The sequence below is a fragment of the Lonchura striata genome, chromosome 33 (genome assembly GCF_046129695.1).
Source record: "Lonchura striata isolate bLonStr1 chromosome 33, bLonStr1.mat, whole genome shotgun sequence".
In the NCBI taxonomy this organism is placed as follows: Eukaryota; Metazoa; Chordata; class Aves; order Passeriformes; family Estrildidae; genus Lonchura; species Lonchura striata.
Window position 1 is genome coordinate 4,012,761 of NC_134635.1, and position 71,117 is coordinate 4,083,877.

The following is a 71,117-nucleotide window of genomic DNA, read 5'->3' on the forward strand; positions in this document are numbered from 1 at the left end:
GCTCGGTTTCCCGGGATTTGGGGTCAATGGTTAACCTGGGAACTCTGCCCGAGGTTGGGCTGGAATTCCTGGAATTCGGCTCCGGAGGGAGCAGCGCCTGAGGGATGATCCCAATCCCAAATATTCCTGATCCCAAATGTTCCTGTCCCGATCCCAAATGGAAATCCCTCTCCCGACCCTTTTCCCAGGTGAAAGATCCCATTTTCCCAGGTGGCAAATTCCACTCCTGACCCTTTTTCCGGGTGAAAATTCCCATTTTTCCGGGTGAAAATTCCCATTTTTCCAGGTGCAATCCCCTCTCCCCCCCATGATCTCCGCCCCTCCCCGGTTTCGGGTTCCCAGGAAAAGCGGGAAAAACTGGAAAATCCGGAACAGCCGCTCCTGGTTTTTGGGCGCGGCTCCAAATTCCCGGACTTTGGCCCCAAACAACGCCCGGGGGAGGAGCCGAGGGCGGAAGTTTGGGAAAGATCCCAAAAAAAAATCTTCCTGGAGGCAAAAAAACCCAGGATGGTTTGGGATAATTAATTCGGGGTAATTTGGGATAATTAATTTGGGATCATTTGGCATAATTTGAGATGATAACAGGGGATCATTTGCGAGAATCCATTTGGGATAATTCAGGATCATTTGGGATAATTTGGGAATTCTTTGGGATCATTTGGAGCTCAATTTAGGCCCCAGGGACTCGGGAACGAAGCAGAATTTTGGGAAAACCTCACTGGGACCATCCTAAATATTGGATTCCCAGCAATTTTGGGAATATTTTGGGAAAATTGGGGATTTTTCCCTTCCTTTCCCACCCTTGACCAGCCGGATTTTTCCCTCCGTTTCTCCATTCTCAAAATCCCAAGTTCCCTTTCCTCCTTAAGGAAAAAAAAAAAGGAAAAAAATCCTGGAAAAGCAACTCCAGTTTTTTTTTTTCCCCTCGGATTTTCCGGCTACTCCAGGAATTACGAAACGACTTTTTCTGGGTCGGAGCCACAAAGGCTCTTTGTGCTTCCATGGATCCCGGCCAGCCGGAGAATTCCCAAAATTCCGCCCTTCCAGGATGGCCTCTCCTGATTTTTCCCAACCCCATCCACAGGGAAAATTCCCATTTTTGGTTTTTTTTAGACTAATTTCCCTTTTCCTGCTTTTCCCCTCCCAGTTTTCCAAGGAAATTCCTGAAATTCTGTTTTTTCTCAGGCCCAAAATTTGCATTTTTCTGTTTTTTTTCCCAGTTTTTCAGCCCCCAAATCCCCTTTTCCCGGTTTGTTCCTTTCAGTTTTCCAATGAAATCCCAGAAATCCTGGATGAGCAAAAGAGCAATTCCTGTCCTGGATTTCCTCATTTTGGGAATATCCAATCCTCTCCCGGATTTCTGGAAATTCCAAATCCTCTCCCGGTTTTTGCAGCCCTCCCCCCTTCCCGGTTTTTCTGGAGCCATCTGGGAACATTCCCAACCCCCTCCCCCCCCATGGATTCTCCACCTGCTCTGGGATGGATCCGGGATGGATCCTGGGATTTGGGATGGATCCTGGGATTTGGGATGGATCCAAGGGTTTGGGATGGATCCCGGGATTTGGGATGGATCCTGGGATTTGGGATGGATCCTGGGATTTGGGATGGATCCAAGGATTTGGGATGGATCCAAGGATTTGGGATGGATCCAAGGGTTTGGGATGGATCCTGGGATTTGGGATGGATCCTGGGATTTGGGATGGATCCTGGGATCCGGGATGGATCCTGGGATCCGGGATGGATCCTGGGATCCAGGATGGATCCAAGGATTTGGGATGGATCCTGGGATCCGGGATGGATCCAAGGATTTGGGATGGATCCTGGGATTTGGGATGGATCCAAGGGTTTGGGATGGATCCAAGGGTTTGGGATGGATCCAAAGGTTTGAGATGGATTTTGGGATTTGGGATGGATCCAAGGGTTTGGGATGGATCCTGGGATTTGGGATGGATCCTGGGATCCGGGATGGATCCTGGGATTTGGGATGGATCCTGGGATCCGGGATGGATCCTGGGATTTGGGATGGATCCTGGGATCCAGGATGGATCCAAGGGTTTGGGATGGATCCCGGGATTTGGGATGGATCCTGGGATTTGGGATGGATCCAAGGGTTTGGGATGGATCCTGGGATCCGGGATGGATCCTGGGATTTGGGATGGATCCTGGGATCCAGGATGGATCCAAGGGTTTGGGATGGATCCCGGGATTTGGGATGGATCCCGGGATTTGGGATGGATCCTGGGATCCGGGATGGATCCTGGGATTTGGGATGGATCCTGGGATCCGGGATGGATCCAAGGGTTTGGGATGGATCCAAGGGTTTGGGATGGATCCTGGGATCTGGGATGGATCCTGGGATCTGGGATGGATCCAAGGGTTTGGGATGGATCCTGGGATTTGGGATGGATCCTGGGATCCAGGATGGATCCAAGGGTTTGGGATGGATCCTGGGATCTGGGATGGATCCTGGGATCCGGGATGGATCCTGGGATTTGGGATGGATCCTGGGATTTGGGATGGAACCTGGGATTTGGGATGGATCCTGGGATCTGGGATGGATCCAAGGGTTTGGGATGGATCCAAGGGTTTGGGATGGATCCCGGGATTTGGGATGGATCCCGGGATTTGGGATGGATCCCGGGATCCGGGATGGATCCCAGCCCTTCCCGGTGATCCCGACCCCTCCTGGCCCTTCCAAAGGTTTCCCCCGATCCCGGAATTCCCATCGGGATCGCTCCCGGCCCCGCCCTGGCCTCGGCCCCGCCGCCCTTTGGCCACCTGGAAAAATTCCCGATTTTCCGCCGGCGCCGCTCCCTGCTCAGGTCGGTTCCTGGATTTCCTGGGGACTCCGATCCCAGGGATTTGGGGATTTGGGAATTCCATTCCGGTGGTCCTTCCCCTGCCATTCCAGGGATTTTGAGATTTCTGGGATTTGTAGTGATTCCAAAGGGACGGTAGAATATAGGGATTTGGGAATTCGGGGATTTGGGGATTCAGGAATTTAGGGATTTGGGCATTTGGGGCTTTAGGGATTGGGGAATTCTGCTCCCAGGATCCTTCCCCTGCCATTCCAGGGATTTGTGGGAATTCTGGAGGATTTGGCTTGGGATCCTTTTTCCCACCCCCATCCCGTGCTCTGCTCCTTCCCTTTGGGAATTTTTTGGGATTTTCCCGGCACTTCAGACCCATCCCCAAATCCCAACAAACATCCCAAATTCCCCCGCTCATTCCGCAGCTCGTTGTGTCATTCCCGATTTATTCCCGCAAAAAAACCCGGGATTTGGGGCGGAATCGCGGCTTTTCCAATCCTGAATTCCCGATTTTTTTTTCCCGGGGCTTCCAGGGGATTTCTGGGATCGAGGGCGGCGGGGTGGAGGTTCCCAAAATGTCACCTCTCGTCCGAAAAACTGGGGAAAAAACCGGGAAAATCAGGAGAAATGGGGGAAAACGGGGAAAAAAAATGGAGAGAAGGGGGAAGACAAGTGAAAAAAGGGGAACACCGGGAAAAAATAGGGAAATCGGAGAAAATACAGGAAAAAAAGGGGAGAAAAAGGGGAAGAAACTGGGAAAAATAGGGAAATAATGGTGAAAAAGGGGAAAAAAATGGGGAGAAAAAGGGGAAGAAACTGGGAAAAATGGGGAAAAAAATGGGGAGAAAAAGGGGAAGAAACTGGGAAAAATAGGGAAATAATGGTGAAAAAGGGGAAAAAAATGGGGAGAAAAAGGGGAAGAAACTGGGAAAAATGGGGAAATAATGGTGAAAAAGGGGAAAAAAATGGGGGGAAATGGCGAGAAATGCGGGGGGGAGGGGGGAGGGCGAGGGAAGAGGAAAACCGGGAGGAAAAACGATGGAGAAAAAGAGAACCGGGAAAAACCCGCACAAAATGGAGGGGAAAGGGGGAAACTGGGGGGGAAATGTAGGAAAAACTGGAAAAAAACGGGGAAAAGTGGGGAAAACTGAGGGGAAATGTGGGAAAAACGGGGGAAACGGAGGGAAAATGGGGGGGAAACGGGGGAAATGGAGGGAAAAACGGGAAAGAGGGAGGGAAAAACTGGGGAAAAGGGAGGGAAAATGTGGGAAAAAGAGGGGGAAAGTGGGGGAAACGGAGGGAAAATGTGGGAAAAACGGGGAAGGGAAGGGAAAATGTGGGAAAAAGAGGGGGAAAGTGGGGGAAACGGAGGGAAAATGGGGGATAAATGGGGAAAGGAAGGGAAAATGGGGGAAAAAGAGGGGGAAAGTGGGGGAATCGGTGTGGAAATGTGGGAAAACGGGGGAAACGGAGGGAAAATGTGGGATGAACGGGGGAAAGGAAGGGAAAATGCGGGATAATCGGGGAAAGGAAGGGAGAATCCGGGATAAACGGGGAAGGGAAGGGAAAATGCGGGATGAATGGGGGAAGGAAGGGAAAATGTGGGATGAACGGGGGGAAAGGAAGGGAAAATGCGGGACGAACGGTGGAAATGAAGGGAAAATGCGAGATGAACGGGTGGAAAGGAAGGGAAAATGCGGGACGAACGGGGGAAAAAGGGGGAAACGGAGGGAAAATGCGGGATGAACGGGTAGAAAGGAAGGGAAAATATGGGACGAACGGGTGGAAATGAAGGGAAAATGTGGGACGAACGGGGAAGGGAAGGGAAAATGCGGGATGAACGGGTGGAAAGGAAGGGAAAATGCGGGATGAACGGGTGGAAATGAAGGGAAAATGGGGGATGAACGGGGAAATGAAGGGAAAATGCGGGACGAACGGGGAAATGAAGGGAAAATGCGGGACGAACGGGGAAATGAAGGAGCGGCTTGTCCCGCAGCCATGGCGGAGCAGCCGCTGGACCACGGCGTCCAGATCCGCTTCATCCGCGAGCTCGGCGAGGCGCGGCGCGCCCCGCGCCCCCCGCGCCCCCGCGGCGGCTCCTACGGCGTGGCCGTGCGGGTGCGGGGCATCGCCGGGCAGCCCTTCGTGGTGCTCAACGGCGGCGGCGGCGGCGGCCACAGCTTCGGCGTGCGCATCCAAGGGGCGCGGCCCCAGGCGCCCCCGAATCCCCCCGCAGCCCGGGCCCCGGGCGGCCCCGCGGAGCAGCGCGGCGGCGAGGGCGGATTTTGGGATGCGGGGATGCGCGGGGCGCCCGCGTTCGCAGAGCGGGACGGTTCCCGGGGGGGGCCCGAGTTTGTAGATGAGGAAGGTTCGGGGGGGTCCCCGGGGGTCCCCAAGTCCTGGGATGAGGAGCTAAGGAAGGGCCCCAGATCCTCGGAGCACGAAATTCCAGGGGGATCCCCGGGGGTCCCCAAATCCTGGGATGAGGAGCGAAGGAAGGGCCCCAGATCCTCGGAGCACGAAATTCCAGGGGGATCCCCGGGGATCCCCAAATCCTGGGATGAGGAAACTTCGGGGCGATCTCGGGGCATCCCGAAATTCTCGGATCAGGACCCGGGAAGATCCCGAGATGCCCCAAAATCCTCGGATCAGCAGCCGAAAATCCCCAAATGCTCGGAGGAGCTGCGCCGATCCCAATCCCACGGGGACCTCAGCGCGCCTCTCCCCAGGAGCGGGGAGAAATTGGGAAAAAAGGACGCGGAAATTCCCAAAATCCCTGGCGACGTGGACACGGAGCCGCTGCGCTCCGTGGATTCCCTGATCACGAAATTCGACGGGAATTTGCCCCGCGGGCGAGCGGCGCGGAGGTTCCGCGGCCCCGCGGCGGCTCCGAGGAAACGCTCGCAGAGTTTGGAGGCGCGGAATTCCCGGGAATCCGCCGCGATCCCGCCCCCGAGTCCCCAAATTCCCGCCGGCTTTGGGGGCGTGCAGGAGCAGAGCGTGGAGATGCAGGTACCTGGGGGAAAAAATTCCTGAAAAAATGGGGGGTTTATATGAAAATTGGGGGCTTGCCTAAAAAAAAGTGGGGTTTTCCTAGAATATTTAAGGGGTTTTTCCTATTAAGTTTGGGGGGTTTTCCCATGAAATTGGGTTTTTTCCTACAAAACTGGGATTTTTTTTTTTTCCCATAAAACTGGCGAATTGTTTCCTAGAAAATTGTGGTTTTCCCCTATACAGTCATGTTTTTTCCTGTAAAATTGGGGTTTTTTCCCCTCTAGAATGAGGGATTTGGGGGTTTTGTTGGAATTGAGGTTTTTTTCCCTCCCGGAAGCTGAAATCCACCCCGGACCTGCTGCGGGATCAGCGGGAACTGGGGGGCAGCGAAAACCCCACCGAGCTCATCTACAGCATCCTAAAGGAGGGGTGAGGCCAAAACCCCCAAATTCCCCAAAATCCCCCCAAACCACCCTAAAATTCCCACTCCATGACCTCAGTTCCCAAATACTTTCCCCAAATTCGGGATTTGGGGGAATCCCAGTCGTTCCTGCCCTTTCCCTTTTTCCATGACTTCCTTCCCAATTTTTTCCCCCCAAATCCAACCCCAAATTCCAGGAGCTCTGAGAGTGAAATTTCCCTGAAAAGGAAAACCTCGAGGCTGCTGGGGAAATTCCAGGAGCTGGCGGTGAGCGGGAAAACTCCTGGAGTATGGGATGGCTTTGGGATTTGGGATGGATTTGGGATTTCTGGATGGGTTTGGGATTTGGGATGATGGATTTGGGATTTGGGATTTAGGATTTGGGATGGGTTTGGGATTGGGATGGCTTTGGGATTTGGGATGGCTTTAGGATTTCTGGATGGGTTTGGGATTTGGGATGGCTTTGGGATGGCTTTGGGATGGCTTTGGGATTTGGGATGGATTTGGGATTTGGGATGGATTTGGGATTTAGGATTTGGGATGGCTTTGGGATGGGTTTGGGATTTGGGATGGCTTTAGGATTTCTGGATGGGTTTGGGATTTGGGATGGATTTGGGATGGGTTTGGGATGGGTTTGGGATTGGGATGGGTTTGGGATTTGGGATGGCTTTGGGATTTGGGATGGCTTTAGGATTTCTGGATGGGTTTGGGGTTTGGGATTTAGGATTTGGGATGGGTTTGGGATGGGTTTGGGATTGGGATGGCTTTGGGATTTGGGATTTAGGATTTGGGATGGGTTTGGGATTTGGGATGGGTTTGGGATGGGTTTGGGATTTGGGATGGGTTTGGGATTTGGGATGGGTTTGGGATTGGGATGGGTTTGGGATGGGTTTGGGATGGGTTTGGGATTTGGGATGGGTTTGGGATGGGTTTGGGATTTGGGATGGCTTTAGGATTTCTGGATGGGTTTAGGATTTCTGGATGGGTTTGGGATTTGGGATTTAGGATTTGGGATTTAGGATTTGGGATGGGTTTGAGATGGGTTTGGGATTGGGATGGGTTTGGGATTTGGGATGGGTTTGGGATTTGGGATGGGTTTGGGATGGGTTTGGGATTTGGGATGGGTTTGGGATGGGTTTGGGATTTGGGATGGGTTTGGGATTTGGGATGGGTTTGGGATTTGGGATTTTAGGATGGGATGTCTCCAACATCCCAAATGTCCCGAATTCCCCAGAGTTCCGTGGGGGCTCCGGCCTCGCCCCAATCCCAAATCCTGCGGGAGGCCCTGGACAGGAAATCCCAGGAGCTGCAGCGGAGCCAGGCCCAGTAATGGGGTCACCAACGGCGGGATGGGTTTGGGGTCACCCCCATTGTCCCTTTGGGGTGTGGGGTCACCCCCAGGGGTGTGGGGTCACCCCCAGGGGTTTGGGGTCACCCCCAGGGCTGTGGGGTCACCCCCAGGGGTTTGGGGTCATTCCCAGGGGTTTGGGGTCACCCCCAGGGATTTGGGGTCACCCCCAGGGATTTGGGGTCACTCCCGGGGGTCTGGGGTCCCCTAAGGGGTTTGGGATGGGTTTCGGGTGGCCCTTTGAGGTTTGGGGTCCTCCCTGATGTCCCTTTGGGGTTTGGGGTCATTCCCAGGGATTTGGGGTCACCCCCAGGGGTTTGGGGTCACTCCCGGGGGTCTGGGGTCCCCTAAAGGGTTTGGGATGGGTTTGGGGTGGCCCTTTGGGGTTTGGGGTCCCCTAAAGGGTTTGGGGCAGGTTTGGGGTGTCCCTTTGGGGTTTGGGGTCCCCTAAAGGGTCTGGGGCAGGTTTGGGGTGACCCTTTGGGGTTTGGGGTCCTCCCTGATGTCCCTTTGGGTTTTGGGGTCCCCTAAAGGGTCGGGGGCAGGTTTGGGGTGTCCCTTTGGGGTTTGGGGTCCTCCCTGATGTCCCTTTGGGTTTTGGGGTCCCCTAAAGGGTCGGGGGCAGGTTTGGGGTGTCCCTTTGGGTTTTGGGGTCCCCTAAAGGGTCGGGGGCAGGTTTGGGGTGTCCCTTTGAGGTTTGGGGTCACTGTGGGTCCCCCTTTGTCCCTTTTGGGGTTTGGGGCCCAAAGACCCTTTGGAGACCCTCTGGACCTCCCTTAATCCCCCCAGACACCTCCAAACCTCCCCTGATCCCACCCAGCCCCCAGCAAATCCCCTCTGGGCCCCCCAAAAACCCCCAAACCCTTGATTTCCCCATTAACCCTTCGTTGCCCAGGCTGAGCGAGCTGCGAGCTGCCAAGGAGGCGCTGGAGGCGCGGCTGGGCCACCTCGAGGGGCAGCTGCTGCCCACGGACCCCAAAAGTGACCCCGAGGCACAGGGCCTCTACCAGGTACCCCGAAAAACCTCCAAAACGGGCAAAAAACCACAAAAACCGCCCAAAACCTCAAAATCTGAAAAATCCCAATAAAAAACTCACAAAGAAATGAACCCCAAATCCCCAAATCCCGAATTTGCCGTTCCCAGGAACTCCTGGAATCCTGGGTAGACTTGAGGAGGCTTTGGGATTTTTTGCCATCCCCAAGTACCAATTTCCCCATTCCCAGGATTTCCAGGAATGCCAGGAGCAGCTGGAAGAGGTTTTGGGGTCACAGCCACATCCCAAGTCCCAATTTTCCCATTTCCCCAAGTTTTCCCATTGCCAGGAGCTGCAGGAGTGCCGGGAGCAGCTCCAGGAGCTTGTGAGGGTTTTCACATCCCAAATCCCAGATTTCCCATTCCCAGCAGCTTTTGATGGTTTTCCCCATCCCGAATCCCAAATTTCCCATCCCAGGAGCTGCAGGAGTGTCGGGAGCAGCTCCAGCAGCTTTTGCGGGTTTCCCCCATCCCGAATCCCAGATTTCCCATTCTGAGGAGCTTTTGATGGTTTTCCCCCATCCCAAATCCCAGATTTCCCATCCCCAGGAGCTGCAGGAGTGCCGGAAGCAGCTCCAGGAGCTCTTGTGGGTTTCCCCCATCCCAAATCCCAGATTTCCCATCCCCAGGAGCTCTTGTGGGTTTCCCCCATCCCGAATCCCAGATTTCCCATTCCCAGCAGCTTTTGCAGGTTTTCCCCCATCCTGAATCCCAGATTTCCCATTCCCAGCAGCTTTTGCAGGTTTTCCCCATCCCAAATCCCAAATTTCCCATTCCCAGCGGGTTTCCCCCATCCCGAATCCCAAATTCCCCATTCCCAGCGGGTTTCCCCCATCCCGAATCCCAGATTTCCCATTCCCAGCGGGTTTCCCCCATCCCGAATCCCGGATTTCCCATTCCCAGCAGCTCTTGCAGGTTTCCCCCATCCCGAATCCCAGATTTCCCATTCCCAGCGGGTTTCCCCCATCCCGAATCCCAGATTTCCCATTCCCAGCGGGTTTCCCCATCCCGAATCCCAACTTTTGCCACCCCAGGAGCTGCAGGAGTGCCGGGAGCAGCTCCAGGAGCTTTTGCAGGTTTCCCCCATCCCGAATCCCAGATTTCCCATTCCCAGCGGGTTTTCCCCATCCCGAATCCCAGATTTCCCATCCCCAGTGGGTTTCCCCCATCCCGAATCCCAGATTTCCCATTCCCAGCAGCTTTTGCAGGTTTTCCCCATCCCGAATCCCAGATTTACCATTCCCAGCGGGTTTCCCCCATCCCGAATCCCAGATTTACCATTCCCAGCGGGTTTCCCCCATCCCGAATCCCAGATTTCCCATTCCCAGCGGGTTTCCCCATCCCGAATCCCAACTTTTCCCACCCCAGGAGCTGCAGGAGTGCCGGGAGCAGCTGCGGCGCCGGGAGCGGGAGCTGCAGGCGCTCCGGGGCGCCCTGAAGGCCGAGGTGGCCGCGCACGATTCCCACCTGGAGCGGCTCCGGAGCGAGGTGGAGGCGCTCCGGGCAGAAACGGAGCGAGCGGCACAGGTGGGAATTCGCGACGGGAATTCGGGATGCTGCTGGGAATTCCAGCCTTCCCCCCGTGTTCCAAACCTCTGAAATGCGGGAAAAATCCCCGGCGGAACACGGGAAAAACTGGGAGGAATCGCTCTGGGATTTCCACGGACTCGGCACCGATTCCGTGGATATTTTGGCTCGAATTCCCAGGGAATTTTTTTTGGAGAATCTTGTAAATTCCTTGCAGGAGAAATCCAGCCTGGAGCAGGAACGGGAAAACTTGGGAATGCAGCTCCGGAATCTGCGGCGGGAGCTGGAGGAGAGCACAGAGGAGACGGAGCAGTGGCGGGAAATGTTCCAGAAAAACAAGGAAGAGCTCCGGAATTCCAAGCAGGAGTGAGTCTTGTGCCTTGGGGAGACCCGAAATTTGGGATTTTCTGACGTTTTCCAAGCCGTATCCCAAAAAAATTGGGAATTTTCTGGGGTTTTCCACTCTGAATCCCAAAAAACTGGGCCTGGGGAGTGCTGCGGGATTTGGGAAGCCTCAAATATGTGAATTCTCTGGGATTTTCCACCCCCAAAACCCAAAAAAGGGGGATGGGGGCGGATCTGGAGCTCCCAGTTCTGGGATTTTCCAGGATTTTCCACTCCAAATCCCAACGAAACAGGGTCGGGGATTTTGGGAATTGTTGGGTTTTCCAGGCTGCTGCAGGTGCAGCTGGAGCGGGAGGAGTTGGAGGAGGAGCTCCGGGAGCTCCGGGAGCGATTCCAGGCGGCGCGGGAGGATCGGGATCGGAGCGACCCCCAGGAGCTGGAAAAGCTCCGGAAGGTGGGAGAAATCCGGGGAGTTCTATCCCCAAATCTGGGATTTTTTTGCCCAAAATGTAGGAATTTTTTTTTCCCCCAAGATTCGGGATTTTTCCCCAAAAATCCATTATTCTTCCCCCAAAATTTGGGATTTCTCCCAGGAGCTGGAGCAGGGCCGGAAGGATCTGGAAAAGCTTCGGGGGGAGCGGGACGAGGCTGCCCAGGTAAGAGGAGGAAATCCCAGGAATCGGGAAGTTTTTGGAAATTTTGGGGGAATTTTTCAGAATTTGGGGTCCCAGATTCGCTCATTGTGGGCTCTGCCAAAATTGCCCCAAGAATTTAAAAAGAATTCCCACAAAATCCCCCCAAAAAGCCTGCAAAATCCCCCAAAATTCCTCAAAAATCCCCCCAAAATTCCCCCAAACCCCCAAGGCCCAGATTTCCCTTGGATCGGCACTGGAGGCATCAGAGGAGGCACGGAAAGTTCTGGAATCGCAGCTGGAGGAATCCCAGGAAGAGCGGGAAAAGTGGGAACAGCTCCGGGAGAAAGCGGCCGAACTGGAGGTACTGGGAATTCCCAAAAATCCAAACTGGAGGTACTGGGAATTCCCAAAAAAATCCAAACTGGAGATTCCCAAAAATCCAAACTGGAGGTACTGGGAATTCCCAAAAATCCAAACTGGAGGGACTGGGAATTCCCAAAAATCCAAACTGGAGGTACTGGGAATTCCTGAAAATCCAAACTGGAGGGACTGGGAATTCCCAAAAAAATCCAAACTGGAGATTCCCAAAAATCCAAACTGGAGGTACTGGGAATTCCCAAAAATCCAAACTGGAGGTATTGGGATTTCCCAAAAAAATCCAAACTGGAGATTCCCAAAAATCCGAACTGGAGGGACTGGGAATTCCTGAAAATCCAAACTGGAGATTCCCAAAGATCCAAAGGGGAGGGACTGGGAATTCCCAAATATCCAAAGGGGAGGGACTGGGAATTCCCGAAGATCCAAACTGGAGATTCCCGAAGATCCAAACGGGACGGACTGGGATTTCCCAGAGATCCAAACTGGCGGGACTGGGAATTCCTGAAAATCCAAAGGGGAGGGACTGGGAATTCCCAGAGATGATTCCCAGAGATCCAGTCTGGCGGGACTGGGAATTCCCAGAGATCCAGCCTGGCGGGACTGGGAATTCCCAGAGATCCAGCCTGGCGGGACTGGGAATTCCCAGAGGTGATTCCCAGAGATCCAAAGGGGAGGGACTGGGAATTCCCAAAGATGATTCCCAGAGATCCAGCCTGGCGGGACTGGGAATTCCCAGAGATGATTCCCAGAGATCCAAAGGGGAGGGACTGGGAATTCCCAGAGATCCAAAGGGGAGGGACTGGGAATTCCCAGAGATGATTCCCAGAGATCCAGCCTGGCGGGACTGGGAATTCCCAGAGATGATTCCCAGAGATCCAGCCTGGCAGGACTGGGAATTCCCAGAGATCCAGCCTGGCGGGACTGGGAATTCCCAGAGATCCAGCCTGGCAGGACTGGGAATTCCCAGAGATGATTCCCAAAGATCCAGCCTGGCGGGACTGGGAATTCCCAGAGATCCAGCCTGGCGGGACTGGGAATTCCCAGAGATGATTCCCAGAGATCCAAAGGGGAGGGACTGGGAATTCCCAGAGATGATTCCCAGAGATCCAGCCTGGCGGGACTGGGAATTCCCAGAGATGATTCCCAGAGATCCAGCCTGGCGGGACTGGGAATTCCCAGAGATGATTCCCAGAGATCCAGCCTGGCGGGACTGGGAATTCCCAGAGATGATTCCCAAAGATCCAAACTGGCGGGACTGGGAATTCCCAGAGATCCAACCTGGCGGGACTGGGAATTCCCAAATATCCAAAGGGGAGGGACTGGGAATTCCCAGAGGTGATTCCCAGAGATCCAGCCTGGCGGGACTGGGAATTCCCAGAGGTGATTCCCAGAGATCCAGCCTGGTGGGACTGGGAATTCCCAGAGGTGATTCCCAGAGATCCAGCCTGGCGGGACTGGGAATTCCCAGAGATCCAGCCTGGCGGGACTGGGAATTCCCAGAGGTGATTCCCAGAGATCCAGCCTGGCGGGACTGGGAATTCCCAGAGATCCAGCCTGGCGGGACTGGGAGTCCCGGTGCCAAGCGGAATGCGGGCGCAGGCGGAGCGCGCGGCGCTGGCCGGGGCGGCGGAGCGGGAGCGGGAGCTGCGGCGCCGCCGGGATTCCCTGGAATCGCGCCTGGAGCGGGCCCAGCGGGAGCTGCGGGATTTGGGATCGGCGCTGGGCCAGGAGCGCCGGCGGCGGGAGCGGCTCAGCCACGAGGTGCGGGAAGAGATTCCCGATTTCCCCGGAATTCCATGGAGCGGGGCGTTTCAGGCTTGTTATTTTATTTTTTGGGATTTGGGGGTAATTTGGGTTTTTTTTTTGTGGAATGACGGGATTTTTAATGGAATTTTAGGTTATTTCCTGGAATTTTGTTTGGGTTTTTTTTTTTTTAATGGAATGTTTGGGTGTTTTTTTGTGGAATTTGGGGATTTTTTTATTTTTTTGCTAAGTTTGGGAGTTTTTTCATGGAATTTCAGGACATTTAAATGGAATTCTGGGTTTCTTTTAAAATGGAAATTTTTGGGTGGAATTTTGGTTTGTTTTTTTTTTAATGGAATTGTGGCATTTCTTCATCCCAAAATCTTCGTCTTGTGGGACTGGGACCTCTTGAGAGGTTTGGGAAGAGATTCCAGGGCTTTTTCCCAGAAAATCCCTGGATTTTTCAGGGCATTTTGGGTTTTTTTCATGGAATTCTTGGGTTTCTTATGGAATTCTGGGTTTTTTTTCCGTTGAATTCTGGGCTTTATCCATAGAATTTTTAGCTTTTTTCATGGAATTCTGGGATTTCCACCCCAACCCCCAGATCCCATTTTTGGCACCATCCCACAGAATTCCCCATCCCGAAATTCCCATTTTTTCAGCTGGAGCAGATGACAGCGGAGTCCCAGAGCTCCCTGGCCTCACTGAGATCCCAACTGGAAGAATTCCAGGAAAAATCCCGCCGGGAACTCATGGATTCCCAAAAAATCGCCCAAGACCGTGAGACCGAGGCGGAAAAATTCCAACAGGACCTTGGGAAGCTCCAGGACGAGGTTTGTTGGGAATTCCAGCTGATTTTTCCCAGGAATTCTGTGGATTTTGAGGGAAAAATCCAGCTGGGAATCTGGGGGATTTTGGGGTTTTTCTGGCAGATTTCCCAGCTGAAGGAGACGATCCAGGAAAAGCGGGAAGAGCGGGATCGGATCCTGCTGGACAAGGAGCTGCTGCTCCAGAGGCTCCAGGAGCTGGAGCAGGAGCTGGAAAATGGGAAGAGATCCCAGGAGGAGCGAGCCCGGCATTCCAAAGCTCTGGAGGTGGGGATTCCTGAAAAAAAAAATCCTGGAAAACTCTCCAAGAAATGAAAAAAAAGATTCCCGTGCCGCTCCCAGAAAATTCCTCCCAAAAAAATAACGGAAAATTCCTAAAGAAGTCCCGGAAGATTCCCAGAAATTTCCCCCCAAAAAAATTTTTCCAAAATTCCCAGAAAATTCCCCCAAAATTCCATGCCAAATTCCCATCAGGAAAAGTCCAAACGTTTGGAATTGGAGCTGGACGAGGAGCGGAGCTCGGTGGAGCTGCTGAGCGAGAGGGTGACCCGGAGCCGGGACCAGGTAAAATCCTGGGAATTTTGGGAATTCTCGGCAGAAACGCAACTCTCCCAGAATTCCAACCCCTCCCTCCAGGGATCCAGCTGGGAATTCCAGCTGGGAATTGTCAGTTGGGGCAGGAGTGGGGATCGGAAGAGGCTGGGAAGAGGGATATAGAATTCCTAAAGGAATTCCGGATTTTTGGTGCTTGGGTGGAATTTTGGGGGTTAAATCCCAGCGTATTCTGAGCTCTTCCCAAACTTTATTCCCTCCTTTTCCCCCCAAAATTACGAGGCATAAGTGGCATAAAATGAAAAATTTTCCCCAATTTTTCCAATCGGGAATAATCCCAGGGATACATTTCCCAGAATTCCCAGAGAATCCCAGTGCCTCCTCCAATCCCGGAAATCCATGGAAAAGTCCATGGAGAATCTGTGGAAAATCTGTGGAAATCAACGGAATTCCATGGAAAAATCCATGGAAGTATGTGGAAAATCATAGGAAAAATCGATGGAAATCCATGGAACGTCCTGGAGATTCCCGGATTTTTCCGTTTTTCTTCCCAGATCGAGCAGCTGCGGGCGGAGCTGCTCCAGGAACGTTCGAGCCGCCAGGACCTGGAATGTGACAAATCCTCCCTGGAGCGCCAGGTGCGGGAAATCCCGGGAAAATTCCCCCAAAATTCCCTGGGAAAATCCTGGGGAAATCCCGGGAAAAACTCAGGAAAAATCCCACGAAAATCCCTGGATCTAGCCTCTAATCCTGGCGGGAATGGCCCCAGGGAGAACCCAGATTTCATGAGGAATTCTGGGAAAAGAATCCTTGGGAATGGGGTCATCATTCCAAGGAGTTTTCCCAGTTTTTTCCTGCTTTTTATCCCGCTTTTTCTGGTTCTTTCCTGGTTTTTTCCAGCTTTTCCTGCTTTTCCTTTGGTTACCAGTCCCAGTTCTGGGGTCCTCTGCCCTCTCCCAGTGCGGTTTTCCTGCAGAATTCCAACGGAATTCCCACTTTTCTGTGCGGAATTCCCACTTCTCCCTGAAGACAAGTCCCAGAATTCCCACTTTTCCCACCTTCCTGACTCCTGGAATCCTGCAAAGAATTCCTGGAATTCCTCCCCATTGGGAAACTTGGCAAAACCAGGAATTTCCGGGGGCTCAGGGGGATTTTTGGGAATTTTTCCCAGAACAGGGAGCTGAAGAACCGGCTGGCCGCTTCCGAGGGGCAGCAGCGGAATTCCGGGAACAGCCGGAATTCCCAGCTGGAATCGCAGCTGGAAGAGCTCCGGGAGCAGCTCCAGGCTGAGGAGAGGTGCCCCATCCCAATTCCCAAATTTTTCCAATCCCACTTCCCAAATTTCAAATCCCTGATCCCAAATATCAATTCCCGTATGATCCCCACTTCCCAAATCCCAAATTTTTCCAATCCCAGTTCCCAAATTTTTCCAACCCCAAATCCCAGTTCCCAAATCTCAAATCTCAATTCCCAAATTTTTCCAAATCCCGAATCCCTTAAAAATTCCTTGGCAAATGTCTTAAAAATTCTTAAAAATCCCTTAATATCCTTGAAATTCCTTAAAATTCCATAAAAATCCATACAAATCCCGTTGTCAGGCTGCTCCAAAGGGCGGGGAATCCATGGAATTCCCGTTTTTCCGTAGGGAAAAGAGCGTCCTGCTCTCGTCCAACCGGAAGCTGGAGCGGAAAATTAAGGAATTGTCGCTGCAGCTGGACGAGGAGCGGCAGAGCAGCAGCAGCCACAGGGACCAGGTGGGGCTGGAATTCCTGGAATTCCATGGAAAAACCTGGGATAGGATTCAGGGTTTGTCCCAGAAATCCCATCTGAGCCACGACGGGGAATCCTGGAATGGTTTGGGCTGGGAAAGATCCCAAAGAACCTTAAAAATTCCTTCCGAATTCCTTCAAAATCTGAGGCTGGGGACATTCCCACCATCCCCGGGATGGGAATCCATGGGAATAATGGAGCTTGGATCCTGAAGATCCCTAAAATCCCACCCAAGGAATTCCTGGAATGATTTGGGATGGGAAAAAAAACCCCCAACAATCCTTAAGAATTCCTTCCAAATCCCTGACAAGTCCTTTAAAATCCTTAAAATCCCGAGGCCAGGGCCATCCCCTGCAGCCCAGGATCCTCCCAGAATTCCCAAATCCCAAATCCGAGCCCGAATCCTGGGAATTCCCAGCTGAGCCTGCGGGTGAAGGCCCTGAAGCGCCAGGTGGATGAATCCGAGGAGGAAATCGAGCGCTTGGAAAACGCCCGGAAAAAATCCCAGCGGGAGCTGGAGGAGCAGCAGGAGCTCAACGAGCAGCTCCAGCGGCGCCTGAAATCCATGGAAAAGGAGGCCTGGTAAGGAATTCCCAGCTGGAAAATTCCAGGATCCGTGGGAAAGGTTCCTAAAGCCATGCAAAGTCCATGGGAATGCCCCAAATCCCAAGGAAAAAGCCCAAAATTGATGGGAAAGGGTCTAAAGGCATGGAAAAGGAGCCCTGGCAAGGGAATGCTGACCTGCAAAAGGCCGGGAATTCCATGGAAAGGGCTGGAATTCCATGGAAAGGGCCGGGACTCCATGGAAAGGGTCAGGAATTCCATGGAAAGGGATGAGAATTGCATGGAAGGGCTGGAATTCCATGGAAGGGCCGGGAATTGCATGGAAAGGGCTGGAATTCCATGGAAAGGGCTGGGAATTCCATGGAAAGGGCCGGGATTCCATGGAAAGGGAGGGATTCCATGGAAAGGGAGGGATTCCATGGAAAGGGAGGGATTCCATGGAAAGGGCCGGGATTCCATGGAAAGGGATGGGAATTGCATGGGAGAGGCTGGAATTGCATGGAAAGGGCCAGAATTTCGTGGAGAAGTCCGGGAATTGCATGGAGAGGCGGGAATTCCATGGGAGAGGCGGGAATTCCATGGGAGAGGCGGGAATTCCATGGAAAGGGCCGGAATTCTGTGGAGAAGTCCGGGAATTGCATGGGAGAGGCGGGAATTCCATGGAAAGGGCCGGAATTCCGTGGAGAAGTCCGGGAATTGCATGGAGAGGCGGGAATTGCATGGAAAGGGCCGGGAATTGCATGGAGAGGCGGGAATTCCGTGGAGAAGTCCGGGAATTCCATGGAAAGGGCTGGAATTGCATGGAAGGGCCGGGAATTCCATGGAAAGGGCCACAATTCCATGGAAAGGGCCGGAATTCCATGGAAAGGGCCGGGAATTGCATGGGAGAGGCTGGAATTGCATGGAAGGGCCGGAATTCCGTGGAGAAGTTCGGGAATTGCATGGAAAGGGCTGGGAATTGCATGGAAGGGCTGGGAATTGCATGGAAAGGGCCGGAATTCCGTGGAGAAGTCCGGGAATTGCATGGAAAGGGCCGGGATTCCATGGAAAGGGCCGGAATTCCATGGAGAAGTGCGGGAATTGCATGGGAGAGGCGGGAATTCCGTGGAGAAGTGCGGGAATTGCAGGGAGAGGCGGATTTTCTCCGGCAGGCGCCGCGCCGTGGACTCGGCGCTGCGGGACGAGCGGCTGAGCTCGGATGAGGAACTCGGATCCGCCGGCATCGCCTCCCTGCTGAGCGAGGCCAGCCTGCAGGCCAGCTCCTGCTGACTCCGGGAACGCGGGAATGTGGGAATGTGGGAATGCGGGAATGCCAGGAATCTGGGAATCCGGGAATGCGGGAACGCGGGAATGTGGGAATGCGGGAATGCCAGGAATCCGGGAATGCGGGAATGGGGGAATGCGGGAATGCGGGAATGTGGGAATGCGGGAACGTGGGAACGCGGGGATCCGGGAATCCGGGAATGCCAGGAATCTGGGAATCCGGGAATCCGGGAATGCGGGAATGGGGGGATCCGGGAATGTGGGAATGCCAGGAATCCGGGAATCCGGGAACATGGGAATCCGGGAATCCGGGAATGCGGGAATGTGGGAATGTGGGAATGGGGGAATCCGGGAATGCGGGAATGCGGGGATCCGGGAATGCGGGAATGTGGGAATCCAGGAATGCGGGAATGTGGGAATCCGGGAATGCGGGAACGCGGGAATACCAGGAATCCAGGAATCCGGGAATACGGGAATACCAGGAATCCGGGAATCCGGGAACGCAGGAATCCAGGAATGTGGGAATGCCAGGAATCCGGGAATACCAGGAATCCGGGAATGCGGGAATACCGGGAATCTGGGAATACCAGGAATCCAGGAATCCAGGAATGCCGGAATCCGGGAATGCGGGAATGCGGGAATGTGGGAATGCGGGAATACCAGGAATCCAGGAATCCGGGAATCCGGGAATGTGGGAATGCCAGGAATCCGGGAATACCAGGAATCCAGGAATGCGGGAATGCGGGAATGCGGGAATGTGGGAATGCGGGAATACCAGGAATCCGGGAATCCAGGAATACCAGGAATCCGGGAATCCGGGAATGCCGGAATATGGGAATGCGGGAATCCAGGAATGCAGGAATCCGGGAATACCGGGAATCTGGGAATGCAGGAATCCGGGAATCCGGGAATACCAGGAATCCGGGAATGCAGGAATCCGGGAATATCCGGGAATGCGGGAACGTGGGAATGTGGGAATGCGGGAATCCGGGAATGCCGGAATCCGGGAATACCAGGAATCCGGGAATACCAGGAATCCGGGAATGCCGGGAATGCGGGAATACCAGGAATCCGGGAATACCAGGAATCCGGGAATACCAGGAATCCGGGAATGTGGGAATGCCGGAGTCAGCGCTGAGGCCGGGACTGGTTCCAGGATTGCTCGTCCGGGGATCAGCCTGGGACCGTCCCTGGGATCGGCCCCCTCCTGCCGATTCCCGGGAATTCCAGAGCCGGGAGCGAGTCTGGGATCAGCCCCGGGATCCCTGGAATTCTGCTGGGATCAGCCCTGGAATTGTGGCTGGGATCAGCCCTGGAATTGTGCTGGGATCAGCCCTGGAATTCTGCTGGGATCAGCCCTGGAATTGTGGCTGGGATCAACCCTGGAATTGTGCTGGGATCAGCCCTGGAATTCTGCTGGGATCAGCCCTGGAATTCTGCTGGGATCAGCCCTGGAATTGTGGCTGGGATCAGCCCTGGAATTCTGCTGGGATCAGCCCTGGAATTCTGCTGGGATCAGCCCTGGAATTCTGCTGGGATCAGCCCTGGGCTGTGGCTGCTCCATAGGAAACGAGGCCATGAAGGAAAAAGGGCCGGGACCCCATGGGAATCCCGGGATTTCCTGGACCCCGTGGGAATCCCGGGATTTCCTGGACCCCGTGGGAATCCCGGGATTTCCTGGACCCCGTGGGAATCCCGGGATTTCCAGGGATTTCCCAGCTCCTGGGAACACTTTGGGGGAATCCTGGGGTTTCCCGATTCCAGTAATTTTTATTCTGCTCCCGAAGATGTTTGCAATAAAATCCATCGGTTTAAGGGCAACAGAGTCTGGAGTTTTTGGGAATTCTGTGTTGGAATTCTTGGCGGGAATGTTCAGGAATTTTCAGGAATTCTGGGTGAGAAATTATTGTGAATTTTCAGGAATTCTGGGTGGGACTTGGGAATTCTCAGGCAGGAATTCTCGGGAATTCTGGGTGGGAATTCTCAGGAATTCTTGGTGGGAATTTTTAGGAATTGCGGGGTGGGGGGGATTGTTGGAAATTCCTGGGAATGGTTGGGAATTCTCAGGAATTTGTAGGGGGAGCTTTTGGGAGTTCTGGGCGGGAATTCTCGGTTGGTAATTCTGGGTGGGATTTGGGAATTCCGGGCGGGAATTCTCGGGAATTCTGGGCGGGAATTCTCAGGAATTCTCGGTTGGTAATTCTGGGTGGGATTTGGGAATTCCGGGTGGGAATTCTCGGGAATTCTGGGCAGTGCCACCACTGTCCCCACACCTCCGTGCCTCAGTTTCCCCCAAGCCTTGGGGACATCCCAGGGACAGAGCGGCCGGAATTCCCTTTTCCCCCAATTCCCTTTTTTCCCAATTTCCCCCTTTTTCCCCACTCCCCTTTTTTCCCAATTTCCCTTTTTTCCCCACTCCCCTTTTTTCCCAATTTCCCTTTTTTCCCCACTCCCCTTTTCCCAATTTCCCCTTTTTCCCCAATTCCCTTTTTTCCCAATTTCCCCTTTTTCCCCACTCCCCTTTCCCCACTCCCCTTTTTTCCCAATTTCCCTTTTTCCCCACTCCCCTTTTTTCCCAATTCCCCTTTTTCCCCACTCCCCTTTTTTCCCAATTTCCCCTTTTCCCCACTCCCCTTTTTTCCCAATTTCCCCTTTTTTCCCAATTTCCCTTTTCCCAATCCCATTTTTCCCACTGCCCCGCTTTCCGCAGTGGTCTCGCCCCGGCCCGTTCCCTTTTTTCCCAATTTCCCCTTTTCCCCATTCCCCTTTTTTCCCAATTTCCCCTTTCCCAATTTCCCCTTTTTTCCCAATTTCCCCTTTTTTCCCAATTTCCCCTTTTTCCCCACTCCCCTTTTTTCCCAATTTCCCTTTTTTCCCAATTTCCCCCATTTTTTCCCCAATTTCCCCTTTCCCCCCCCCCTTCCCGCAGTGGTCTCGCCCCGCCCCGCTCTCTCCCATGGGCGCGGCCGCTCTCATCTCGGCCCGGGGGGGGCGCGGCGCTCACCTGGCGGCGCTCACCTGGCGCAGGGGCGGCGCTCACCTGGCGGGGCGCTCACCTGGCGCAGGTGCGGCGCTCACCTGGCGCGGGCGCTCACCTGGCGCGGCGCTCACCTGGCGCGGGTGCGGCGCTCACCTGGCGCAGGGGCGGCGCTCACCTGGCGCAGGTGCGGCGCTCACCTGGCGCGGGCGCGGCGCTCACCTGGCGCAGGCGCTCACCTGGCGCAGGCGCTCACCTGGCGCAGGTGCGGGCGCGGCGCTCACCTGGCGCAGGTGCGGAGCTCACCTGGCGCAGGCGCGGAGCTCACCTGGCGCAGGCGCGGAGCTCACCTGGCGCAGGTGCGGAGCTCACCTGGCGCAGGTGCGGAGCTCACCTGGCGCAGGTGCGGAGCTCACCTGGCGCAGGCGCGGGTGCGGCGCTCACCTGGCGCGGGCGCGGCGGAAGCGGCGGGGCCATGGCCGCGCTCCCGGGGCCGCCGGTGAGGACCCGACCCTTCCCAATCCCTGATCCCTGATCCCAAATCCTGATCCCAAACCCCAAATCCCAAACCCCAAACCCCAAATCCCCAAAATCCCCAAAACCTCCCCAGCATTTCCTGCGGCGTTCCCAAAAACTTCCCGAATCTTCCGCCAAAATCCCTGGGCTCCTCCCGGAACTCCCGAGATTTCTTTCTTCTCCTTTTGGAATCCCTTTGGAATTCCCGGGATCCCGCCCCGAATTCCTCGATCCTTCCCAAAGTTCCTGGGTCTCTTCCCTAAAAATTTCAGGACCCTTTCCCGAAATTCGGTCCCCAAAATTGCCGGGCCTCTCCTTGATCCACTCCCGGAACTCCCGTGCTCTTCCCGCCCTCCTGGGAGGAGTTTGGGGGATCCCAAATCCTCTGGAATTCCCGGGACCTCTTCCCAAAATTCCCCAAATCCTTCCCACAATTCCCGAAGCCCTTAACCAAAATCCCCGGGACCCCTCCCTAAAATTGCCGCGTCCCTCCCTTTCCTCATTCCGGGGATTCCCGGGATTCCCGGGATTCTCCCTCCCTCTGGAACGACTTTCGGGGCATCGCAAATCCCTTTGGAATTTCCGGGACCCCTCCCAAAATTCCCTCGGGATCCCTTCCCTAAAAACCCCGGACTGCTCCCCACAGTTCCCGGGTCCCTTTTCCTCATTCCCGGAATTCCCAAAGTTTTGGGCGATCCCAAATCCCTTTTTCCCACCTTCCAACCCCAAACCCGTGCTGGAGTTTTCGGGATCTTCCCGGCTCCGTTTTCCCATGGAATTGCCGGGAATCCCTCCCCAAAATCCCGATTTTTTTGGGAATTCCGAACTCCAGGTGGGCGGGGCCATCCCGGCATTTTCCAGTTGGGATTTGAGGAGTTTTCCCAATTTTTTTCCCGATTTTATTTTATTTTATTTTATTTTAATTTAATTTAATTTAATTTTATTTTATTTTATTTTATTTTTATTTTTATTTTTATTTTTATTTTTATTTTATTTTATGTTTTTATTCTTCCTTTTCCCAGCCAGTCCTTGAGGCGGGACTGGTACATTCCCAAAACTCCAACCCCGCCCCAAATCCCGGGAAATTTGGGAATTTTGTGTCTCAAATCCCACCAACCACAGGGTTTTTATGGATTTGGCAAACTCTGGGAGTTTTCCTGGGATTCCAGGCTCCTTTTCCTGCTTTTCCAGAGGCAAATTCCTCATTCCCAGCATTTTAAGGAGCAGTTTGGGATTTCTGGGAATTCCCAAAATTCCCCACTCATGAAGTTTTGGGATTCCCGATTCCAGAATTTTTGGGATTCCCTCCCCATCCTTCCAAGCTTTTTGCAAAAAACCCTTTAGCATTATGGAAAAACCTTGGAAAAATTGGAAAACTCCCCTTTGAAATTTGGGGATGGGGTCACCTTGAAATTCTGGGATGGAGTTGGGATTTTGGGATTCCTCATCCCAGGATTTTTGTGATTCCCAAAATTCCCATTCTTGGTGAATTCCCCAAAAATCCCCCCTGGGGCTGGGCTGGGCAATGAAAATTTAGGAATTTTGGGAATTTTCCAGTTCAGGGCAGATTTTTCCCAGCAGGAGCTGAGCATGAGGCGCCCCACGGAATTCCCAGAATTTCCCAGCCTGGAAGATTCTGGAGGAGGCCCCAAATCCAGCTGGAATCCAGAGGTGAGGCCTGGAATTTTTGGAAAATTCCCCCCCCAAAATCCAAATCTGGTGTCGCTTTTCCTCCTCTTTGTCCTTCCTGATCCCAGTGGAGAAATCTGGGAAGGGTGGGATTAATCCTGGATTTTTCCCGGGTTTGTTCCCATTTTTATCCCAGATTCTTCCGGGATTTATCCCAGATTTTTTGCCCCAAATGCCGATTTTTGGCCTCGGTTTAACCCTTAGGAGGCCGGGCCGGTGCTGAGGCTGCGCCTGCCCCGAGACCCCCCCGGGGAGCCCCGGCCCAAACAGAAGGTGTGGAAAAAGGGAATGGGGGAAATCTGGGAATTCCGTGGGGGAAATCCTGGGAATTGCAGGGGAAAATGAGAATTCTGGCGGGAAATGTGAGATTTTGGGGGAAAATCTGGGAGTCGGGGGCGGGGGGAGGGAGGGAAAGGGAATTTTTGGGAGGAAAACGGGAAAATTTTGGGGGAAAAATGTGGGGTTTGTGATCGTGCTGGGAATTTTGGGGGGAATTGTGGTGGAAATTCTGGATTTGGGTGGGAAGTGGGAATTTTTTTGGGGAAAAGGGGAATGTTGGGATGATTCTGAGAATTTTTGTGGGGAATTTTTGGGTGAAAATCAGGACTTTGAGGGGGGAAAGTCAAATTTGGGATTTTTCTGGGAATTTTGGGGGAAATTCTGGGAAAAAACAATTTGGGGTCTTGGGGGGAAGTTTGGGAATTTGGGGGGTAAAACCAGGAATTTTGGGGAGGAAAATGGGAATTCTGGGAGAATTCTGGGATTTTGGGGGTGATAATTCAAGATTTTGGGGGGGGAAATCTGGGATTTTGTGGGAAAATCCAGGATTTTTGGGATCATTTTGGGACAGGGAACGGGCTCGTGCTTTTCCCAGATTTATCTGCAGCAGGAAACAACTGAAAATCCTGGATTTTCCATGAAAATCCTGGCATTGTCCCTCCAAATCTGGGACTTCCGGGACAATTCCTACCCAGCCACCACACTTGGGGTGGCAAATCCCAGTTCCGGGATTTCCCCAGGAATTTTTTCCCAAAATCGCCGCGTTTTCCCCCAAAGCCGGTGGGCAGAGCCTTCGCCATGGTGGCCAAGAGATCCGATGGGAATTCCTTGGCCTCGGAGTGCGTCAAATCCAAGGACGGCGACGAGGAGATCATCAAGGTGCCCCAAATCCTGGGATTTTTGGGGCTTTTGGGATCGTTCCGAGGGAGAAAAGGGGGTGGTGAAATTCCCATCGAAATTCAGGAAAAATTCCAGCGAAAACGGCCCCAAATTCCCCGAGTATTCTCCCAAAATTCCCACAAAATCCCCCGCAAAGTTCCCCTGAAATTCCCCAAAAGTTCCCACAAAACGATGCAGGAATTCACTAATTTTGGCCTCAGAATTCCCAAAATCCGGGAACGGGGATGAGGAGATCCTCAAGGTGCCCCAAATCCCAGGGTTTGAAGGGTTTTGGGATTGGGGGAAAAGGTGCCTGGGATGGTTTGGGAATTTTATCCCAAATTCCAATCAAAATCCTAGCAAATTTGTCCTCAGATTGTCCCTAAATTTCCCGAACATTCCTGAGAAATTCCCCACAACTTGTCCCCAAGTTCACTGCAATTCCAAAAAAAATTCCCCAAAGCGACCACAAAATTCCCCAATATTTTCCAAAAATTTCTCCCAAATTGCCCCAAAAAGTGACCAAAAAATTCTCACAAAATTCCCCACAATATTCCCTTCAAGTTCCCACATTTTCCTTGGATCTGGGGATGGATTTGAAGGGTTTTGGGGAATTCCAGGTGGATTTCCTGGGATTCAGTTTGGATTTTGGGAAATTCTATGTGGAATTTTGGAAATTCCGTGTGGAATTTCAGAGCATTCCAGGTGAATCTGGAGGAAAATCCCGTGTGGAATTTTAATTTTAGAGATAAAATACGGATGGTTTTGGATTTAGTGGGAATTCGAGGGACCCCAGGTGGAATTTTGGGAATTCCTTGTGGATTTCAGGGAATTCCACTCCCTGGGAGCAACACAGGCGGGGAAACCCCTCCCAGAAAAAAACCCAGAAAATTCCAATTTAACGGGAAAATTCGGGGACAAAAAATTCCAGGAAACGTTGGGAAGCGTTGCCCCGACCCCTCCGGATCCGCTGGAATTCCTGGAGAGGTTCAGGAAATTCCCAATCCCGTTTTTATTCCCGTTTTCCCTCCCAGGTTTATCTCAAGGCTCGCGCCGACCACGAGGAGCCGGTGACGCAACTCAAGAGCGAAGTCCGGCACATCCAGGAGGTGAAATTCCCAAAATTCCACCAAATTCCCTGAAAATCCTGCAAAATCCCTGCAAAGTCCCCAAAATCCTCCCGAATTCCCATGAAATTTCAGCAGAAAATTCCCCTGAATTAAAAAAAATTTCCCATAAAATTCCTCCCAAAATCCCCCTCAAAATTCCCCCCAAAATATGCCAAAATTCCCAAAAAGTTACTACAAAATTCTTTTTCAAATTCCCTGATTTTCCCACAAAATTCCCTGAGTTCACGGAAAATTCACAAAACATCTTCCCAAAATTCCCGAGAAGTCCTCCCACAGTTCTCCAAATCTTGGCCCAAATTCCCCCAAAAACTCCCAAAATGTTCCCCTCAAAATTTCCCCAAATTTCCCCCAAAATTTCCACAGATGCCCCCGAATTCCACCAAAATTTCTCTGAATTCCCCTGAAACTCCCACAAAATTCCTTCAAATTTTCCCCGAATCATCCCAAAATTCCCCAAAAATTCCTGTAGAATTCCCCCCAAAATTTTTCCTGCATTTTCTCCAAATTCCCAAAAAGCTCCCCGGACTTCCGAATTTTATTTGAATTTATTTTAATTTCATTGGATTTCCCCCCATTTCTATTTGGATTTTTTTCCTTTTTTTGCCCCCTCCCAATTCCCTGGAAGTTCCCAAATTTCAAAAAAAACCCCAAATTTTCCCTTCTTTTCCCCATTTTTCCCAGGTTGGGAGTGCCCTCAAAAAACTCCGGGAAGATTTGAACACCAAACTTCAGGCCCATACGGAATTTCGCGAATTCCGGGAATTTCACGAATTCCAGGAAAGCTCAGAGGTAAAAAATTAGGGAATTACAAAGAAAAAGTGTGGAATTTTCCCCTGAAAAAACAATCCCAGAGGGATTTTGGGTAGAAAAAGTGGAAAAATCCCAATTTTTCTCATGGGAAAAGGGGAAATACCCATTTTTTTTTTTGAGGGGAAAAAGGGAGGCATTCCCATTTTTGAGGTGGTAAAAGGGAAACGTTCCAATTTTTTGTGATGGAAAACAGGAAAATTCCAATTTTGGGGTGAAAAATGTGAAATTTGGGGTTTTATGGAGGGATTTCAGGACTCCCAGGGATGATCCTGAAATTTTGGAGCTGCTACATTGCCAAAATTCCCAAATTTTGCCCGAAATTGGGAAGCAGGAGCAGGTCCAAGAAATAAAAAAATGGGAATAAATCCATTGAAATTTAGGAATAGATGGACTTAAAGAGGGAATAAATTTGTTGAAACATGGGAAATGGGACAAAATTCTTGGATTTAAAAATGTGGAAAAAATTTGGGAATAAACCTATTAAAATTGGGAAAAGGGCTTTGAAAAAATAGGGGAATAATGGGAATACATCCGTTGAAATTAGGGAGAAGGAAACTGGGAAATTAGAAATCCTGGGAGTTAAAAAAGTCTGGGATAAATCCCGATTTTCCCCCTTTTTTCGTGGATTCCAGGTGGTGCTGGAGAAGCGGAACCAGAGCTGCTCCTGCCGGGGAAATTCCCAGGAAAACCCGGTAGGGAATGGAAAAAATCCTGGAGTTTTCTGGGATGGGATTTAGGATCAGGGTAAAAACATGTAAGAAACCCTTTTTCCACCCAAAAATGGGGAACACTTGGGATTAATTTGGGATTTTTGGCGTTTTCCACCAAATTTCAAGTCCTGAAATTCCGAGCTTTAACTGGGATTTGGTTCTGTTTTTAGCTAAAAATCCCAACTTTTGGGAATTTTTGAGCCTTTGGAAAATTCAAACGTTGGGATTCTTGACCTCTGGGAAAGCTCAGAAATGTGGGAATTTCCGACGTCTCGGGAACGCCAGATTTGGGGGATTTTGGAGCTCTTGGAAAAACACGGAATTTGGGAATTTGGGGCCGTTTGGGAATTTTTGGGGCCGTTCCCACAGGAGGACCCCGAGGCCCCGCAGCTCCTCTGGAGGCTCCAGGAGGCGGAAAAGCGGCACCAGCTGGAGCGGGACGGCCTCGAGGTGAGCCTGGAATTCCAGCCGAAAATCCCGAATTCCACCCAGATTCGGGAATCTCGGGGGAGGGCTTTGCCCGAATTCCGGGATTTCCGGAGCGGTTTTGTCCAAATGTTGGAATTTGAGAGGAGATCTTGGTTTTTTTTTGAGGGACTGTTCCCCCTGGGGCTCTTGGAGGGATGTCCAGGACAGTTGGGAATGTGTCCTGAGAGGCGGAATTCCCGGAATTCCCGGAATTCCCGGAATTCCCGGGTCTCCCGTTGCAGAGGGCGCTGCTGCGGTGTCAGCAGGACGTGGAGCGGGCGAATTCCGCCCGCAGCCGGGCGGAGGCGGAGGCGGAGCGGCTCCAGAGGCTCCTGGCAGGCATGGAGAAGGTGATTTGGGATCGGGACTGGGGACTCTGGGATGTGGATTGGGATTGGGAGGAGCTGGGGCCATTCCCTGTATCCCACTAGCCCATTCCTGAGATCTTGAGCCATTCCTGGTTTCCCGCGATCCCATCCCTGGATCCCATTCCTGGATCCCATTATCCCATTCCTTTATCCCATTATCCCATTCCTTTATCCCATTATCCCATCCCTGGATCCCATCCCTGGATCCCATTCCTGGATCCCATTATCCCATTCCTTTATCCCATGATCCCATTCCTGGATCCCACTATCCCATTCTTGTATCCCATCATCCCATTCCTGGATCCCATTCCTGGATCCCATTATCCCATTCCTTTATCCCATTATCCCATTCCTTTATCCCATTATCCCATCCCTGGATCCCACTATCCCATCCCTGGATCCCATTATCCCATTCCCAGATCCCAATCCCGTATCCCATTATCCCATCCCTGGATCCCATTCCTGGATCCCATTATCCCATCCCTGGATCCCATTATCCCATTCCTTTATCCCATTATCCCATTCCCTTATCCCACTATCCCATTCCTGGATCCCATTCCTGGATCCCAATCCCGTATCCCATTGTCCCATTCCTGTATCCCACTATCCCATTCCTGGATCCCATTCCCGTATCCCATTATCCCATTATCCCATTATCCCATGATCCCATTCCTGGATCCCATTCCCGGATCCCATTATCCCATCCCTGGATCCCAATCCTGTATCCCATTATCCCATTCCCTTATCCCATGATCCCATTCCTGGATCCCACTATCCCATTCTTGTATCCCATTATCCCATCCCTGGATCCCATTCCTTTATCCCATTATCCCATTCCCTTATCCCACTATCCCATTCCTGGATCCCATTCCCAGATCCCATTCCCTTATCCCATTATCCCATTCCTGTATCCCACTATCCCATTCCCGGATCCCATTCCCTTATCCCACTATCCCATTCCCTTATCCCACTATCCCATTCCTGGATCCCATTCCTGGATCCCATTCCCAGATCCCATTCCTGGATCCCATTCCCTTATCCCATTCCCGGATCCCATTCCCAGATCCCATTCCCTTATCCCACTATCCCATTCCTGTATCCCATTCCCTTATCCCATTATCCCATTCCTGGATCCCATTCCCGGATCCCACTCCTGGATCCCATTTTCCCATTCCCAATCCGCAGGATCACCGGGATCTGCTGGCGCAGATGGAGTCGGGACAGGCGGAGCTGGAGCGGCTCCGGAAGGAGGAAGGGGAGAGAGCGGCACAGCAGGAGCGGTGGGAATCTGGGAATGGGAATTCTGGGAATGGGAATTCTGGGAACGGGAATTCTGGGAATGGGGAATCTGGGAATGGGAATCTGGGAATGGGAATTCTGGGAACGGGAATTCTGGGAACGGGGAATCTGGGAATGGGAATCTGGGAATGGGGAATCTGGGAATGGGGAATCTGGGAATGGGAATTCTGGGAATGGGGAATCTGGGAACGGGAATCTGGGAATGGGGAATCTGGGAATGGGAATCTGGGAATGGGAATTCTGGGAACGGGAATCTGGGAATGGGGAATCTGGGAATGGGGAATCTGGGAACGGGAATTCTGGGAATGGGGAATCTGGGAATGGGAATCTGGGAATGGGAATTCTGGGAACGGGGAATCTGGGAATGGGAATTCTGGGAATGGGAATCTGGGAATGGGAATTCTGGGAACGGGGAATCTGGGAACGGGGAATCTGGGAATGGGAATTCTGGGAACGGGGAATCTGGGAATGGGAATCTGGGAATGGGGAATCTGGGAATGGGGAATCTGGGAATGGGAATTCTGGGAATGGGGAATCTGGGAATGGGGAATCTGGGAATGGGAATTCTGGGAATGGGAATTCTGGGAATGGGAATCTGGGAATGGGAATTCTGGGAACGTGAATTCTGGGAATGGGGAATCTGGGAATGGGAATTCTGGGAACGGGGGAATCCTGGGATGGGAATGCTGGCAATGAGAAAATCCCAGGAATGCCCAATTCCTGGGATCCGGACTCCTTCCCAATATACAATGGATTTTTGGGATGGGCATTCAGTTTTTTGGGGGGATGGACATTCCCACAGTTTTTTGGGATGGGCATTCCCAGGTATTTTTTTGGGTGAGCATTCCTGGTTTTTTTCGTGGTGGACATTCCCAGGCTTTTGTTTTGCAGGTGGGCATTCCCTTTTTTTTTTTTTTTGAGTGGGAATTCCAGAGTTGTTTTGCTGTGAACATTCCCAGTTTATTTTAGGTGAACATTCCCATTTTTTTTTTTTTTGGGATCAGCATTCCCAAGTTTTTTTTCTGTGAGCAATCCCAGTTTTTTTAGCTGAACGCTCCCATTTTTTTTTTGGATGTGACCATCCCCAGGCTGTTTCGGGAGTAGGAATTCCAGGTTTTTTTGTTTTTTTTTGATGTGGGCATTCTCAGTTTTTTTGGAGGCATTCCTGGAGATTTTTCCTGGTATTTTCTCAGCTCATCCCAGCTGGAGAAGGAGGTGGCGGCGCTCCGGGAGAAAATCCATCACCTGGACGACATGCTCAAGAGCCAGCAGCGCAAAGTCCGCCAGATGATCGAGCAGGTGATGGGAAAACTGGGAAAAAGCCCAGGGAATCCAGGGAAAAATTCTGGGAAAAAAAGAGGAAGTGCAGGGAAAAACAGGGGAAAACACCAGGAAAAACTGGGGAAAAATCTGGGGAAAAAATGGGGGAAAAATTTTAAAAAATCTGAGAAAAACTTGGGGAAAAACCAGAGGAAAACCCAGGAAAATTCTGGGAAAACCTAAGAGAAAAAAAACTGGGAAAAACCATGAAAAAATCTGGGAAAAACTGGGAAAAAAACCCAGGAAAAAACAGGAAAAAAATATGGGAAAAATCCAGGCAAAACCAGGAAAATATCCAGGAAAAAACAGCGGGGAAAAGGGAAAAACCAGGAAAAACCCGGAAAAAAAGGTGGAAATTGCCAATCCCTTGGGAATGTGTGGTTGCAGCTGCAGAATTCCAAGAGCGTGATCCATGCCAAGGACGCGGCGATCCAGGAGCTGAAGGAAAGGGTTTCCTACCTGGAAGCAGAGGTGGGGCCCGGAATTCCGGGGGCTCAATCCGACCTTGGACCTGTTTGGAATGTTGGGATTGGGGCTGGGCGCCTCGTGGGGGTGCTTGGGGAACTGGGAATGGGGGAAAAGCGGGAAAAATGTGGGAAAAGGGAGGGAATCAAGACTTAGAAAATCTCGAAAGACCAAAAAAAAACCCAGAGAAAACCTGAATTCCCAATCGGAGCCGGACCGTTTCCACCAGGATTTGGGGAATTCCTGGGAATTCCCAAGGCAAAAGTGAGATTGAGGATTTTGAGAGGGGAAATTCCCCCTGATCCTCATTTTTCCTGGGACAAACCTTCCCAAATAACTCAGGAACTCCCCAGTCCATTCCCACGCTCCAAATTCCCCCAAATCCCAAAAATTCCTGTTCCGGGCACCGCAGGACCATCCCAAGGCAGCTCCCCAGGCTTGGAAAACCTTTTCCCGATCCCAAATCCCATTTTTTTCACCAGAATCTGGAGATGCACGACCGGATCGAGCACCTGATCGAGAAACAAGTGAGCCGGGGCGGGAGCAGCGCCCGCGCACGCTCCAAGTCGGAATACGTCAGCAGGTGCTCGGGAATTCCGGGAATTCCGGCATCAGGGTCGGGAATTCCGGGATTTGGGTCGGGAATGCCAGGATCTCTTCTGGATTTGGGGATTCTCCTTGGATTGGGCAACGAACTTTTTCAATTCGGGGCTGCAGTTTTGGAAGTGCCCTGTGGAGTTTGGAATTTTCTTACGGATTTTGGGATTTTCTTTGGGATTTTGGGATGAACTGTTGGATTTTGGGATTCTCTTCTGGATTTAGGGACCAACTTTGGGAATTTTGGGATGTCTTTCACATTTGGGGGTAATTGAAATCTCCCCTAATTTTTCCACGTCTCCAGCAGATTCCAAATCCCTCCTGCAGGAATTTTTGGGAATCCAATCACCCCAAAACCCTTTTCCCTGTTGTTTTTTTTTTTTTTTTTTTTTATCTCCTGAAAATTCTTTTTTTCCCTTCTTTTTTCCCTTTTTCCCAGCAAACGCCTCCCGGGCCCGAAGCCGCTGCCCCTGATCCGAGTGGTGGAAACCTGAATTTCGGGATCCGGGCCCAGCTAGACCCTTCCCTTCTGGAATGATTGGAATTCCCAGCTGGACTCAGAGCCCTTCCCGAGGGAAGAGGTTTGGGATTGCCTAGGGCACGATTCCAGGTTGGAATCGGGAAATTTTCCCCTTTTTCCCAGCGATTTTCCGGCTCTTGCCATTCCTGTGTGGATTCCAGAGGTATTTCCCAACCGGATTCGAGATTTCACCTTTTTTTTTCCTGGGAGTTTCCAAATCAAAATCTTGGATTCTGCTTTTTTCCTGAAGAAAAATTCCAAAAATCTGGGAGCCACCACCTCCGACCTCCAGCACCACTCTTGGACTTGGAAAATGCTCTCCCAACCCTAAAAATTCCATGTTTTCCCCTCAGAATCCTGTGTTTTTCTGACAGAATTCCGGGGTTTTCCTGCAGAATTCCATGCTTTTCCCCCCCACATGATTATTGTTGGAATTCCCGTGATTTTTGGGATTTTATTCCCTGTATTTATTTCCCTAAATTATCAGAGTCTCCTGGTGAGGTGGGGAATGGGCACAGGCCAGAATTCCTGGGAATTTTGGCCCAGGACTGTCCCAGTCCCACGTTTGACCCTGGAGGCTCCAACCGGGATCCCTCGGGATTCCCTTAGAATTTTTTAATTCCCGCTTTTCGTATTAAAAATAAAAAATTCCATCTGCTTTAAATCCCAGAAGTTTTGGTTGGTTGGAAAATATTTAGAATTTTTGGGGGGAAGTTGGGGTTTTTTGGCTTTTTGGTTTTTCCAGGTCCTGATTCCATGGGAATGGAGAAACTTTGGGATTAGGATTTTCCCAGGACTGGGATTTTCTCAGTTTTCAAAACCAGGGCGGCTCAGGCTGGGAATTTGGGGATTTTTCCAGGATTTTTTTTTTTTTTTTTTTTTTTTTTTTTGGCTTTTGGGGTTTTTCCATGTCCTGATTCCATGGGAATAGGGTAATTTTGGGATTGGGATTAGGATTTTTCTGGTTCCCAAAACGTGGGCAACTCAGAATGGGATTTGAGGGGTCTCGGATTCACCTCTGGATGCCCAAAATTCCTCTCCAAAGGGACCCCCAGGATCCATGGATTTCCTGGGAGCACCTGAGACCCTCGGGAATGACCAAGAGAGGACTCCAAGGACAACTGGGAAAGGCCAAGGGATTACTGGGAATGACCAAGGTAGAAAATGAAAAAGGGAGGGAGAAATGAAAATAAAAACACAGAAAAATACAGGGAAATAGAGAAAAAAAAAAGATAAAAAGGAGTAAAGGAAAAAGAGAAAAAAGGAAAGCAAAAGAGAGAAAAATAAATGGAAAAAAAGAAAAAATGAGAAAGAGTGGAAAAAAGAGGAAAACGAAAAAGGAGAGCAAAAGAGAGAAATGGAGGAAGAAAAAGACACACACACACAAAAAAACCAAAACAGAAAAGAAGAAAAGGGGAAATTTGGGGTTGATTTTAGGGAGGACTTGGGTGATCTTGGGGATTTTTTGTGGAATTTTTCAGGGGATTTTTGGGTCCCCCTGGGCCGCCCAGGGATTTGGGGACATTTAAGGGGATTGAGGGGTGATTTGGGGTGATTTTCAGGGGATTTTCAGTGATTTTTTAACCCATTTTTATACCTACTTTAACTCCCTTTAATCACTATTTTTATTCCTATGTATTTCCCAATTTCCAATTTTTATGCCCATTTTTGTTCTTTATATACCTGTTTTTACTCTTTTTATCAATATTTGAACCCATTTTATCCCTATTTTTAACTCTTTAAAAACTATTTTATTCCCATTTATTACCAATTTCCTCCCGCATTTTAATCTATTTTAGCCATTTTTATACCCATTTTTACCCAATCCCACTGGATTTTGGGACCCAAAATGATTCCAGCAGAAGCTGAAGCACTCCTAAAACGGGGAAGATTCCCCTAAAAAAAATCGCAAATGCTCCCAATTTTTTATTATTGATTTTTTCATTCCAGGCAATTTGTTATCCTTTCCCCATTTCTGGGCAGTTTCCACCAAAAAATTTTGGAATTCCAGGAATTTTAGGGAACAATTTTTAGGGGGAATGGCCAAACTGTGGCCAACGAGCACCAGCCAGGGCCAGGGGCCCCTGGGCACGAACTCCGGCCCTTTTCCCTGGGAAAGAAAACTCGCCAGTCCCGGTTCCTGAAGTCAGTTTTCGATTTTTGCTTGGGTTCATCCAGGCAACCCCTCATCGACATGAAAGCAGCTTGGGTCCACAACACATCCTTCTCCATTCAGATTTTAAAGGGGCAACCCTTTTTTCATGGCTTCTGGCTCTTGGACTCTGTCGCTGGCCCTATTCTGTGTGAAACATGGCTCTCCCTCTTCACTTCCTGATGTCAATTTTGAGGAGGTCCTTGTCTCTTCCAGGACAGGCAGAATTCTTGCTGTCAGCAGTTTTGCTGCTGGATAAATCCTGTGCCATTCAGAACAAAAAGATGTAGAAAGTCACTTGGGGCCACAGGCCTTGTGACCCGACCTCTGCCCTTTTTCCGTGTAAAACCTACCTCACCCTCCCTGTGTGTTGATGTGTGTTCACTGGAGGCGTGCTGCTCTCCAAAGGCAGTGAGAGTTCCTGGTGTTGGCAGCTGGTGTCTGCAAGAAATCATTCACTGTTTGCAATTTTGGAAGCACAATTCCTGTTTGGCCAGGGGAAAGACTGTTAATTATCTTGGCAATTAAAATCTGGCACCGCATTGTTGAAGGGTCTGGCAAAGGGCTGTGTAGGGGAGGGAACACCCCACAGGACCTTTCTTCACCTCATCCCCCACTCCTAGGTGTAGCAGCTCCCCGTGTGAGCAGCTGCTTTCAGTGCAGCTACCTGGGCACACCTGCACAGGGAGCTGCTAATCCAGAGGGGCTAACAGGGGTATCCCAAGTGTCCCTCCAGGAGCTATGGCTGGAACATCCAGCAGGGATCGGGGAGCAGCCGGACCCACCCGGGCACGAGCATCCCTTTGAGAAAATGCCAAGGGAAGAGCCCTCTTGCCAAGGGGCAGCACCTGAGCAGGCCGGGCAGCATGTGGGGTTCCACGGGAGAGCTTTCAACTTTCCCCTTTTATTGTGTCAGTCCCTCCTTAGAACCCCCAGACCTTCCACAGCGCTCCCAGAAAAAAGAGGGGTTATGGAGAGAAAAGGGGTTTAAATTGTGGGAAAAAGCTTCCTTTTCCATTATTTCTTGTGTTCAAATCATGAGGGAATCCACTTCCCCTGCAATTTGTAATGCAGGGTGTATTCAATATATATTCAAGTATTGTTTATAGAAAGATTTTTTTGTTTTTGTTTTTGTTTTTATTTGGTTAGAGGCAGGGCATTAATGGAAAAAATATGAATATACATTTTATTTTGATATCGTTCTAAATATGGAAATATATATTCAATATATACAGATATATATAAAATATAAAATAGAAATAAAAATAGTATTAGGAAGAGATAGACTATAAATAGCACCATACATCAATCTACATTTAAAATGTAAATTTGACTATAAATGCGAAAAATAGAAATAAATTTAAATGGAGTTTAAATAAAGGGTTTTTTAAAAAGATTTTTACTTGGATAGAGTCAAGTTTTTATTTTAATCAATATAAACCTTTTAGAACTCTAAATCTAACTATAGAAATATGTAAGCAATCTATTAAGATATGTATAAAATCTAAAATATAATAAAATATCATAAATGGAATAAATGTAAGGAATTATGAAAATACATTTATATATCAATATACATTATAAATCCGAATGTGAATATAAATGTGAAAAATGTAAAAATAAACTCTGTTGAAATGCAGTTTAAGAGGAAAGGTTTTTTCTTTCGGTTCCTATCGGGTCCGAGGCAGGTTTTTTGTTCCGTTCTTTCCCGCGCAGATCTTTGGGGCATTCGCTGCTGACGGCGCAGTGCTGCCGCCGTGTGGGCAGAGAGCGGCACTGCAGCCCGCCGCCCGCGGCCGCCATCTTGGGAGTGGCTTGGCGCGGACTCGCTTGACCTTCTCAAGAGGGCGCGAAAACGAGGACGTTGAAATTCGAGGACCCGTGGCTGTTTTTTACACTGCCTGAATTGCCCGCACCGCCCGCGTCCCCCGACGGGATTTTCCGCGGCGGCTCCGGTATCGTGCACACGGGCTGTGGGGTCAGCAGCGCCGCGAGCGTGCGGGTTTTTGGCGGGAGCCGACAGGCATCGGCAAAAAACGCCTGTCACCATCAAGGTCCCCACGGGCCGCCATCTTGTCGCGGACTCACTTGACAAGTGCTGCCACCTTGTGGACACAGGGCGGTACTGCAGCCCCGCAGCCGGCGCGACCCCAAAACCACCGGGACGGGGCGGGAGGGGCCAGAGCGGCCCCGAAACCACCGGGACGGGGCGGGAGGGGCCAGAGCGGCCCCAAAAACCACCGGGACGGGGCGGGAGGGGCCAGATCGACCCCAAAAACCACCGGGACGGGGCGGGAGGGGCCAGAGCGGCCCCGAAACCACCGGGACGGAGCGGGAGGGGCCAGAGCGGCCCCGAAAACCACCGGGACGGGGCGGGAGGGGCGAGCGGGGCGGTGTCCGAGTGAGGGCGGCTGCCGCCGTCCGTTCCAGAACGCTTTGTGCCTTTCTGCCCCGCGCCGGCCGCTCCCCGGGACCCGCCCAAAAATAACCGGGACCCCCAAAAAATAACCGGGACCCCCCAAAAAATAACCGGGACCCCCCAAAATAACCGGGACACCCCCAAAAATAACCGGGACCCCCAAAAAATAACCGCGACCCCCCAAAAAATAACCGGGACCCCCCAAAAATAACCGGGACTCCAAAAAGAACCGGGACCCCCCCAAAAATAACCGGGACCTCCCAAAAATAACCGGGACCCCCCAAAAATAACCGGGACCTCCCAAAAATAACCGGGACCCCCCAAAAATAACCGGGACCTCCCAAAAAATAACCGGGACCCCCTCAAAAATAACCGGTACACCCCCAAAAATAACCGCGACCCCCCAAAAAATAACCGGGACCCCCCCAAAAATAACCGCGACCCCCCAAAAAATAACCGGGACCCCCCAAAAAATAACCGGGACCCCCCAAAAATAACCGGGACCCCCCAAAAAATAACCGGGATCCCCCAAAAATAACCGGGACCCCCCGGTCCCGCAGGGAGAAGGCGCTGGCGCTGACCGGGAACCGGGGAGTGGAACCGGCCATGGACGGATGAGGGGGGACCCCAAAAACACCCCCGGGACCCCCCAAAAAACCCAGCGGGATCCCCCAAAAACACCCCCGGGACCACAAAAAAACCCCACCCGGGACCCCGAAATCCCCCTGGGACCCCCAAAATCCCCCATGGGACCCCAAAATTATCCCCAGGACACCTAAAATTCCACCTAGCATGCCCAAAACCCCCCTGAGACCCCCACAATTCCCTTCACAACCACAAAATCCCCCCTGAGACCCCAAAAATTCTACTCGGGACCCCCAAAATTCCTCCTGGGACCCCCAAAACCCCCTGAGAGCCCCAAAATTCCCTTCAGGACCCCAAACCCTCCCCAGGACCCACAAAAATCTACTCAGGACCCCCGAAATTCCTCCCAAAACCAACTGAGACCCCCAAAATTCTCCTCAGGACTCCAAAACCCCACCTGGGACTCCCAAAATTCCCATCAGGGACCACAAAACACCCCCTGGGACCCCCAAAATTCCCTTCAGGGTCCCCGAAATTCCTTCTGAGACCCCCCAAAAACTCTATGAGACCCCCAAAATTCCCTTCAGGACCCCAACCCCCCCCCAGGAGCCACAAAATTCTACTCGGGACCCCCAAAATTCCTCCCAAAAACCACCTGAGACCCTCAAAATTCTCCCCAGGACTCCAAAATCCCCCCTGGGACTCCCAAAATTCCCTTCAGGACCCCAAACTCCCCCCTGGGACTCCCAAAATTCCCTTCAGAACCCCTAAATTTATCCTGGGACCCCCCAAAACCCCTTGGGACCCCCAAAATTTCCTTCAGTACCCCAACCCCCCCCCCCAGGACCCACAAAATTCTACTCGGGACCCCCAAAATTCCTCCCCAAGTCCCCCTGAGACCCCCAAAATTCTCCCGAGGACTCCAAAACCCCGCCTGGGACTCCCAAAATTCCTTCTGGGACCTTCCAAAAACGTCCTGAGACCCCCAAAATTCCCTTCAGGGTCCCCGAAATTCCTCCTGGGACCCCCCAAAACCCCACTGAGACCCTCAAAATTTCCGTCAGCACCCAAAACCCCCCCCCCACAGGACCCACAAAATTCTACTCGGGACCCCCAAAATTCCTCCCCAGAACCCCCTGAGACCACCAAAATTCTCCCCAGGACTCCAAAACCCCCCCTGGGACCCCCAAAATTCCCATCAGGGTCCCCAAAATCCGCCTGGGACCCCCAAAATCCCCCCTGGAACCCCAAAAATTCTACTCGGGACCCCCAAAATTCCTCCCAAAACCAACTGAGACCCCCAAAATTCTCATCAGGACTCCAAAACCCCCCCTGGGACTCCCAAAATTCCCATCAGGGTCCCCGAAATTCCTCCTGGTACCCCCAAAAACTCCACTGAGACCCCCAAAATTCCCTTCAGTACCCCAAAGCCCCCCCCAGGACCCACAAAATTCTACTCGGGACTCCCAAAATTCCTCCCAAAAACCACCTGAGACGCTCAAAATTCTCCCCAGGACTCCAAAATCCCCCCTGGGACTCCCAAAATTCCCTTCAGGACCCCAAACTCCCCCCTGGGACCCCCAAAATTCCCTTCAGGGTCCCCGAAATTCCTTCTGGGACCCCCCAAAAACTCCGTAAGACCCCCAAATTTCCCTTCAGGACACCAAACCCTCCCCAGGACCCTCAAAAGTCTACTCGGGACCCCCAAAATTCCTCCCAAAAAACAGACACGGGTCCTCGAATTTCAACGTCCTCGTTTTCGCGCCCTCTCGAGAAGGTCAAGCGAGTCCGCGCCAAGCCACTCCCAAGATGGCGGCCGCGGGCGGCGGGCTGCAGTGCCGCTCTCTGCCCACACGGCGGCAGCACTGCGCCGTCAGCAGCGAATGCCCCAAAGATCCGCGCGGGAAAGAACGGAACAAAAAACCTGCCTCTGACCCGATAGGAACCGAAAGAAAAAACCTTTCCTCTTAAACTGCATTTCAACAGAGTTTATTTTTACATTTTTCACATTTATATTCACATTCGGATTTATAATGTATATTGATATATAATTGTATTTTCATAATTCCTTACATTTATTCCATTTATTATATTTTATTATATTTTAGATTTTATACATATCTTAATAGATTGCTTACATATTTCTATAGTTAGATTTAGAGTTCTAAAAGGTTTATATTGATTAAAATAAAAACTTGACTCTATCCAAGTAAAAATCTTTTTAAAAAACCCTTTATTTAAACTCCATTTAAATTTATTTCTATTTTTCGTATTTATAGTCAAATTTACATTTTAAATGTAGATTGATGTATGGTGTTATTTATAGTCTATCTCTTCCTAATACTATTTTTATTTCTATTTTATATTTTTATATATATCTGTATACATTGAATATATATTTCCACATTTAGAACGATATCAAAATAAAATGTATATTCAAATTTTTTCCATTAAAGCCCTGCCTCTAACCAAATAAAAACAACAAAAAAAAGCCCTTTCTATAAATTATACTCGAATATTTATATCTTTTTTCATCATTATAGTCACATTTGCATTTCTGCTTTATATTGATGTCTTTATAAATGTATATATAATTTTTTATTTAAATTCTATTTCGTACATACTGCTAATACTTATATTTACTCACATTTGAATTTTTATATAGATCTTAACGTATTTAGGATATATTTCTATACAAAGATTTCTAATTCTATTTTATTTTTATTCATAATTTTTATAATAAAACCCCTACCTACTACCAAATAGAAAATAAAATCCCCTTTATTTTAAACTATATTTAAATATTTCTTTATTTCTATTATTTTTTTTACAAGTACTTATATATTCTATCACAACATATCAAAGTACTATATTTCGATATATAATATTTATGACGTGTAATGTGTTGTAATAAGACATATACAGTAAAATATGCATTATGTACTATATTTATTCCTATTATTTTGTAATTTTTATATTTATATATCCACATGTATTAATGATACATCTCTATATGGATATTTAATTATATAATTATATAATTATATCTATATGGATATTTTATTATATAAGTCCTGTCCCAGCGGGAGGCTTCCGGTGTGGTCTCGCTGTCAGGCTGTGCTGTGCTGCTGTTGTTAGGGGTGAAAAGGGAAAAGGCTGCTTAGGGTGAGGTTAGGGCTGGGTGAGGGGTGCTGCACCTGTACCCTAACTTGCCTCCTAAGCTGTACGCTGTAGCCCTGATCCCCACTGGACTGTCCAGCCCTCAGACCCTCTCCCTTCACCCCTGACCCCTCCCTCTGCCCCCCAGCCTCAGGCTCTGGCTGTCACCCTCGAGCCCCCCCCTGCCCCTCAAGCCCCCTCTCAGCTGCCCCTCAGCTCCTGTGTGCCACCCTTAATCCCTCTCCTCTGCCCCTCAGCCCCTGTGTGCCACCCGTAATCCCTCTCCTCTGCCCCTCAGCCCCTGTGTGCCACCTGTAATCCCTCTCCTCTGCCCCTCAGCCCCCAGCTTCTCTGTGTCACCCTCCAGCTGCCCCTGCCCCCCTCAGCATCTCTCTGTCACCCACTGTCCCCTCCCCTGTTCCTCCCTCAGCTCCCAGCCTCTGTCACCCTCAAGCCCCACAGTGCCCCTCAAGCTGCCCCTCAGCCTCTATGCCATGAAAAGACCCTAAAAACCCATAAAAATGCCCTAAAAAAACCCTCAACTTCAAAATGTCTTAAAACCCCCACAAAAACATTTAAAATAGCCTCAGAATGCCCTTAAAATACAATATAATTACCCTGCTTTAAAAAGCCCCTAAAACACCCCTAAAAATCCCCATAGAACCTTTAAAAATCCCCAAATATTCCTAAAAATAGCCCCAAAATCCTTAAAATACACTAAGACCCCAAAAAACCATAAAACTTCCCTCAAAACACCTAAAAATACCCTAGTCCTAAGACTCCTCTACATACCTCCAATAATCCTAAAAAAACCCTAAAAATTTTTAAATACTCCTAAAAAAGCCCCAGGAACACCCAAAAAACACCCCCTAAAAAGTCTATTAGTACTAAGAAAGCCCTTAAAGTACCTTAAAAAAAATCTTTTAAAAACCCTGAAAAAACCCTAAAAGTAGCCTAAACGTTCCCAGAAAGTTCCTAAAAAGCTCCTGTGAGAAAACCCCTCAAATATCCTTTAAAAACACAAAAAAAAAACCTAAAGAAGCGCTTACTCCCCAACCCCTACGAGTTGCTCTCTAACCAGCAAACGCCATCCCGACCTTTTAATTAAAGTCACTGTCTGCAGCTTCTGGGAGGGGTCTGGGGCTGTCCCAGCATTGGGGGCAGTGCCCGCAGCTGCTGCTGGGGAAAGCTGCTGTTCCAGGGGTGCTGTTTGGGGTGGGCTTAGGGCTGGCTCACCTGTCACCCTCAGGCACCCCCACTTTGTCCTCAAGGCACCCTCAGCCTCTCAGCCTCCTTGTGTCACCCTCTGGGTCCCCACCTCAGCCTCTCAGTGTTCCTGTGCCCCCTTTTTACTCCTAAATACTCCTTCTGCCCCTCAGCCTCCTTGTGTCCCCCTCCAGCTCCCCACCGCAGCCTCTCAGGGTCCCTGTGCCCCCTTTTTACCCCTCCAGACCCTGCTGCCTCTCAGCTGCCCCCACCCTCTGTGCCACCCTCCAGCCCCCTGCCCTCAGCCCCAGGTCTCTTTGTGACACCGTCTGGGAGTCCCGGGCACCCCTCTGGCTGCCCTGGCAGGTCTGGGACCCTGGCAGGGCTCAGGAACCCCCTGGACAGAGCCCCAGAGACACTGGCTGTGATCTCTGGCCATGGAAAAGAGTTTTCAATCTTACAGCATGAATTACCAGCTCTGAGTGTTTGATATAAGAAATAATTAGTGTGGCACGGGTGCAAAAGTAGAATTTTAGGAATCTAGATTAGGGGTTGAAAGGAGGCAAGATGGAGGAAATTGGGTGTGCCTTGTCCTTTTTCTCCTTCTTCATGCCCTCCATGTCTCACTGTGGTGTTGGCATTTTTCTGTTGGTTCAGGCTGGGGACACACTGTCCAACGTAGGTGACAGATATTGGCACATTATTGTAAATCCAGCCCAGGGAGTTTCTGGTATTTAATGTTTGTAACATCCCACTGAGGGCAGAGCCCCACACGCTGCCCTGCAGGACAGAGCTGGGCAGGGCAGCAGAACATGTGAGAGATAAACAGAATAAACAAATTTGAAAACCAGCAGAGACTAATTATGACCCCTTCTTTGGCAGCGGGGCTCAGAGACTTTCTACGATCTCGGAATCATCAATGCCACAGATTCCCACAGAACCCTGCAGCCCACAGACGTCGTCCCTGCCTGTTTTATTTCGGTGCTGTCCTCCATCCAGGGCTGCACTATCCCCACGAGTTCAGGCTCCCATGTGGGGCTGCAGGGAGCCAGAGGTGGGCAGAGGGGGCAGTGAGGGATGGGGCAGGGGCGGGATGGAGAGGAGTGACGGGTGGAGAGAGGGCGGGAGAGGGGCAAGGTGGGCTGGAAGAACAGACAGGGGTGAGAGGGGGAGACAGGGACAGAGAGGAACAGGGCTGAGGAGAAGATGTAAATTTGGAGGGGGCACCACAGATCTCCAAAACCAAAGCTGCAGCAAAATACAATTCAGGTTGCTGGGGAAATGCCAAGCACAGACATCAGGAACCTGGACTGCTGAGTTTTCTTTCGCAGGGAAAACGGCCAAAGGATGTGCCCAGGGGCCCCTGGCCCTGACTGCAAAAAATCCTTATATCGAAGGATGGAGCCCAGACCGAAGTTGTCCCCACCTCAAACTTGTGCTGCCCTGATAGACCCAAGGGAGCCCTACAAATTGACATCAGGAACCTGGACTGCTGAGTTTTCTTTCCCAGGGAAAATTGAAAAAGGATGTGCCCAGGGGCCCCTGGCCCTGGTCTGGGACCTCTCTGCAAAGAATCCATATATCGAAGGATGGACCCCACACCAAAGTTGTCCCCACCTCAAACTTGTACTGCCCTGATAGACCCAAGGGAGCCCTACAAACTGACATCAGGAACCTGGACTGCTGAGTTTTCTTTCCCAGGGAAAATGGAAAAAGGATGTGCCCAGGGGCCCCTGGCCCTGACTGCAAAGAATCCTTATATCGAAGGATGCACCCCACACCGAAGTTGTCCCTGTGGAGTTGCGTTATGTATATGTTTTATTATCCCTGTATTATGTATTGGTTTATTCCTTTGTACCCCCGTGTGCAACTTGGTTTATCCCCAGTTTTCCCGCCTTGTCCGCCCTTCCCGCCTTCCCAGTATCTATCCATCACCCTGAAAGAGGCATTTTACCCCCCCCGGGTGCCTTGTCTATCACTCGGTGCCCCTTCCCATCCATCCAGAAGCTTCTACTCAGGGCACCGGGTGATTGGGCGAGGACCTGGGGCTCCCCCCATATCCTTCCCCCATTGGACCCCACCATATCCCCCCATCCCGGAGCCACCCCCTATCCCTATCCCCATTGGTCGTTAGATACCCCTCCCTTACAGTTTATAAGCCAGTGCAAGCACCTTGTGCTTGTTCCTGTTGGCTGGTATCGTTCTAGGATATTTGGCCCCGTTGGGCTACAATAAACTCGGACTTAGCCCCCAGCAGGATCCGCTCTTCATTTACCACCGCGAGGCTTGCTAGCGCTGCCCGGAACCCACAAAGGCACTCTCCAAACCCCAGCTGGGAGCGGCGGAGGGTGCCTCCATCGCCCGCCCTCGCCCCAGGATGAGAGCTAGCCGGGGCTGAGACAAAGGGAACCGGGGCGGGAGCGCGGCATGTCCCCACCTCAAACTTGTGCTACCCTGATAGACCCAAGGGAGCCCTACAAACTGACATCAGGAACCTGGACTGCTGAGTTTCCTTTCCCGGGGGAAATGGAAAAAGGATGTGCCCAGGGGCCCCTGGCCCTGACTGCAAAAAATCCTTATATCGAAGGATGGAGCCCAGACCGAAGTTGTCCCCACCTTAAACTTGTGCTGCCCTGATAGACCCAAGGGAGCCCTACAAACTGACATCAGGAACCTGGACTGCTGAGTTTTCTTTCCCAGGGAAAATGGAAAAAGGATGTGCCCAAGGGGCCCCTGGCACTGACTGCAAAAAATCCTTATATCGAAGGATGGACCCCACACTGAAGTTGTCCCCACCTCAAACTTGTGCTGCCCTGAGAGACCCAAGGGAGCCCTACAAACTGACATCAGGAACCTGGACTGCTGAGTTTTCTTTCCCAGGATAAATGGAAAAAGGATGTGCCCAGGGGCCCGAGGCCCTGACTGCAAAGAATCCTTATATCGAAGGATGGACCCGAGACCGAAGTTGTCCCCACCTCAAACTTGTGCTGCCCTGATAGACCCAAGCGAGCCCTACAAACTGACATCAGGAACCTGGACTGCTGAGTTTTCTTTCTCAGGGAAAAAGGAAAAAGGTTGTACCCGGGGTCCCCAGGCCCTGACTGCAAAAAATCCTTATATCGAAGGATGCACCCCACACCGAAGTTGTCCCCACCTCAAACTTGTGCTGCCCTGATAGACCCAAGGGAGCCCTACAAACTGACATCAGGAACCTGGACTGCTGAGTTTTCTTTCCCAGGGAAAATGGAAAAAGGATGTGCCCAGGGGCCCCTGGCCCTGACTGCAAAAAATCCTATATAGAAGGATGGACCCCACACCAAAGTTGTCCCCACCTCAAACTTGTGCTACCCTGATAGACCCAAGGGAGCCCTACAAACTGACATCAGGAACCTGGACTGCTGAGTTTCCTTTCCCGGGGGAAATGGAAAAAGGATGTGCCCAGGGGCCCCTGGCCCTGACTGCAAAAAATCCTTATATCGAAGGATGGAGCCCAGACCGAAGTTGTCCCCACCTCAAACTTGTGCTGCCCTGATACACCCAAGGGAGCCCTACAAACTGACATCAGGAACCTGGACTGCTGAGTTTTCTTTCTCAGGGAAAATGGAAAAAGGATGTGCCCAGGGGCCTCTGGCACTGGGCTGGGCCCTGACTGCAAAAAATCCTTATATCGAAGGATGGAACCCACACCAAAGTTGTCCCCACCTCTAACTTGTGCTGCCCTGATAGACCCAAGGGAGCCCTACAAACTGACATCAGGAACCTGGACTGCTGAGTTTTCTTTCTCAGGGAAAATGGAAAAAGGATGTGCCCAGGGGCCCCTGGCACTGACTGCAAAAAATCCTTATATCGAAGGATGCACCCCACACCAAAGTTGTCCCCACCTCAAACTTGTGCTGCCCTGATAGACCCAAGGGAGCCCTACAAACTGACATCAGGAACCTGGACTGCTGAGTTTTCTTTCCCGGGGTAAATGGAAAAAGGATGTGCCCAGGGGCCCCTGGACCTGACTGCAAAAAATCCTTATATCGAAGGATGGAGCCCAGACCGAAGTTGTCCCCACCTCAAACTTGTGCTGCCCTGATAGACCCAAGGGAGCCCTACAAACTGACATCAGGAACCTGGACTGCTGAGTTTTCTTTCCCAGGGAAAATGGCCAAAGGTTGTGCCCGGGGTCCCCTGGCCCTGACTGCAAAAATCCTTATATCGAAGGATGGACCCCACACCGAAGTTGTCCCCACCTCAAACTTGTGCTGCCCTGATAGACCCAATGGAGCCCTACAAACTGACATCAGGAACCTGGACTGCTGAGTTTTCTTTCCCAGGGAAAATGGAAAAAGGATGTGCCCAGGGGCCCCTGGCCCTGGTCTGGGACCTCTCTGCAAAGAATCCATATATCGAAGGATGGACCCCACACCAAAGTTGTCCCCACCTCAAACTTGTGCTGCACTGATAGACCCAAGGGAGCCCTACAAACTGACATCAGGAACCTGGACTGCTGAGTTTTCTTTCTCAGGGAAAATGGAAAAAGGATGTGCCCAGGGGCCTCTGGCCCTGGGCTGGGCCCTGACTGCAAAAAATCCTTATATCGAAGGATGCACCCCACACCGAAGTTGTCCCCACCTCAAACTTGTGCTGCCCTGATAGACCCAAGGGAGCCCTACAAACTGACATCAGGAACCTGGACTGCTGAGTTTTCTTTCCCAGGGAAAATGGAAAAAGGATGTGCCCAAGGGGCCCCTGGCACTGACTGCAAAAAATCCTTATATCGAAGGATGGACCCCACACTGAAGTTGTCCCCACCTCAAACTTGTGCTGCCCTGAGAGACCCAAGGGAGCCCTACAAACTGACATCAGGAACCTGGACTGCTGAGTTTTCTTTCCCAGGATAAATGGAAAAAGGATGTGCCCAGGGGCCCGAGGCCCTGACTGCAAAGAATCCTTATATCGAAGGATGGACCCGAGACCGAAGTTGTCCCCACCTCAAACTTGTGCTGCCCTGATAGACCCAAGCGAGCCCTACAAACTGACATCAGGAACCTGGACTGCTGAGTTTTCTTTCCCAGGGAAAATGGAAAAAGGATGTGCCCAGGGGCCCCTGGCCCTGACTGCAAAGAATCCTTATATCGAAGGGTGGACCCGAGACCGAAGTTGTCCACACCTCAAACTTGTGCTGCCCTGATACACCCAAGGGAGCCCTACAAACTGACATCAGGAACCTGGACTGCTGAGTTTTCTTTCCCGGGGTAAATGGAAAAAGGATGTGCCCAGGGGCCCCTGGACCTGACTGCAAAAAATCCTTATATCGAAGGATGGAGCCCAGACCGAAGTTGTCCCCACCTCAAACTTGTGCTGCCCTGATAGACCCAAGGGAGCCCTACAAACTGACATCAGGAACCTGGACTGCTGAGTTTTCTTTCCAAGGGAAAATGGCCAAAGGTTGTGCCCGGGGTCCCCTGGCCCTGACTGCAAAAATCCTTATATCGAAGGATGGACCCCACACCGAAGTTGTCCCCACCTCAAACTTGTGCTGCCCTGATAGACCCAATGGAGCCCTACAAACTGACATCAGGAACCTGGACTGCTGAGTTTCCTTTCCGGGGGGAAATGGAAAAAGGATGTGCCCAGGGGCCCCTGGCCCTGACTGCAAAAAATCCTTATATCGAAGGATGGAGCCCAGACCGAAGTTGTCCCCACCTCAAACTTGTGCTGCCCTGATAGACCCAAGGGAGCCCTACAAACTGACATCAGGAACCTGGACTGCTGAGTTTTCTTTCTCAGGGAAAATGGAAAAAGGTTGTGCCCAGGGGCCTCTGGCACTGGGCTGGGCCCTGACTGCAAAAAATCCTTATATCGAAGGATGGAACCCACACCAAAGTTGTCCCCACCTCAAACTTGTGCTGCCCTGATAGACCCAAGGGAGCCCTACAAACTGACATCAGGAACCTGGACTGCTGAGTTTTCTTTCCCAGGGAAAATGGAAAAAGGATGTGCCCAAGGGGCCCCTGGCACTGACTGCAAAAAATCCTTATATCGAAGGATGGACCCCACACTGAAGTTGTCCCCACCTCAAACTTGTGCTGCCCTGATAGACCCAAGGGAGCCCTACAAACTGACATCAGGAACCTGGACTGCTGAGTTTTCTTTCCCAGGATAAATGGAAAAAGGATGTGCCCAGGGGCCCCTGGCCCTGACTGCAAAGAATCCTTATATCGAAGGGTGGGCCCGAGACCGAAGTTGTCCACACCTCAAACTTGTGCTGCCCTGATAGACCCAAGTGAGCCCTACCAACTGACATCAGGAACCTGGACTGCTGAGTTTTCTTTCCCAGGGAAAATGGAAAAAGGATGTGCCCAGGGGCCCCTTGGCCCTGGGCAGGGGCCTCACTGCAAAGAATCCTTATATTGAAGGATGGACCCCACACCGAAGTTGTCCCCACCTCAAACTTGTGCTGCCCTGATAGACCCAAGGGAGCCCTACAAACTGACATCAGGAAACTGGACTGCTGAGTGTTCTTTCCCAGGGAAAATGGAAAAAGGATGTGCCCAGGGGCCCCTGGCCCTGACTGCAAAGATTCCTTATATCGAAGGATGGACCCCACACCAAAGGTGTCCCCACCTCAAACTTGTGCTGCCCTGATACACCCAAGGGAGCCCTACGAACTGACATCAGGAACCTGGAATGCTGAGTTTTCTTTCCCAGGGAAAATGGCTAAAGGTTGTACCCGGGGTCCCCAGGCCCTGACTGCAAAGAATCCTTATATCGAAGGATGGACCCCACACCGAAGTTGTCCCCACCTCAAACTTGTGCTGCCCTGATAGACCCAAGGGAGCCCTACAAACTGACATCAGGAAACTGGACTGCTGAGTGTTCTTTCCCAGGGAAAATGGAAAAAAGTTGTGCCCAAGGGGCCCCTGGCCCTGGTCTGGGACCTCACTGCAAAGAATCCTTATATCGAAGGATGGACCCCACACCGAAGTTGTCCCCACCTCAAACTTGTGCTGCCCTGAGAGACCGAAGGGAGCCCTACAAACGGACATCAGGAACCTGGACTGCTGAGTTTTCTTTCCCAGGGAAAATGGAAAAAGAATGTGCCCAGGGGCCCCTGGCCCTGACTGCAAAGAATCCTTATATCGAAGGATGGACCCCACACCGAAGTTGTCCCCACCTCAAACTTGTGCTGCCCTGATAGACCCAAGGGAGCCCTACAAACTGACATCAGGAACCCGGACTGCTGAGTTTTCTTTCCCAGGGAAAATGGAAAAAGGATGTGCCCAGGGGCCCTTGGCCCTGGGCTGGGACCTCACTGCAAAGAATCCTTATATTGAAGGATGGACCCCACACCGAAGTTGTCCCCACCTCAAACTTGTGCTGCACTGATAGACCCAAGGGAGCCCTACAAACTGACATCAGGAACCTGGACTGCTGAGTTTTCTTTCCCAGGGAAAATGGAAAAAGGATGTGCCCAGGGGCCCCTGGCCCTGGTCTGGGACCTCACTGCAAAGAATCCATATATCGAAGGGTGGACCCCACACCGAAGTTGTCCCCACCTCAAACTTGTGCTGCCCTGATAGACCCAAGGGAGCCCTACAAACTGACATCAGGAACCTGGACTGCTGAGTTTTCTTTCCCAGGGAAAATGGAAAAAGTGTGTGCCCTTGTGCCTCACTGCAAAGAATCCATATATCGAAGGATGGACCCCACACCGAAGTTGTCCCCACCTCAAACTTGTGCTGCCCTGATAGACCCAAGGGAGCCCTACAAACTGACATCAGGAACCTGGACTGCTGAGTTTTCTTTCCCAGGGAAAATGGAAAAAGGATGTGCCCAGGGGCCCCTGGCCCTGACTGCAAAGAATTCTTATATCGAAGGATGGACCCGAGATCGAAGTTGTCCCCACCTCAAATTTGTGCTGCCCTGATAGACCCAAGGGAGCCCTACAAACTGACATCAGGAACCTGGACTGCTGAGTTTTCTTTCCCGAGCGAAATGGAAAAAGGATGTGCCCAGGGGCCCCCGGCCCTGGGCTGGGCCTTACTGCAAAGAATCCTTATATCGAAGGATGGACCCCACACCGAAGTTGTCCCCACCTCAAACTTGTGCTGCCCTGAGAGACCCAAGGGAGCCCTACAAACTGACATCAGGAACCTGGACTGCTGAATTTTCTTTCCCAGGGAAAATGGAAAAAGGATGTGCCCAGGGGCCCCTGGCCCTGACTGCAAAGAATCCTTATATCGAAGGATGCACCCCACACCGAAATTGTCCCCACCTCAAACTTGTGCTGCCCTGATAGACCCAAGTGAGCCCTACAAACTGACATCAGGAACCTGGACTTCTGAGTTTTCTTTCCCAGGGAAAATGGAAAAAGGATGTGCCCAGGGGTCTCTGGCACTGGGCTGGGCCCTGACTGCAAAAAATCCTTATATCGAAGGAATGACCCCACACCAAAATTGTCCCCACCTCAAATTTGTGCTGCCCTGATAGACCCAAGGGAGCCCTACAAACTGACATCAGGTACCTGGACTGCTGAGTTTCCTTTCCCGGGGGAAATGGAAAAAGGATGTGCCCAGGGGCCCCTGGCCCTGACTGCAAAAAATCCTTATATCGAAGGATGGAGCTCAGACCGAAGTTGTCCCAACCTCAAACTTGTGCTGCCCTGATAGACCCAAGGGAGCCCTACAAACTGACATGAGAAACCTGGACTGCTGAGTTTTCTTTCCCAGGGAAAATGGAAAAAGGATGTGCCCAAGGGGCCCCTTGCCCAGACTGCCAAAAATCCTTATATCGAAGGATGGACCCCACACCGAAGTTGTCCCCACCTCAAACTTGTGCTGCCCTGATAGACCCAAGGGAGCCCTACAAACTGACATCAGGAACCTGGAATGCTGAGTTTTCTTTCCCAGGGAAAATGGAAAAAGGATGTGCCCAGGGGCCCCTGGCCCTGACTGCAAAAAATCCTATATAGAAGGATGGACCCCACACCAAAGGTGTCCCCACCTCAAACTTGTGCTGCCCTGATAGACCCAAGGGAGCCCTGCAAACTGACATCAGGAACCTGGAATGCTGAGTTTTCTTTCCCAGGGAAAATGGCTAAAGGTTGTACCCGGGGTACCCAGGCCCTGACTGCAAAGAATCCTTATATCGAAGGATGCACCCCACACCGAAGTTGTCCCCACCTCAAACTTGTGCTGCCCTGATAGACCCAAGGGAGCCCTACAAACTGACATCAGGAACCTGGACTGCTGAGTTTTCTTTCCCAGGGAAAATGGAAAAAGGATGTGCCCAAGGGGCCCCTGGCACTGACTGCAAAAAATCCTTATATCGAAGGATGGACCCCACACTGAAGTTGTCCCCACCTCAAACTTGTGCTGCCCTGAGAGACCCAAGGGAGCCCTACAAACTGACATCAGGAACCTGGACTGCTGAGTTTTCTTTCCCAGGATAAATGGAAAAAGGATGTGCCCAGGGGCCCGAGGCCCTGACTGCAAAGAATCCTTATATCGAAGGATGGACCCGAGACCGAAGTTGTCCCCACCTCAAACTTGTGCTGCCCTGATAGACCCAAGCGAGCCCTACAAACTGACATCAGGAACCTGGACTGCTGAGTTTTCTTTCCCAGGGAAAATGGAAAAAGGATGTGCCCAGGGGCCCCTGGCCCTGACTGCAAAGAATCCTTATATCGAAGGGTGGACCCGAGACCGAAGTTGTCCACACCTCAAACTTGTGCTGCCCTGATAGACCCAATGGAGCCCAACAAACTGACATCAGGAACCTGGACTGCTGAGTTTTCTTTCCCAGGGAAAATGGAAAAAGGATGTGCCCAGGGGCCTCTGGCACTGGGCTGGGCCCTGACTGCAAAAAATCCTTATATCGAAGGATGCACCCCACACCGAAGTTGTCCCCACCTCAAACTTGTGCTGCCCTGATAGACCCAAGGGAGCCTTACAAACTGACATCAGGAACCTGGACTGCTGAGTTTTCTTTCCCAGGGAAAATGGAAAAAGGATGTGCCCAGGGGCCCCTGGCCCTGACTGCAAAGAATCCTTATATCGAAGGATGCACCCCACACCGAAATTGTCCCCACCTCAAACTTGTGCTGCCCTGATAGACCCAAGTGAGCCCTACCAACTGACATCAGGAACCTGGACTGCTGAGTTTTCTTTCCCAGGGAAAATGGAAAAAGGATGTGCCCAGGGGTCTCTGGCACTGGGCTGGGCCCTGACTGTAAAAAATCCATATATCGAAGGATGGACCCCACACCAAAATTGTCCCCACCTCAAATTTGTGCTGCCCTGATACACCCAAGGGAGCCCTACCAACCGACATCAGGAACCTGGACTGCTGAGTTTTCTTTCCCAGGGAAAATGGACATAGGATGTGCCCAGGGACCCCTGGCCCTGGGCTGGGACCTCACTGCAAAGAATCCTTATATCGAAGGATGGAGCCCACACTGAAGTTGTCCCCACCTCAAACTTGTGCTGCCCTGATAGACCCAAGGGAGCCCTACAAACTGACATCAGGGACCTGGACTGCTGAGTTTTCTTTCCCAGGGAAAATGGAAAAAGGATGTGCCCAGGGGCCTCTGGCACTGACTGCAAAGAATCCTTATATCGAAGAATGGAGCCCAGACCGAAGTTGTCCCCACCTCAAACTTGTGCTGCACTGATAGACCCAAGGGAGCCCTACAAACTGACATCAGGAACCTGGACTGCTGAGTTTCCTTTCCCAGGGAAAATGGAAAAAGGATGTGCCCAGGGGCCCCAGGCCCTGACTGCAAAGAATCCTTATATCGAAGGATGGACCCCACACCGAAGTTGTCCCCACCTCAAACTTGTGCTGCCCTGATAGACCCAAGGGAGCCCTACAAACTGACATCAGGAACCTGGAATGCTGAGTTTTCTTTCCCAGGGAAAACTGCCAAGGGATGTGCCCGGGGGCCCCTGGCCCTGACTGCAAAAAATCCTTATATCGAAGGATGGACCCCACACCGAAGTTGTCCCCACCTCAAACTTGTGCTGCCCTGATAGACCCAAGGGAGCCCTACAAACTGACATCAGGAACCTGGACTGCTGAGTTTCCTTTCCCGGGGGAAATGGAAAAAGGATGTGCCCAGGGGCCCCTGGCCCTGACTGCAAAAAATCCTTATATCGAAGGATGGAGCTCAGACCGAAGTTGTCCCCACCTCAAACTTGTGCTGCCCTGATAGACCCAAGGGAGCCCTACAAACTGACATGAGGAACCTGGACTGCTGAGTTTTCTTTCCCAGGGAAAATGGAAAAAGGATGTGCCCAAGGGGCCCCTTGCCCAGACTGCCAAAAATCCTTATATCGAAGGATGGACCCCACACCGAAGTTGTCCCCACCTCAAACTTGTGCTGCACTGATAGACCCAAGGGAGCCCTACAAACTGACATCAGGAACCTGGACTGCTGAGTTTTCTTTCCCAGGGAAAATGGAAAAAGGATGTGCCCAGGGGCCCCTGGCCCTGACTGCAAAAAATCCTATATAGAAGGATGGACCCCACACCAAAGGTGTCCCCACCTCAAACTTGTGCTGCCCTGATACACCCAAGGGAGCCCTACAAACTGACATCAGGAACCTGGAATGCTGAGTTTTCTTTCCCAGGGAAAATGGCTAAAGGTTGTACCCGGGGTACCCAGGCCCTGACTGCAAAGAATCCTTATATCGAAGGATACACCCCACACCGAAGTTGTCCCCACCTCAAACTTGTGCTGCCCTGATAGACCCAAGGGAGCCCTACAAACTGACATCAGGAAACTGGACTGCTGAGTGTTCTTTCCCAGGGAAAATGGAAAAAAGTTGTGCCCAAGGGGCCCCTGGCGCTGACTGCAAAAAATCCTTATATCGAAGGATGGACCCCACACCGAAGTTGTCCCCACCTCAAACTTGTGCTGCCCTGATAGACCCAAGGGAGCCCTACCAACTGACATCAGGAACCTGGACTGCTGAGTTTTCTTTCCCAGGGAAAATGGAAAAAGGATGTGCCCAGGGGCCCCTGGCCCTGACTGCAAAGAATCCTTATATCGAAGGATGGACCCGAGACCAAAGTTGTCCCCACCTCAAACTTGTGCTGCCCTGATAGACCCAAGGGAGCCCTACAAACTGACATCAGGAACCTGGACTGCTGTGTGTTCATTTTCCCAGGGAAAATGGAAAAAGGATGTGCCCAGGGGCCCCTGGCCCTGGACTTGTGCCTCACTGCAAAGAATCCTTATATTCAAGGATGGACCCAACACCGAAGTTGTCCCCACCTCAAACTTGTGCTGCTCTGAGAGACCGAAGGCAGCCCTACAAACTGACATCAGGAACCTGGACTGCTGAGTTTTCTTTCCCAGGGAAAATGGAAAAAGGATGTGCCCAGGGGCCTCTGGCACTGGGCTGGGCCCTGACTGCAAAAAATCCTTATATCGAAGGATGCACCCCACACCGAAGTTGTCCCCACCTCAAACTTGTGCTGCCCTGATAGACCCAAGGGAGCCCTACAAACTGACATCAGGAACCTGGACTGCTGAGTTTTCTTTCCCAGGGAAAATGGAAAAAGGATGTGCCCAGGGGCCCCTGGCCCTGACTGCAAAGAATCCTTATATCGAAGGATGGACCCCACACCAAAGTTGTCCCCACCTCAAACTTGTGCTGCCCTGATAGACCCAAGGGAGCCCTACAAACTGACATCAGGAACCTGGACTGCTGAGTTTTCTTTCCCAGGGAAAATGGAAAAAGGATGTGCCCAGGGGCCCCTGGCCCTGGGCTGGGACCTCATTGCAAAGAATCCTTATATCGAAGGATGGACCCCACACCGAAGTTGTCCCCACCTCAAACTTGTGCTGCCCTGATAGACCCAAGGGAGCCCTACAAACTGACTCAAGGAACCTGGACTGCTGAGTTTTCTTTCCCAGGGGAAATGGAAAAAGGATGTGCCCAGGGGCCCCTGGCCCTAGGCTGGGCCTGACTGCAAAGAATCCTTATATCGAAGGATGCACCCCACACCGAAGTTGTCCCCACCTCAAACTTGTGCTGCCCTGATAGACCCAAGGGAGCCCTACAAACTGACATCAGGAACCTGGACTGCTGAGTTTTCTTTCCCAGGGAAAATGGAAAAAGGATGTGCCCAGGGGCCCCTGGGCCTGACTGCAAAGAATCCTTATATCGAAGGATGGACCCCACACCGAAGTTGTCCCCACCTCAAATTTGTGCTGCCCTGATACACTCAAGGGAGCCCTACCAACTGACATCAGGAACCTGGACTGCTGAGTTTTCTTTCCCAGGGAAAATGGAAAAAGGATGTGCCCAGGGGCCCCTGGCCCTGACTGCAAAAAATCCTTATATCGAAGGATGGACCCCACACCGAAGTTGTCCCCACCTCAAACTTGTGCTGCCCTGATAGACCCAAGGGAGCCCTACAAACTGACATCAGGAACCTGGACTGCTGAGTTTTCTTTCCCAGGGAAAATGGAAAAAGGATGTGCCCAGGGGCCCCTGGCCCTGACTGCAAAAAATCCTTATATCGAAGGATGGACCCCACACCAAAGTTGTCCCCACCTCAAACTTGTGCTGCCCTCATAGACCCAAGGGAGCCCTACAAACTGACTCAAGGAACCTGGACTGCTGAGTTTCCTTTCCCAGGGGAAATGGAAAAAGGATGTGCCCAGGGGCCCCTGGCCCTGACTGCAAAGAATCCTTATATCGAAGGATGGACCCCACACCGAAGTTGTCCCCCCTCAAACTTGTGCTGCCCTGATAGACCCAAGGGAGCCCTACAAACTGACATCAGGAACCTGGACTGCTGAGTTTTCTTTCCCAGGGGAAATGGAAAAAGGATGTGCCCAAGGGGCCCCCGGCCCTGGGCTGGGCCTGACTGCAAAGAATCCTTATATCGAAGGATGGACCCCACACCAATATTGTCCCCACCTCAAACTTGTGCTGCCCTGATAGACCCAAGGGAGCCCTACAAACTGACATCAGGAACCTGGACTGCTGAGTTTTCTTTTCCAGGGAAAATGGAAAAAGGATGTGCCCAGGGGCCTCTGGCACTGGGCTGGGCCCTGACTGCAAAAAATCCTTATATCGAAGGATGGACCCCACACCAAAGTTGTCCCCACCTCAAACTTGTGCTGCCCTGATAGACCCAAGGGAGCCCTACAAACTGACATCAGGAACCTGGACTGCTGAGTTTTCTTTCCCAGGGAAAATGGAAAAAGGATGTGCCCAGGGGCCCCTGGCCCTGGTCTGGGACCTCACTGCAAAGAATCCATATATCGAAGGGTGGACCCCACACCGAAGTTGTCCCCACCTCAAACTTGTGCTGCACTGATAGACCCAAGGGAGCCCTACAAAGTGACTCAAGGAACCTGGACTGCTGAGTTTTCTTTCCCAGGGAAAATGGAAAAAGGATGTGCCCAGGGGCCCCTGGCCCTGACTGCAAAGAATTCTTATATCGAAGGATGGAGCCCAGACCGAAGTTGTCCCCACCTCAAACTTGTGCTGCCCTGATAGACCCAAGGGAGCCCTACAAACTGACATCAGGAACCTGGACTGCTGAGTTTCCTTTCCCGGGGGAAATGGAAAAAGGATGTGCCCAGGGGCCCCTGGCCCTGGGCAGGGACCTCACTGCAAAAAATTCTTATATCGATGGATGCACCCCACACCGAAGTTGTCCCCACCTCAAACTTGTGCTGCCCTGATAGACCCAAGGGAGCCCTACAAACTGACATCAGGAACCTGGACTGCTGAGTTTTCTTTCCCAGGGAAAATGGCCAAAGGATGTGTCCAGGGGCCCCTGGCCCTGACTTCAAAAAATCCTTATATCGAAGGATGGACCCCACACCGAAGTTGTCCCCACCTCAAACTTGTGCTGCCCTGATAGACCCAAGGGAGCCCTACCAACTGACATCAGGAACCTGGACTGCTGAGTTTTCTTTCCCAGGGAAAATGGAAAAAGGTTGTGCCCAGGGGCCCCTGGCCCTGACTGCAAAGAATCCTTATATCGAAGGATGTACCCGAGACCAAAGTTGTCCCCACCTCAAACTTGTGCTGCCCTGATAGACCCAAGGGAGCCCTACAAACTGACATCAGGAACCTGGACTGCTGAGTTTTCTTTCCCAGGGAAAATGGAAAAAGGATGTGCCCAGGGGCCCCTGGCCCTGGGCTGGGACCTCACTGCAAAGAATCCTTATATCGAAGGATGGACCCCACACCGAAGTTGTCCCCACCTCAAACTTGTGCTGCCCTGAGAGACCGAAGGGAGCCCTACAAACTGACATCAGGAACCTGGACTGCTGAGTTTTCTTTCCCAGGGAAAATGGAAAAAGAATGTGCCCAGGGGCCCCTGGCCCTGACTGCAAAGAATCCTTATATCGAAGGATGGAGCCCACACCGAAGTTGTCCCCACCTCAAACTTGTGCTGCACTGATAGACCCAAGGGAGCCCTACAAACTGACATCAGGAACCTGGACTGCTGAGTTTTCTTTCCCAGGGAAAATGGAAAAAGGATGTGCCCAGGGGCCCCTGGCCCTGACTGCAAAAAATCCTTATATCGAAGGATGGACCCCACACCAAAGTTGTCCCCACCTCAAACTTGTGTTGCCCTGATAGACCCAAGGGAGCCCTACAAACTGACTCAAGGGACCTGGACTGCTGAGTTTTCTTTCCCAGGGGAAATGGAAAAAGGATGTGCCCAAGGGGCCCCCGGCCCTGGGCTGGGACCTCACTGCAAAGAATCCTTATATCGAAGGATGGACCCCACACCGAAGTTGTCCCCACCTCAAACTTGTGCTGCCCTGATAGACCCAAGGGAGCCCTACAAACTGACATCAGGAACCTGGACTGCTGAGTTTTCTTTCCCAGGGAAAATGGAAAAAGTGTGTGCCCTTGTGCCTCACTGCAAGGAATCCATATATCGAAGGATGGACCCCACACCGAAGTTGTCCCCACCTCAAACTTGTGCTGCCCTGATAGACCCAAGGGAGCCCTACAAACTGACATCAGGAACCTGGACTGCTGAGTTTTCTTTCCCAGGGAAAATGGAAAAAGGATGTGCCCAGGGGCCCCTGGCCCTGACTGCAAAAAATCCTTATATCGAAGGATGGACCCCACACCGAAGTTGTCCCCACCTCAAACTTGTGCTGCCCTGATAGACCCAAGGGAGCCCTACAAAGTGACTCAAGGAACCTGGACTGCTGAGTTTTCTTTCCCAGGGAAAATGGAAAAAGGATGTGCCCAGGGGCCCCTGGCCCTGACTGCAAAGAATTCTTATATCGAAGGATGGACCCGAGATCGAAGTTGTCCCCACCTCAAATTTGTGCTGCCCTGATAGACCCAAGGGAGCCCTACAAACTGACATCAGGAACCTGGACTGCTGAGTTTTCTTTCCCAGGGAAAATGGCTAAAGGTTGTACCCGGGGTCCCCAGGCCCTGACTGCAAAGAATCCTTATATCGAAGGATGGACCCGAGACCAAAGTTGTCCCCACCTCAAACTTGTGCTGCCCTGATAGACCCAAGGGAGCCCTACAAACTGACATCAGGAACCTGGACTGCTGTGTGTTCATTTTCCCAGGGAAAATGGAAAAAGGATGTGCCCAGGGGCCCCTGGCCCTGGGCTTGTGCCTCACTGCAAAGAATCCTTATATTCAAGGATGGACCCCACACCGAAGTTGTCCCCACCTCAAACTTGTGCTGCTCTGAGAGACCCAAGGCAGCCCTACAAACTGACATCAGGAACCTGGACTGCTGAGTTTTCTTTCCCAGGGAAAATGGAAAAAGGATGTGCCCAGGGGCCTCTGGCACTGGGCTGGGCCCTGACTGCAAAAAATCCTTATATCGAAGGATGCACCCCACACCGAAGTTGTCCCCACCTCAAACTTGTGCTGCCCTGATAGACCCAAGGGAGCCCTACAAACTGACATCAGGAACCTGGACTGCTGAGTTTTCTTTCCCAGGGAAAATGGAAAAAGGATGTGCCCAGGGGCCCCTGGCCCTGACTGCAAAGAATCCTTATATCGAAGGATGGACCCCACACCAAAGTTGTCCCCACCTCAAACTTGTGCTGCCCTGATACACCCAAGGGAGCCCTACAAACTGACATCAGGAACCTGGACTGCTGAGTTTTCTTTCCCAGGGAAAATGGAAAAAGGATGTGCCCAGGGGCCCCTGGCCCTGGGCTGGGACCTCACTGCAAAGAATCCTTATATCGAAGGATGGACCCCACACCAAAGTTGTCCCCACCTCAAACTTGTGCTGCACTGATAGACCCAAGGGAGCCCTACAAACTGACATCAGGAACCTGGACTGCTGAGTTTCCTTTCCCGGTGGAAATGGAAAAAGGATGTGCCCAGGGGCCCCTGGCCCTGACTGCCAAAAATCCTTATATCGAAGGATGGACCCCACACCGAAGTTGTCCCCACCTCAAACTTGTGCTGCCCTGATAGACCCAAGGGAGCCCTACAAACTGACTCAAGGAACCTGGACTGCTGAGTTTTCTTTCCCAGGGGAAATGGAAAAAGGATGTGCCCAGGGGCCCCTGGCCCTAGGCTGGGCCTGACTGCAAAGAATCCTTATATCGAAGGATGCACCCCACACCGAAGTTGTCCCCACCTCAAACTTGTGCTGCACTGATAGACCCAAGGGAGCCCTACAAACTGACATCAGGAACCTGGACTGCTGAGTTTTCTTTCCCAGGGAAAATGGCCAAAGGTTGTGCCCGGGGTCCCCTGGCCCTGACTGCAAAAATCCTTATATCGAAGGATGGACCCCACACCGAAGTTGTCCCCACCTCAAACTTGTGCTGCCCTGATAGACCCAATGGAGCCCTACAAACTGACATCAGGAACCTGGACTGCTGAGTTTTCTTTCCCAGGGAAAATGGAAAAAGGATGTGCCCAGGGGCCCCTGGCCCTGGTCTGGGACCTCTCTGCAAAGAATCCATATATCGAAGGATGGACCCCACACCAAAGTTGTCCCCACCTCAAACTTGTGCTGCACTGATAGACCCAAGGGAGCCCTACAAACTGACATCAGGAACCTGGACTGCTGAGTTTTCTTTCCCAGGGGAAATGGAAAAAGGATGTGCCCAGGGGCCTCTGGCCCTGGGCTGGGCCCTGACTGCAAAAAATCCTTATATCGAAGGATGCACCCCACACCGAAGTTGTCCCCACCTCAAACTTGTGCTGCCCTGATAGACCCAAGGGAGCCCTACAAACTGACATCAGGAACCTGGACTGCTGAGTTTTCTTTCCCAGGGAAAATGGAAAAAGGATGTGCCCAAGGGGCCCCTGGCACTGACTGCAAAAAATCCTTATATCGAAGGATGGACCCCACACTGAAGTTGTCCCCACCTCAAACTTGTGCTGCCCTGAGAGACCCAAGGGAGCCCTACAAACTGACATCAGGAACCTGGACTGCTGAGTTTTCTTTCCCAGGATAAATGGAAAAAGGATGTGCCCAGGGGCCCGAGGCCCTGACTGCAAAGAATCCTTATATCGAAGGATGGACCCGAGACCGAAGTTGTCCCCACCTCAAACTTGTGCTGCCCTGATAGACCCAAGCGAGCCCTACAAACTGACATCAGGAACCTGGACTGCTGAGTTTTCTTTCCCAGGGAAAATGGAAAAAGGATGTGCCCAGGGGCCCCTGGCCCTGACTGCAAAGAATCCTTATATCGAAGGGTGGACCCGAGACCGAAGTTGTCCACACCTCAAACTTGTGCTGCCCTGATACACCCAAGGGAGCCCTACAAACTGACATCAGGAACCTGGACTGCTGAGTTTTCTTTCCCGGGGTAAATGGAAAAAGGATGTGCCCAGGGGCCCCTGGACCTGACTGCAAAAAATCCTTATATCGAAGGATGGAGCCCAGACCGAAGTTGTCCCCACCTCAAACTTGTGCTGCCCTGATAGACCCAAGGGAGCCCTACAAACTGACATCAGGAACCTGGACTGCTGAGTTTTCTTTCCAAGGGAAAATGGCCAAAGGTTGTGCCCGGGGTCCCCTGGCCCTGACTGCAAAAATCCTTATATCGAAGGATGGACCCCACACCGAAGTTGTCCCCACCTCAAACTTGTGCTGCCCTGATAGACCCAATGGAGCCCTACAAACTGACATCAGGAACCTGGACTGCTGAGTTTTCTTTCCCAGGAAAAATTGAAAAAGGATGTGCCCAGGGGCCCCTGGCCCTGGTCTGGGACCTCTCTGCAAAGAATCCATATATCGAAGGATGGACCCCACACCAAAGTTGTCCCCACCTCAAACTTGTACTGCCCTGATAGACCCAAGGGAGCCCTACAAACTGACATCAGGAACCTGAACTGCTGAGTTTTCTTTCCCAGGGAAAATGGAAAAAGGATGTGCCCAGGGGCCCCTGGCCCTGACTGCAAAGAATCCTTATATCGAAGGATGCACCCCACACCGAAGTTGTCCCCACCTCAAAGTTGTGCTACCCTGATAGACCCAAGGGAGCCCTACAAACTGACATCAGGAACCTGGACTGCTGAGTTTCCTTTCCGGGGGGAAATGGAAAAAGGATGTGCCCAGGGGCCCCTGGCCCTGACTGCAAAAAATCCTTATATCGAAGGATGGAGCCCAGACCGAAGTTGTCCCCACCTCAAACTTGTGCTGCCCTGATAGACCCAAGGGAGCCCTACAAACTGACATCAGGAACCTGGACTGCTGAGTTTTCTTTCTCAGGGAAAATGGAAAAAGGTTGTGCCCAGGGGCCTCTGGCACTGGGCTGGGCCCTGACTGCAAAAAATCCTTATATCGAAGGATGGAACCCACACCAAAGTTGTCCCCACCTCAAACTTGTGCTGCCCTGATAGACCCAAGGGAGCCCTACAAACTGACATCAGGAACCTGGACTGCTGAGTTTTCTTTCCCAGGGAAAATGGAAAAAGGATGTGCCCAAGGGGCCCCTGGCACTGACTGCAAAAAATCCTTATATCGAAGGATGGACCCCACACTGAAGTTGTCCCCACCTCAAACTTGTGCTGCCCTGATAGACCCAAGGGAGCCCTACAAACTGACATCAGGAACCTGGACTGCTGAGTTTTCTTTCCCAGGATAAATGGAAAAAGGATGTGCCCAGGGGCCCCTGGCCCTGACTGCAAAGAATCCTTATATCGAAGGGTGGGCCCGAGACCGAAGTTGTCCACACCTCAAACTTGTGCTGCCCTGATAGACCCAAGTGAGCCCTACCAACTGACATCAGGAACCTGGACTGCTGAGTTTTCTTTCCCAGGGAAAATGGAAAAAGGATGTGCCCAGGGGCCCCTTGGCCCTGGGCAGGGGCCTCACTGCAAAGAATCCTTATATTGAAGGATGGACCCCACACCGAAGTTGTCCCCACCTCAAACTTGTGCTGCCCTGATAGACCCAAGGGAGCCCTACAAACTGACATCAGGAAACTGGACTGCTGAGTGTTCTTTCCCAGGGAAAATGGAAAAAGGATGTGCCCAGGGGCCCCTGGCCCTGACTGCAAAGATTCCTTATATCGAAGGATGGACCCCACACCAAAGGTGTCCCCACCTCAAACTTGTGCTGCCCTGATACACCCAAGGGAGCCCTACGAACTGACATCAGGAACCTGGAATGCTGAGTTTTCTTTCCCAGGGAAAATGGCTAAAGGTTGTACCCGGGGTCCCCAGGCCCTGACTGCAAAGAATCCTTATATCGAAGGATGGACCCCACACCGAAGTTGTCCCCACCTCAAACTTGTGCTGCCCTGATAGACCCAAGGGAGCCCTACAAACTGACATCAGGAAACTGGACTGCTGAGTGTTCTTTCCCAGGGAAAATGGAAAAAAGTTGTGCCCAGGGGCCCCTGGCCCTGGTCTGGGACCTCTCTGCAAAGAATCCATATATCGAAGGATGGACCCCACACCAAAGTTGTCCCCACCTCAAACTTGTGCTGCACTGATAGACCCAAGGGAGCCCTACAAACTGACATCAGGAACCTGGACTGCTGAGTTTTCTTTCCCAGGGGAAATGGAAAAAGGATGTGCCCAGGGGCCTCTGGCCCTGGGCTGGGCCCTGACTGCAAAAAATCCTTATATCGAAGGATGCACCCCACACCGAAGTTGTCCCCACCTCAAACTTGTGCTGCCCTGATAGACCCAAGGGAGCCCTACAAACTGACATCAGGAACCTGGACTGCTGAGTTTTCTTTCCCAGGGAAAATGGAAAAAGGATGTGCCCAAGGGGCCCCTGGCACTGACTGCAAAAAATCCTTATATCGAAGGATGGACCCCACACTGAAGTTGTCCCCACCTCAAACTTGTGCTGCCCTGAGAGACCCAAGGGAGCCCTACAAACTGACATCAGGAACCTGGACTGCTGAGTTTTCTTTCCCAGGATAAATGGAAAAAGGATGTGCCCAGGGGCCCGAGGCCCTGACTGCAAAGAATCCTTATATCGAAGGATGGACCCGAGACCGAAGTTGTCCCCACCTCAAACTTGTGCTGCCCTGATAGACCCAAGCGAGCCCTACAAACTGACATCAGGAACCTGGACTGCTGAGTTTTCTTTCCCAGGGAAAATGGAAAAAGGATGTGCCCAGGGGCCCCTGGCCCTGACTGCAAAGAATCCTTATATCGAAGGGTGGACCCGAGACCGAAGTTGTCCACACCTCAAACTTGTGCTGCCCTGATACACCCAAGGGAGCCCTACAAACTGACATCAGGAACCTGGACTGCTGAGTTTTCTTTCCCGGGGTAAATGGAAAAAGGATGTGCCCAGGGGCCCCTGGACCTGACTGCAAAAAATCCTTATATCGAAGGATGGAGCCCAGACCGAAGTTGTCCCCACCTCAAACTTGTGCTGCCCTGATAGACCCAAGGGAGCCCTACAAACTGACATCAGGAACCTGGACTGCTGAGTTTTCTTTCCAAGGGAAAATGGCCAAAGGTTGTGCCCGGGGTCCCCTGGCCCTGACTGCAAAAATCCTTATATCGAAGGATGGACCCCACACCGAAGTTGTCCCCACCTCAAACTTGTGCTGCCCTGATAGACCCAATGGAGCCCTACAAACTGACATCAGGAACCTGGACTGCTGAGTTTTCTTTCCCAGGAAAAATTGAAAAAGGATGTGCCCAGGGGCCCCTGGCCCTGGTCTGGGACCTCTCTGCAAAGAATCCATATATCGAAGGATGGACCCCACACCAAAGTTGTCCCCACCTCAAACTTGTACTGCCCTGATAGACCCAAGGGAGCCCTACAAACTGACATCAGGAACCTGAACTGCTGAGTTTTCTTTCCCAGGGAAAATGGAAAAAGGATGTGCCCAGGGGCCCCTGGCCCTGACTGCAAAGAATCCTTATATCGAAGGATGCACCCCACACCGAAGTTGTCCCCACCTCAAAGTTGTGCTACCCTGATAGACCCAAGGGAGCCCTACAAACTGACATCAGGAACCTGGACTGCTGAGTTTCCTTTCCGGGGGGAAATGGAAAAAGGATGTGCCCAGGGGCCCCTGGCCCTGACTGCAAAAAATCCTTATATCGAAGGATGGAGCCCAGACCGAAGTTGTCCCCACCTCAAACTTGTGCTGCCCTGATAGACCCAAGGGAGCCCTACAAACTGACATCAGGAACCTGGACTGCTGAGTTTTCTTTCTCAGGGAAAATGGAAAAAGGTTGTGCCCAGGGGCCTCTGGCACTGGGCTGGGCCCTGACTGCAAAAAATCCTTATATCGAAGGATGGAACCCACACCAAAGTTGTCCCCACCTCAAACTTGTGCTGCCCTGATAGACCCAAGGGAGCCCTACAAACTGACATCAGGAACCTGGACTGCTGAGTTTTCTTTCCCAGGGAAAATGGAAAAAGGATGTGCCCAAGGGGCCCCTGGCACTGACTGCAAAAAATCCTTATATCGAAGGATGGACCCCACACTGAAGTTGTCCCCACCTCAAACTTGTGCTGCCCTGATAGACCCAAGGGAGCCCTACAAACTGACATCAGGAACCTGGACTGCTGAGTTTTCTTTCCCAGGATAAATGGAAAAAGGATGTGCCCAGGGGCCCCTGGCCCTGACTGCAAAGAATCCTTATATCGAAGGGTGGGCCCGAGACCGAAGTTGTCCACACCTCAAACTTGTGCTGCCCTGATAGACCCAAGTGAGCCCTACCAACTGACATCAGGAACCTGGACTGCTGAGTTTTCTTTCCCAGGGAAAATGGAAAAAGGATGTGCCCAGGGGCCCCTTGGCCCTGGGCAGGGGCCTCACTGCAAAGAATCCTTATATTGAAGGATGGACCCCACACCGAAGTTGTCCCCACCTCAAACTTGTGCTGCCCTGATAGACCCAAGGGAGCCCTACAAACTGACATCAGGAAACTGGACTGCTGAGTGTTCTTTCCCAGGGAAAATGGAAAAAGGATGTGCCCAGGGGCCCCTGGCCCTGACTGCAAAGATTCCTTATATCGAAGGATGGACCCCACACCAAAGGTGTCCCCACCTCAAACTTGTGCTGCCCTGATACACCCAAGGGAGCCCTACGAACTGACATCAGGAACCTGGAATGCTGAGTTTTCTTTCCCAGGGAAAATGGCTAAAGGTTGTACCCGGGGTCCCCAGGCCCTGACTGCAAAGAATCCTTATATCGAAGGATGGACCCCACACCGAAGTTGTCCCCACCTCAAACTTGTGCTGCCCTGATAGACCCAAGGGAGCCCTACAAACTGACATCAGGAAACTGGACTGCTGAGTGTTCTTTCCCAGGGAAAATGGAAAAAAGTTGTGCCCAAGGGGCCCCTGGCCCTGGTCTGGGACCTCACTGCAAAGAATCCTTATATCGAAGGATGGACCCCACACCGAAGTTGTCCCCACCTCAAACTTGTGCTGCCCTGAGAGACCGAAGGGAGCCCTACAAACGGACATCAGGAACCTGGACTGCTGAGTTTTCTTTCCCAGGGAAAATGGAAAAAGAATGTGCCCAGGGGCCCCTGGCCCTGACTGCAAAGAATCCTTATATCGAAGGATGGACCCCACACCGAAGTTGTCCCCACCTCAAACTTGTGCTGCCCTGATAGACCCAAGGGAGCCCTACAAACTGACATCAGGAACCCGGACTGCTGAGTTTTCTTTCCCAGGGAAAATGGAAAAAGGATGTGCCCAGGGGCCCTTGGCCCTGGGCTGGGACCTCACTGCAAAGAATCCTTATATTGAAGGATGGACCCCACACCGAAGTTGTCCCCACCTCAAACTTGTGCTGCACTGATAGACCCAAGGGAGCCCTACAAACTGACATCAGGAACCTGGACTGCTGAGTTTTCTTTCCCAGGGAAAATGGAAAAAGGATGTGCCCAGGGGCCCCTGGCCCTGGGCTGGGACCTCACTGCAAAGAATCCTTATATCGAAGGATGGACCCCACACCGAAGTTGTCCCCACCTCAAACTTGTGCTGCCCTGATAGACCCAAGGGAGCCCTACAAACTGACATCAGGAACCTGGACTGCTGAGTTTTCTTTCCCAGGGAAAATGGAAAAAGGATGTGCCCAGGGGCCCCTGGCCCTGGTCTGGGACCTCACTGCAAAGAATCCATATATCGAAGGGTGGACCCCACACCGAAGTTGTCCCCACCTCAAACTTGTGCTGCCCTGATAGACCCAAGGGAGCCCTACAAACTGACATCAGGAACCTGGACTGCTGAGTTTTCTTTCCCAGGGAAAATGGAAAAAGTGTGTGCCCTTGTGCCTCACTGCAAAGAATCCATATATCGAAGGATGGACCCCACACCGAAGTTGTCCCCACCTCAAACTTGTGCTGCCCTGATAGACCCAAGGGAGCCCTACAAACTGACATCAGGAACCTGGACTGCTGAGTTTTCTTTCCCAGGGAAAATGGAAAAAGGATGTGCCCAGGGGCCCCTGGCCCTGACTGCAAAGAATTCTTATATCGAAGGATGGACCCGAGATCGAAGTTGTCCCCACCTCAAATTTGTGCTGCCCTGATAGACCCAAGGGAGCCCTACAAACTGACATCAGGAACCTGGACTGCTGAGTTTTCTTTCCCGAGCGAAATGGAAAAAGGATGTGCCCAGGGGCCCCCGGCCCTGGGCTGGGCCTTACTGCAAAGAATCCTTATATCGAAGGATGGACCCCACACCGAAGTTGTCCCCACCTCAAACTTGTGCTGCCCTGAGAGACCCAAGGGAGCCCTACAAACTGACATCAGGAACCTGGACTGCTGAATTTTCTTTCCCAGGGAAAATGGAAAAAGGATGTGCCCAGGGGCCCCTGGCCCTGACTGCAAAGAATCCTTATATCGAAGGATGTACCCGAGACCAAAGTTGTCCCCACCTCAAACTTGTGCTGCCCTGATAGACCCAAGTGAGCCCTACAAACTGACATCAGGAACCTGGACTGCTGAGTTTTCTTTCCCAGGGAAAATGGAAAAAGGATGTGCCCAGGGGTCTCTGGCACTGGGCTGGGCCCTGACTGCAAAAAATCCTTATATCGAAGGAATGACCCCACACCAAAATTGTCCCCACCTCAAATTTGTGCTGCCCTGATAGACCCAAGGGAGCCCTACAAACTGACATCAGGTACCTGGACTGCTGAGTTTCCTTTCCCGGGGGAAATGGAAAAAGGATGTGCCCAGGGGCCCCTGGCCCTGACTGCAAAAAATCCTTATATCGAAGGATGGACCCCACACCGAAGTTGTCCCCACCTCAAACTTGTGCTGCCCTGATAGACCCAAGGGAGCCCTACAAACTGACATCAGGAACCTGGAATGCTGAGTTTTCTTTCCCAGGGAAAATGGAAAAAGGATGTGCCCAGGGGCCCCTGGCCCTGACTGCAAAAAATCCTATATAGAAGGATGGACCCCACACCAAAGGTGTCCCCACCTCAAACTTGTGCTGCCCTGATACACCCAAGGGAGCCCTGCAAACTGACATCAGGAACCTGGAATGCTGAGTTTTCTTTCCCAGGGAAAATGGCTAAAGGTTGTACCCGGGGTACCCAGGCCCTGACTGCAAAGAATCCTTATATCGAAGGATGCACCCCACACCGAAGTTGTCCCCACCTCAAACTTGTGCTGCCCTGATAGACCCAAGGGAGCCCTACAAACTGACATCAGGAACCTGGACTGCTGAGTTTTCTTTCCCAGGGAAAATGGAAAAAGGATGTGCCCAAGGGGCCCCTGGCACTGACTGCAAAAAATCCTTATATCGAAGGATGGACCCCACACTGAAGTTGTCCCCACCTCAAACTTGTGCTGCCCTGAGAGACCCAAGGGAGCCCTACAAACTGACATCAGGAACCTGGACTGCTGAGTTTTCTTTCCCAGGATAAATGGAAAAAGGATGTGCCCAGGGGCCCGAGGCCCTGACTGCAAAGAATCCTTATATCGAAGGATGGACCCGAGACCGAAGTTGTCCCCACCTCAAACTTGTGCTGCCCTGATAGACCCAAGCGAGCCCTACAAACTGACATCAGGAACCTGGACTGCTGAGTTTTCTTTCCCAGGGAAAATGGAAAAAGGATGTGCCCAGGGGCCCCTGGCCCTGACTGCAAAGAATCCTTATATCGAAGGGTGGACCCGAGACCGAAGTTGTCCACACCTCAAACTTGTGCTGCCCTGATAGACCCAATGGAGCCCAACAAACTGACATCAGGAACCTGGACTGCTGAGTTTTCTTTCCCAGGGAAAATGGAAAAAGGATGTGCCCAGGGGCCTCTGGCACTGGGCTGGGCCCTGACTGCAAAAAATCCTTATATCGAAGGATGCACCCCACACCGAAGTTGTCCCCACCTCAAACTTGTGCTGCCCTGATAGACCCAAGGGAGCCCTACCAACTGACATCAGGAACCTGGACTGCTGAGTTTTCTTTCCCAGGGAAAATGGAAAAAGTGTGTGCCCTTGTGCCTCACTGCAAGGAATCCATATATCGAAGGATGGACCCCACACCGAAGTTGTCCCCACCTCAAACTTGTGCTGCCCTGATAGACCCAAGGGAGCCCTACAAACTGACATCAGGAACCTGGACTGCTGAGTTTTCTTTCCCAGGGAAAATGGAAAAAGGATGTGCCCAGGGGCCCCTGGCCCTGACTGCAAAGAATCCTTATATCGAAGGATGCACCCCACACCGAAATTGTCCCCACCTCAAACTTGTGCTGCCCTGATAGACCCAAGTGAGCCCTACCAACTGACATCAGGAACCTGGACTGCTGAGTTTTCTTTCCCAGGGAAAATGGAAAAAGGATGTGCCCAGGGGTCTCTGGCACTGGGCTGGGCCCTGACTGTAAAAAATCCATATATCGAAGGATGGACCCCACACCAAAATTGTCCCCACCTCAAATTTGTGCTGCCCTGATACACCCAAGGGAGCCCTACCAACCGACATCAGGAACCTGGACTGCTGAGTTTTCTTTCCCAGGGAAAATGGACATAGGATGTGCCCAGGGACCCCTGGCCCTGGGCTGGGCCCTGACTGCAAAAAATCCTTATATCGAAGGATGGAGCCCACACTGAAGTTGTCCCCACCTCAAACTTGTGCTGCCCTGATAGACCCAAGGGAGCCCTACAAACTGACATCAGGGACCTGGACTGCTGAGTTTTCTTTCCCAGGGAAAATGGAAAAAGGATGTGCCCAGGGGCCTCTGGCACTGACTGCAAAGAATCCTTATATCGAAGAATGGAGCCCAGACCGAAGTTGTCCCCACCTCAAACTTGTGCTGCACTGATAGACCCAAGGGAGCCCTACAAACTGACATCAGGAACCTGGACTGCTGAGTTTCCTTTCCCAGGGAAAATGGAAAAAGGATGTGCCCAGGGGCCCCAGGCCCTGACTGCAAAGAATCCTTATATCGAAGGATGGACCCCACACCGAAGTTGTCCCCACCTCAAACTTGTGCTGCCCTGATAGACCCAAGGGAGCCCTACAAACTGACATCAGGAACCTGGAATGCTGAGTTTTCTTTCCCAGGGAAAACTGCCAAGGGATGTGCCCGGGGGCCCCTGGCCCTGACTGCAAAAAATCCTTATATCGAAGGATGGACCCCACACCGAAGTTGTCCCCACCTCAAACTTGTGCTGCCCTGATAGACCCAAGGGAGCCCTACAAACTGACATCAGGAACCTGGACTGCTGAGTTTCCTTTCCCGGGGGAAATGGAAAAAGGATGTGCCCAGGGGCCCCTGGCCCTGACTGCAAAAAATCCTTATATCGAAGGATGGAGCTCAGACCGAAGTTGTCCCCACCTCAAACTTGTGCTGCCCTGATAGACCCAAGGGAGCCCTACAAACTGACATGAGGAACCTGGACTGCTGAGTTTTCTTTCCCAGGGAAAATGGAAAAAGGATGTGCCCAAGGGGCCCCTTGCCCAGACTGCCAAAAATCCTTATATCGAAGGATGGACCCCACACCGAAGTTGTCCCCACCTCAAACTTGTGCTGCACTGATAGACCCAAGGGAGCCCTACAAACTGACATCAGGAACCTGGACTGCTGAGTTTTCTTTCCCAGGGAAAATGGAAAAAGGATGTGCCCAGGGGCCCCTGGCCCTGACTGCAAAAAATCCTATATAGGAGGATGGACCCCACACCAAAGGTGTCCCCACCTCAAACTTGTGCTGCCCTGATACACCCAAGGGAGCCCTACAAACTGACATCAGGAACCTGGAATGCTGAGTTTTCTTTCCCAGGGAAAATGGCTAAAGGTTGTACCCGGGGTACCCAGGCCCTGACTGCAAAGAATCCTTATATCGAAGGATGCACCCCACACCGAAGTTGTCCCCACCTCAAACTTGTGCTGCCCTGATAGACCCAAGGGAGCCCTACAAACTGACATCAGGAAACTGGACTGCTGAGTGTTCTTTCCCAGGGAAAATGGAAAAAAGTTGTGCCCAAGGGGCCCCTGGCGCTGACTGCAAAAAATCCTTATATCGAAGGATGGACCCCACACCGAAGTTGTCCCCACCTCAAACTTGTGCTGCCCTGATAGACCCAAGGGAGCCCTACCAACTGACATCAGGAACCTGGACTGCTGAGTTTTCTTTCCCAGGGAAAATGGAAAAAGGATGTGCCCAGGGGCCCCTGGCCCTGACTGCAAAGAATCCTTATATCGAAGGATGGACCCGAGACCGAAGTTGTCCCCACCTCAAACTTGTGCTGCCCTGATAGACCCAAGCGAGCCCTACAAACTGACATCAGGAACCTGGACTGCTGAGTTTTCTTTCCCAGGGAAAATGGAAAAAGGATGTGCCCAGGGGCCCCTGGCCCTGACTGCAAAGAATCCTTATATCGAAGGGTGGACCCGAGACCGAAGTTGTCCACACCTCAAACTTGTGCTGCCCTGATAGACCCAATGGAGCCCAACAAACTGACATCAGGAACCTGGACTGCTGAGTTTTCTTTC

At 51.7% G+C, this 71,117-nt stretch overlaps 1 protein-coding gene across 1 annotated transcript; it reads left to right on the top strand.

Annotated features, from left to right (window-relative positions):
- The first annotated feature begins 4,808 nt into the window (after positions 1-4,808).
- Positions 4,809-18,216, top strand: LOC144247760 (cingulin-like). Its single transcript, XM_077789343.1, has 19 exons — positions 4,809-5,822; positions 6,142-6,233; positions 6,423-6,492; positions 7,460-7,551; positions 8,469-8,583; positions 9,975-10,133; positions 10,351-10,499; positions 10,806-10,932; positions 11,072-11,134; positions 11,343-11,474; positions 13,091-13,252; positions 13,897-14,067; positions 14,167-14,328; positions 14,536-14,625; positions 15,168-15,251; positions 15,785-15,909; positions 16,259-16,367; positions 16,802-16,965; positions 18,099-18,216. Exons 1-19 carry the CDS (start codon positions 4,809-4,811, stop codon positions 18,214-18,216), a joined length of 3,198 nt encoding a protein of 1,065 aa, XP_077645469.1.
- The last annotated feature ends 52,901 nt before the right edge of the window (positions 18,217-71,117 follow it).

Excerpts from the sequence above, each read along its gene's own strand:
- LOC144247760 (XM_077789343.1), top strand. The coding sequence starts at position 4,809 with ATGGCGGAGCAGCCGCTGGACCACGGCGTCCAGATCCGCTTCATCCGC. Across the intron at positions 10,500-10,805 it reads CTCCGGAATTCCAAGCAGGA|GCTGCTGCAGGTGCAGCTGG; the intron begins GTGAGTCTTGTG and ends TGGGTTTTCCAG. Across the intron at positions 10,933-11,071 it reads AGCTGGAAAAGCTCCGGAAG|GAGCTGGAGCAGGGCCGGAA; the intron begins GTGGGAGAAATC and ends GATTTCTCCCAG.